At 42.9% G+C, this 72,089-nt stretch overlaps 1 protein-coding gene and 1 long non-coding RNA gene across 4 annotated transcripts; one reads left to right on the top strand and one right to left on the bottom strand.

Annotated features, from left to right (window-relative positions):
* Positions 1-1,885: 1,885 nt before the first annotated feature.
* Positions 1,886-54,646, top strand: znf438 (zinc finger protein 438). 3 transcript variants are annotated; one of them, XM_085172004.1, is made up of 6 exons: positions 1,887-2,035; positions 29,918-30,128; positions 30,233-30,317; positions 34,087-34,178; positions 49,938-51,703; positions 51,835-54,646. In XM_085172004.1, the coding sequence occupies exons 5-6, from the start codon at positions 49,962-49,964 to the stop codon at positions 52,421-52,423; spliced, it is 2,331 nt and encodes a 776-aa protein (XP_085028130.1). In that variant the 5' UTR covers positions 1,887-2,035; positions 29,918-30,128; positions 30,233-30,317; positions 34,087-34,178; positions 49,938-49,961; the 3' UTR covers positions 52,424-54,646. The 3 variants fall into 3 exon arrangements, with proteins under 3 accessions (XP_085028131.1, XP_085028130.1, XP_085028129.1); XM_085172003.1 differs by lacking the exon at positions 29,918-30,128; XM_085172005.1 differs by lacking the exons at positions 29,918-30,128; positions 34,087-34,178 and having other exon boundaries at positions 1,886-2,035.
* Positions 33,236-36,696, bottom strand: LOC146510941 (uncharacterized). The gene is made up of 2 exons (XR_014875982.1): positions 33,832-36,696; positions 33,236-33,612 (listed from the first exon to the last, which is right to left on the bottom strand). It is a non-coding gene; the product is annotated as an uncharacterized LOC146510941 (long non-coding RNA).
* Positions 54,647-72,089: the final 17,443 nt, after the last annotated feature.

Consider the following 72,089-nt stretch of genomic DNA (forward strand, 5'->3'; position numbering starts at 1 on the left):
CAATGGCACCCTGACTGCCATTAAGTATCAGGATGAGATTCTTGGACCCATTGTCAGACCCTGCACTTGTGCAAGTAGTCCTGGGTTTCTCCTGGTGCACGACAATGTCTGGCCACATACGGTGAGAGTATGCAGGCAGTTCCTGAAGGATAAAGGAATTGACACCATTAACTGGCCCCCATGCTCGCCTGACCTAAATCCAATGGAACATCTGTGGGACATTATGTTGTGGTCTATCCAGCACCACCAGGTTGAACCTTAGACTGTCCAGGAGCTCAGTGAGACCCTGGTCCAGATCTAGGAGGAGATCCCCCAGGACACCATCCATAATCTTATTAGGTGCAGGAATACTAGCATGTAGGGGTCATACAAACTACTGAGTACCATTTTGAGTTGCTCCAATGAAATTTCAGCTAAATGGACTAGCTTGCTGCATCATTTTTTGACTTTCATTTTCAGGGTGTCATTTCCATCAAACGGTGTGGGATCCTTTTGTTCCTAACAAATTACCAGGTTTACATAACTTGTACTTAGTTACAATTGTTTAAACCAAGGATCCTGGAATTTGCATTTGTTTAGAAATAGCCCCAAGACACCCTCCTTGAGTTCCTTGGACTTCCCCATTGTTCTGAGTATTAGTCATTCTGATGAGTGACTAATACTTTTTTGCGCTGTGTAAGTGAAACTACCAATTATAGTCATTTATGATCAATAACAAGAAGTTAATAGGATATTGTATAAGCTTCAGCACCACTTAAAATATATATATTATATTAAAGTCAAATTGGTGAACTCAATTTTTGTTTATAAAAGTCATTAAACATGTATGTTGTACAATCATTCCACCCAGGAAAAGGAACAGTTTAAAGCAATCATTATAAGTGCAAAATTATCAAGGAATAAACAGATGAATTGGCTGTGTTGATAAAGTAATAGAGGTGGTCAAACCACGTATCCACTTTCAAGCTTGCTAGAATTGTACAAACTGTTTTTGCTTTTTGTTTAGTGTTACCGTTTAAATTTGTGCAGTTTCAAAAAAAATTCACTCCACCTATTTACTGCTTTCCTGGTAAAATACAAAGAAAACAAAAACGTGTGGCTCAAGACTTTTGCACTGCATTACATATGGAATTTAACTGATTGAAAAGACACTCAGATGCAGCAGAAAATCAGAAAACCCCCCAGAAGTGAATTAAGTAATTTCAAAATAAAATTAAAATAAAACAGTGAATGATTATTTTTCATCAGCGTTTGAGACATCCCAATCTTTACTGTGATTTTTTGATGCAGAATTATAGTTGTTTTAGATGCTACCTTTATATACTACTAATACTAATAAGTAAAAACTCAGTTAAACAAAAATATATGTAAGAAGGTATATGCACACATTTCCTACAAGGCAAGACTGAGGCCCCTCCAAAGGAATGGGGTCCCTTGTGTCACTGCAGCCTTAAATAAAATACCCTGTTGCATACTGCACACATACAGTAGTTGTATGTGTGGTTACGTGCTTTCGTCTAAAGTTTCGAAACACCGTTATGCGTCTGTTACCGTGTCCTGCAGTGACCCCGCTCTTATAAGTTTGATGTGTCTGAGTTGTCTGACAGCTTCAGTGCTGTGCTGCGCTGCTACAGGTTATTACACGGCTACTCATTGGCTGCTCTGACAGAACAGAGGAAAGTAGGTCCCCAGAATTTAACGGACCGTACTATTTATGCCTAAACGGGGTGATAAAAGAAATGAGCGACTGTATTATGTTCTTCCCTTTTCACTCAGACTGACACTTCCAGTTGCAGAGTGGAATAATTGTTTGTTATTTAACTTTTAAAATATAGTTGAAGTGTGGGAACGTCGAGAAACGTAAGCGTTTGATGAGTCGCACACATTCATCACCCCTCGCCGGATCAAGCGGATGGTTTGGCTCAAAATGGCTGTAGAGAAACAGTTTTGAGGATCGACGTTTTTGCCAGGTTTTTAAGAAAAATGAGCCACCCTGTAGTTTGAGGGCACATCCGCCACATAACTGGGGATCCAGGTGAGACAAGTTTAAAGGTTATTCAACATTTGCACCCGACCCGTAGCTTACAGGGGGGAAAAACGAGGCCGAAAACGGCTCGCTTTGCAATGTTGTCAGGGTACCTTGTACTTGCAGCGGGAACAATCCCTGGCTCTGGTGTTGATTTATAGTGTGGATAGCGGCTTCAAACTGAAGTAACAGTCTCCAGAAAGTGTGGAATTTGGTGTAAAAGTACTCATGCATCACACGGTGGGTAGAGGAAATGTAACTACGATGTCATACAGGCTGTGTGTAGCTAATGCAGAGCAGGCCTGCGGCTAACCCTGCAGCTGTGCTGTGCACAAATACGTCATCAGGATAGGATTCCCTGCAGTGAGATGTGTACACTGACACAACGCAGACCCGAGACATGTGGAAGCAGATACTAGGCTGATTCATATTGTTTTGAATGCAACCCAACGTCCGCCCTCAGCTCAGTTCCTGGGCTTTTAACGTGTGAGTGGAGGATCGAGCTGGAGCCTCAGTGTGTATAAATTTGATGGATATCAGTCTTGATTGCTGTAGACGTTATAACTAAGACTGTGCAGATGGGTCAGGGGTTTAGCCAGGATATGCAGTATAATGCCAGCTGACATTTAGTGGCTGGCAGAGATTTTGTCATTTATACAAATATATGTGTCAAATATCTAAAATAAAGAACACTGCAAGTCATGCTGCCAAGAATTTATAGGACCTTTTGGAGCAGTGCAATGAGATGCAGCCCCCAAAACATTTCTTAATTGTCAGAAGTTGTGATTTTATTATAGCATATGTGATTTTTAAAGTAGATAATAATAGATGTACTTGTATATTTTCCACCTCAGGCCCTTTGCAGATTAAGAGCTGCGGTGTTTATTCAAGAGGTTCCCAAAACATCTGCAACATGCACACCATTTGTTTCAGAGTGTTTTAATCGGTTTTTAATCACTTTTTTATGTGAAACTGTGTACAGTGCTTGACACAGAACTCTCTGTGATTTGTAGTGGAGATTGGAATGTGCACATGTGATGTGATTATACATTCACCCTCTGTGAACACTTATTTTGCATGATATCTTCTGAAAAATAACTAATTGTTATCATGGGCGCTCACTGAGTCTGTCATTCTTAGGGATGTGTATCGTTTAGGTTTTATCCTATACCGGTGCCAAACTGGTACTTTTGAAACAGTGCCAGTGCTTAAACGGTGCTCAAACCGGTGCTTAAAGAATGGAGAACACAAAATTGGTCCAAAAACCTCTCATGTTCAGCTGTTTTTTTGTAAAAAGATAACAATGTTAGCCTTTTCTGCAGCTATGGGGCATATATGGTATCACTCCTGGCTGGAAGCAGTGCTTAAACAATGGAAAAAACACAAACTTTGTCCAAAAATCTCTCATGTTTAACTGTTTTCCACTTTTTCTTTGGTCATTTTAGCCTTTTTGGCTAAAAGGTGAAGGGAGGTGAAGGGAGTATCTGCCATCAAACAAGAAGACAGCCGCATGTAGCTATGATGATGTTTGCTAGTTCACCTTAGATGCATTAATAACGTAGTTAGCTTACTCAACGTAAATTACACACCAACAACATTAAGCTCCTCACTCAGAGAAGAACGGCTGCTGCTGCATCATCATCCGTCATCATTTCTGCTACACTGGCAGGGCTAGGGGCCAGGACTCTCCTCTTCGGGTTTTTGGGGGATGTTGCTAACTCGGGGTCCGATAACAGGCACCACACCCGCAGTAGATGCGCTCGGTGTGAGGTCTCGCAGCAAGCTATCAAATACGGCGCATTTCTCGGCTTTTAAAAAAAACGCTATGCATCGCCAGGTGTTTCATCGGATTCGAGGTGTTACCTCCTTTGACAGTATCACAGTATCACCTTAAAGCACTTGTTACAGGCTGCTGAGTTTGCATATTTTGCTGTGAAGTACAGCCAGACTTTGACCGCTTTGCTTTGGGCATTTTTAATCTGAAGCTCTGTTCTAAAAGAACGTACGTACCTGGACCCGCCTACTATCCTCGGAAACGTAAAATGATTGGCTAGAATCTAAAGTGTATCACAGCTCAGGAAAAAAAAGCACCGAAATAAAGCACCGAAGTGTGCGCTGCTTTTCGGTCTGGTTACTACCGTTTATGTCAGAACCGGTGCCATCATGGCACCGGATACCGGTACCCATCCCTAGTCATTCTGCAGTTCAACTCTGCGATCTTGGGCAGTGGCACAGGAGATGGTGGTAATCCTGCTTTGGAATAAAAGCAGATGAAATCAGCAGTACTGAGTATTTCTGAAACGTGTTTAGGGGAATCCACTCTCCCCACTCTCTGTGCATTGTTTTAAGTGCCAGTGGCTGCTGTCCAACCCCCAAAAATGTTTCTACCTCTGTGCTTAACAGCTGACAAGCTGTTCTCTTCATCAAATGCTGCTCATTTCCCCCCCTCCAAACATACCTCTGGTGATAGTCCCAGAAGAGCTCAGTTTACCTGCATGTGTCCAGAGCGCTTGTTTCCAAGTGCAGTCTCGCTTATCCAGATGTTGATTTTTGTGATGAGATGGTAATGTTTCCCTCTGATCACTCTTCCAATGTCGGCCCGGTTTGCGCATCCATGCGTCACAGTGGAACCATCACACCTGAGTCAGCAAAACCTTCCCGCTGCTCGTTTGTAGAGCCACAGAGGGCTTCTTTTTGTTTTTTCTTTCAGGCATGCTGTTTGATGTGGAAGTCAAGGTTTTGACTTAATTGGCATTGCTTAGTGACATTTTCACACAGTGGAAATCCAAGGCTGGAGGAGGGTTGGCGTCTTTAATAGACATGTGATTTGCAGGCTTCAGTTTTAGATCAGCTGTCTGTTTATGGGAGCTGTGGGAGAGTCAGAGAATTTGTAGTATGACAACAATGTGACATGTACTAGAAGTGGAATGAAATCTTTGTTACACTGTTATGTGGTTTTTAGATTTTTGGTTCCAGTTCTGATCTCAGTAAACAGGCCGATGGGCTGCTGTTGATGCCCTTTTCAGTTCTTTCACAGAAAATGGAAAGTGGATATTAAACGCTTTTAAAGATGTTTTAATGACGGATTTTGGAGAGGATCGAGGGAGAAAATTCCCCGCCAGTCAGAGCCATCTATTTGGAGCTGGAAATCTGTCTTGCTGTGGTATACATGTTCCAGCCAGTATTCTTGGTCTTTCTTTCTAGACACAGCTATATATTATGGTCACCATCTACAGCAGCCCAGTATTTATTTATTTATACATAATAAAGATGCTGTAACAGTCTATCTTTACTGTGGAAAGGCTGAAACTTCAGTTCAGTGCCTTGCTCAAGAGCACCTGGCTGGCAGTGTTTTAGAGAAGAGCTCTTTTTCTCCTCTTGCTGGTCTGCTTGATTTGATGCCAGTGAGAACTAATTCAGAAGTGCAGAATATCTCATGTGGTGGCACATTAACAGAAAAAATGTTTTCAATGGAAAACCCTTTATTCACAGAAATCGCTGTTTCAGCGATATTTGTGCTGATGATGGAAAACGGGTCATGCCACTCAAATCAGAAGATGACTTTCTGCATTTGGTGGAGGTCTTACACTCATAACAAAACTCCTCCAACACATGCTTCACAAACAGTAACCGCCACCACTCAGTTTCCTACCACCAGCCTCTCCAGTGTGATTGAGCTTGTTGTCATCACTGGAAATCCTGCATTCTGTTTCTGTTCTGATTGGCTGGCTCACAGAAAAAACAATGAAACCAAAAAAAGAAAAGAAAAGCTGAAGAATTGACAGAAAAATCTCTCTCTCTACAAACAGTGTCCTAGCCTAGGACCTGGATGTCATATCCAGGCCATGCAGCTTTATAGTGTGTGAATGAAAGCATGGAGTAGCCAGGAGGGAGTCATCATTATCATCACCTCTTTTAGCCTGACAAAATACTAGCCCCCCTGAAAAACTGACCAATGCTGAGTATTTAACTTTGTAATGCTCAAAGTTTGTAAAATCAAGTTAAAACTGAGAGTGAGCTTCCAGTTTATACACAGCATACAAACTTCAGGAAAGGTTTGAACTGTAACGGGCAAAAAACAAATAATTATTGTTATTGTTGCTGTGGAAACATTTTATTTCTAGTAGAATAATATAAGCATCCAAAATATAACTAGGATGCTTGGAAAAGCTGTGTTTAATTTCTTGCTCTGTTTAACAGCACTTAATAATCCTGTCCTGTCTACGTGTGTATGTATAATATAAGACGCGAGCTACCAAGTTATTATTTATTACTTTTTAGCAGGTAGTTGTCTGCAGATTTTCAAACTATCCACTAGATTTTGGCAAATAGATAAACAGAGGAATTTTCTCTTTCTTCCCTACACTGCTGCCTTGCTGAACATGATGTACTCGATGCCATCAGCTCTCCATCAGATGCAGGTTCTGGTTAGTGTGATTGTCCACTTCACAGCTGATCATAGTAAAGAGATCTGAGGGTCACAGGAATTTATCCACCCATGTGGCAGCTGAGGTAGCTGGTAGGGGTGGGGGAAAAATCGATACTGTGTAGTATGGTGATATTTTGTTTGCTAATAATGTATCGATACAGGGACAGCAGAAATTGATATTTTGTTACAAAAAAGGTTTTTGTGCTCTGACTTCAGAGCATGTTGATCCTTTTTCTGAGCAAGAATCCTGACATTCCTTCACTGTCCAAATGTGTTTAACTTTTTTTTTGGCAGCAATAAACATGACAGTTTACTTATTTTAATTTAAGACATGTTTTATTTTAATTAAGTTTAAAACTTTTTTATTTAATGTAAAATTATATTTTGTTTTAATTTACTTTCAAATTCTTCAGTTGCTGAAGGGGCTGCATAGTTTTCATAAATTTCATAGTTCAGAATAGCTATAATTGTACCAGATGGTTGTGTTCAGTTAAGTTGGACTAGACTGTAATACAAACCGTTCAGTTTGTCAACAATAAAACTAAAATGAGAGAAAGACTGAGTGTGAGACTTTGATATTAGATAAAATGAATATTGATAAAGTTTACCTTTATGTACAGAATCTGAAGATCGCAAAATATTTTAAAAAATTGCAATAATATCGTATCGTGCGTTAAGTATTGTGATAATATCGTATCGTGGGATGTATGGTGATTCCCACCTCTAGTAGCTGGCAGCGAAAACATGCAGTTGGCAGGGGCTAGCCAGCTAACAGCAACCAAAGTTAGGAGGACAGTCCACTGTTAAACTGATAGTATATGCAATGTTCTCTCAGATTGATGGAGAAAGAAATATGCTAACATTTTAAATGAATCACTCCCTTATTTAAAAGGAATAAACTTGTCCCCAGAATGTCATCAGAATGTGTATTTTCCTGTTATTTATGACTGTATCATAAGAATAAATACTCCATTCTATCTAAATAAACCCTGTCAATCAAACATTTACGGTGCTAATGTGTTTCCTTTGGCCCTGGGTAATAACGTCTTTTATGGAAGGAAAAACTCTGAAAAAGGAAAAATTAAAATAAAAAAATGTATATAAGCACTGCTGGACTTCCAGCTAATTTAAAGTAATAATGAATATGCTGCACTTGCCATTTTCTTTACTCTCTTCTTTAGAATTAAAAAAAAAATGCCCACGGAGACGAGCGCAGCATATTTATTGTGAACTTAAATGAAGCATTAAAGGCAGCAGAGCAGCTGGCTGCCTTTCACTCTTAGTGACCTGAATATTTGTGAAGTCCTTGCTGTGTGCGTCCCTGGCCGTTATTTCTATGGGAAAATCTGAAGATTTCTCTGGAACGGCCTTCTACTGGAGAAGAAATTCCTGACAATTAGTCAGTTGACTAATTAAACATAATGGATACATTACTGAAAGTAGTTTTTATAGCAAAGCTGCCACAGACAGCATAGAGACAGTAGTCGATATATTACATGTTATAGCAAATGTAGTTTTTGGTTTCTTGTGAGCTGAACAGAACATTTGGTGATCTCCTCCACTCTCACTCAGTATTGTAATGAATTTATTTCAATGATTTCTGATGTTGTAAACACAAGGCTATTATCTGATCACCAAAATGGTCAGGATCCCCGATCAAAGCTGCAGGCGCTGTTAACCCAAGCAGTGAGGTGTGATGGCAGCACCCTGCCAATATTTGCATGAGAAAATGAGTATTTGTATGCTGTACAAAGAATTAAGTGTAAGGAAAAGTGAAAAGAAAGAGGAAAGGTCTCAATAAAATAAATACATTTAGATAGGTGGTTTATGGTAAGTGGACTGATTCTTATATAGTGCTTTTCTACTCTCCCAGAGTACTCAAAGTAGGGCTGCTCGATTATGGCAAAAATGATAATCGCGATTATTTTCACTGAAATTGAGATCTCGATTATTTGACGATATTTATTTAACAATAACAATGTGTTGAATAATGACTTTAAAGATTGTCAAAAAATAATATAAAATAGTGTGCAAATACTGATAACAGTGCAAATGTTTGCAATATAAAAATAAATGAAAAATGTAAACATCTATGTTTAGTGAACTTTGCAGTGTTGCTCTGTGGTGCAGCTACGACACCGTAGCAAAGTTTACACACTGTTTCTACTTGATCCACGTCTGACTCCGCGAACCCATAATGTTTCCACACCACTGAAGTTTTTTTTACCTCTTTTCAAACAACAGCAGTCACTCTCCTCTCCAAATAACTTCTGCTTAGCTTTCCGAGCTTCCCTCAGGTCCTCTTAATCAGCGGTCCCCAACCCCCGGGCCTCGGACCGGTACCGGTCTGTGAGTCGTTTGGTACCGGGCCGCGAGAGTTGAGGCTCAGGTGTGAAATGTATAGTTTTCAGGGTTTTTATCGGTTTTCAGCGTTATTTTGTTATCGTTTTTATCGTTTACTCTGTTTTCCTGGGTCTTTTCACGTGTGTTATGAATAAATTTTCTTTTTTTCGGTACCGGTACTAGTTTTATTTTGTTGGATTTATCCGCGACACCTTAAAGGCCGGTCCGTGAAAATATTGTCGGGCATAAACTGGTCCGTGGTGCAAAAAAGGTTGGGGACCGCTGTTCTTAATTGTTGTGACACGTGTTCGAAATGCAGAGAGGTGCGCTCGATTTGTCACACAGAGCAGAGAGTAAAGCACGAGGGAGGGGCTAATAATCAGCTCAGTCATTTTTAATGATCGTTGAAAGCCCAGATCGTAATCGTGATTAAAATTCGATTAATTGAGCAGCCCTAACTCAAAGCGCTGTATACAACATGCCTCATTCACACAAGCACTTCTAAACACAAGTGCAAACTAATCTATGTTCACACACATTCACACTCTGATGAACACATCGGAGGGCAACTTGGGGTTAGTATCTTGCCCAAGGATATTTGACATGCAGACTGGGGAAGCCAAGGATCGAACAACTAACCTTCCAATCGGTAGCCGATCTGCTCTACCACCTGAGCCACAGCCACCCATTATGGTTGTAGGGTTTAACTTAATTATTCACTAAACTTGAATGACTTGAATTGCAATGAATAACTGGAAAAACTGGGGTTTTCTAAAACGTTTGACCAGTAGTGTATGTATTAAAAATTCCAATTACGTGTGACCTCATATTCAAGGTCAGAGGTCAAGTTTTCTGAAAATCTCTGTAAATGCAGTAACTCAAAAAGGAAGTCACCAGGATTTAGAAATGTATATGATGGCTGCGTCTCGTAGCTAGACTAATTTAATTAGGACATTCCCCTAAAGTTTGCTCTGTTGTGTATCTTCCTTGTGGGACTTCCTGGAATATCAGTAAGATGCCACACAGCTTAACCCCGGGTAGAAGAATCATAGGGCTGTGGCACGGGCACCCAGGATCCCCTCGAACAGTAGAATCTGAGCTAATAGACATCAGACCTGCATGGCTAGATAAGTGGCAAAATGTTTTGATTTGACCTAATTCGAGTGAAGTGGCCCTTTTGCGATGTGCAGAATGGCGCTCTCTGCCTTTAAGTGGCAGCTTTATGTTTGCCTTGCAAGGACTGTCTCGTGTGACATGAGCGCAGGTCACTCCAGCTGAGCACGGCAGCGTAAACTGAGTGTGCACTTCATTTAGGCTAGCTGCCAGACTATGTGACATATCCACTTATAAAGCTAATGACGTACTCATAAATCAGCTTTGATTGTGGCTTTGGTAAATCTGGGAAATGACTTGCATTTACTTTTATTCATTTCACAGAGCAGCTTTCTGCTCACTTGGAAAATTGGTTAGCCTACACATTTTTCTTTTAAAGATTTTTCTTTTTTTCGCCGACTCAGAGCCACACTCTGGCCTACAGATGACTCAGCATGAGGAACACCCTCTCTGTCTTCCTACACGCACGCACACACGCACGACCTCCTTTATCACACAACTCACCGTGGGAAACGTCTCACACTTTTAAGGTTCAACGATTAAAAAAAAGAAGAATTGTGCTACATGATAACATCTCCCACCACCCCCTGCTCCCAGAATATGAGCGAGGGGCTGGCATGCAAAGCCCAGCATCCAGCGTGTAAACATGTTTGAGCGACAACAACCGGAGCATTTTGTTCTAGCCGGCGCACAGCTTAGCTGTGGTTTCACATGTGGCTAGATGAGGATGGTGGAAGCAGGCAGAGGAAACTTAGATGCTTGTCTAACATTTCCGCTCAATCATAACCAAGATCAGGTTACCATAACGCACAAACACACACACATGCACACACCAGATTTCTGCACTCAGGCATCATTCTGTTTCCAAGCTTTGAAGTAACAGCCTAAGTAGTAGAGTAACAAAAAAAGACAAAGAAGAAGCTGAGAGCATTCCCAAAACTTGTTGACATTTTACACGAGGGATATGATAATACAGCCGAACATTCCGCCCGTCATTCTGCATGGATTAGCTCGCAGGTCGGACTGTGTAGCTGCTAATAAATGTGTTTTTCTGAGCTGAAACTTGCTGGAAGGCTTGGCCTACTTTCTCAGTTATGGTGCGTCTACATTATGGGCCCAATATAGACCCTGCAAAACTGAATTAACATGCAGCTCTTTTCCTAAAAAGATAGAACTCTCCTGTATGAGTTTTGAAAAGAAAACCTTAAAGTTTCTCATCCCATGTAGCCCACTTTCCCCCCCATTTTTTTTTAGTTCTATCTGAATTCTGTGCAGATGATATGCATTGCATCTGTTAAGTGCTGCCCAAAGAAGTCAAGAGTGGCGGATTGAAGAACAAGGAAAGTGCATCTCTAGCCTGAATAATGAATAGGCGACCATATTGTGGATGGGGGAAAAAAGGAGGATGTGGTTCAGTAATAGTCTGGTGAGCATTTCTTTCTCGGCTAAATTGTTGGTCTTGCTAGACTCTTGTTTCCAAGAAAAGTTAATGAAAATTACATGTGAAGTCTAATGACTGACTGTTACAGGATTTGTAGGCTGCAGGCAGCTAAGGTATATTATTATATTAGGCTGCCCCTCTGAGTATTAGCATAGTTCCTGGCTGTGTTCCACTTCTAGCAAACCATTTTGGTCAAAAATGCCACCGAGTGCTTTGATGAGAGTAGACTTCAGTACCGACCCTGTACGGTAACGGTTACAGGGTGGTACTTTTTAGATTTGTCAGTGTGATGCGTCACAAGTCAAATCAGGTGCTTTATGATAACGAGTTTCAGTTACAGCTCTTACAGACCTAGTGAGAAAGTGTGTATACCTTTTTCTGCAATACCTCCACACTGAGGTGCCCTTGATCAAAGCCCTTAACCCCAAGCTTAACCTCCAACTGAAAACAGCTCTTAAATGTGTAGCAGGATGTTCTCTCTGTTTGTATATAAAGGTTTTAGGAAAAGGAAGCTGCGTTCTGCCACGATCATGAAGAAGTGGTTTAGTGGCCTAGCCCTGCTATGAGTTGGTGTAGTCATGGGGTTTTCTCATCATTCTCTATTTTTGTATTGGAGTTTTTTAAATGTGTATAGCAGGGTATTTTTAAAGGTCTAATTTTGTTGCAATGTTTTGCAAATACTGATGGTTGCTAAAGAAGAACAAGAGTATTTTTGAAGTGTAAAGTTATTTAAAAAAAAGTCTCAGTTTCATTAAGTCTTAAGAGGAAATAAATGACATTTAAACTGGTTACTTTGGGCATAAATCCATAAGCATGAATCAAGTAGGTTTCATTTGTTCTGGTTCTTGTTGGCCCCTACAAAAACAAGGCATGGTGCTCCTACTACCCCCCCGAATCCTCCACTCTGTGTGAACCCTGTTCTGTTTTTCTACACATCTCGCAGTAAAGCAGGACCCAAGTCATGACACTTAAAGTTATCACTAATGTTGTGTAAGAAGCATTCTTTAGGGACTAGCAGGCAGTTTAATCTTATAGTTTAAGAGTTTGAATGCCATACACAGTGCTGATTTTTAACTCTACTAGAGTAGCAGAGCTAACACACTTTGTTGTGTTGTTACCGGTGTTACAGTGTCTTATTTTCCTTGATATAAAATGTGAAATATGTCTGGCCTTCTCTTGTTCCAAATGTTGATATTATGTCATGTTTTTATGAGAAACAGAGAGTATAGGAGTTGTTCTAAAAAAATAAAATGGGGCTAAAGATATCAGCTTCTTTAAAATGCTCACCAAGCTGAACGTGAGCATTTTAAAGAAGCCGATAAAGGAAAAGGGGCTAATGCTGGAGTTCATAGTTAGCCACAAGCTAGCAGCCTCGGTATGAGCAAACGATCCAAGCAGTTATGAGGAAACTTGTCGAGGCCAGTTATGTCCTGTTAGTTGGTGAAGTTACTGCAAAATGATGCACGTAACTGACATTTATTTTATGCTAGCCTCTGTAAGTGTTAAAGTGATTGTTTGCTTTCTGCTCCGTAGAGCAGGTTAATTCCCAGTTAAATGTTTTGGCCTATATGAAGAGGGATATATTTATTTGTCTGCCAGTCTAAGTATCTCACTTAGCTCCAGACATCAGGGAAAATGGAAGTCATTTTGGGCCTACGCGTGTTTATTCTGTTTGAGACGGGCTTGAGAATTTGAAACCCAAACCCACGCCTTGTCGTCCCTCCGAGGCCCCTCCCACTCCGGCGGTGGGCACGGCGCTCGCATGAAAGTTAGCAGAGAGGCGTTCGCTTTCATCCCCTGTCATTTGGCCATTTCCCAGATATACCATCTCACCTTCCCTCCCCTCCGCTCTCCTCTTGCTGCTCATTTCTCTGCCTGCCCTACCCACTGTCTCCTCAGCCTCTCATCTCTCGGCATATCTTTCCTCCAGACACATTTGTGTGTCTCCCTGCCTCCATCCCACAGCTATGATTTAGGCGTCAGGGCTGCTCCCACTCCTTCCCAGCCCTGGATCAAGTTACCCCGCCATTACTCAGACGTTCCCCCTGCGATGGTGCTCCATGTCAGGGGTGTAGCGGAGCCTGCCTGCCTCTCCAGACCTGCAGACTAGCTCAGTTCAACCACAGACGCCCCTGGTCAGTGGAGTCTCTCCAGCTATGGCACAGACTCCCTGGAAAATGATGTGGCGTGGTGGGCAGAGGGGTTAGTGTAGTTTTACTTTGGTTTCTATGTGGGACGCTGTCGTAACTCCAGCACTTGGGCTGCTTTCGCCTGGCCCGCAGAGCAAACGGGCTGCATTGGGGATCTTTTGTTGTTGTCGTTACCAGTTCACCCGCAAACACTAGACTGTGCAGACTGTGTACCGGCAGTGGGCTGTGAGCCACACAACAAGCCCAGCCCTTCCATGCGTCACAAGTCGACGGGTGATTTGTGGGCCTCATCGTTTTATGGTTATGTAATGTCGGTTCCTTTGACGAGTAAAATGTCTTGTTAAAGCCCACACCGCCCTGTGCCAATAAAAGTGACTGATGCAGGCAGTATGAGGGCCTGGCTATCCCGTTAGGTTTGGTCTCCCATCCTAGACAGCGTGTCACGGGGCCTGGATGAGAGCTGTCCAGCTTGTGTAGCCAAAACATGACGCTGCAGAAATTTCACAGGCTTGGCTTTATCACTTGATTAATGCACGCTGAGTAAAACTGCTAAATCCACCGAGGAATTGTGGGATCCTATAGGTATAATTTATGGCAGTCACTGGGGGAAGGCGTATACCTGTTTCTCTGCCCACGCCCCCTTTCATTGGGTGTAAAGTTTTATAGAGGCTATAGCATCCTACTCCCATTAAGCCTGTTGTGCACTTCAGTGGAGCCATAACTCCCTTTCTGCTATCGCCAAGCTTTTCAGCTCCTCTGTAATTTATTTAACTCTGACATATGGCTGTCCTGCACGAGGCAAGGTAGCATATCACAGCACAGGAAGGCCCGCTCAGGCTAGGCTAATCCTTTCTAATTGAAAGGGAGGCAGCGTTGTGGGCCAGTGGCTTGTACGTCGCTCATCTTTCTGCTTGTTTTACAGTAATGAGACATCTGGGGCCCGAGTGCAGAGCTGTTTGTAGTGGGAGAAGTGGTTCCCGAGCCCGAGGGCCTGCAGGGCTTTCGCAGACAGAACAACAGAGCTGACTGCTTGTTTGCTCCTATCTGTATGTGGGCATTTTTATTTTGCCCTAGCCGCCTTGGCACGGTGTCATCAGCCATGCTAATGTTAGATTTGATTTATTTCTTTGGAAAGAAAAATACATTTGGGAAATTTAGGACAAGGACGAGGCTATTTAAGTGAAAGGGAGGACGTCTCATTGCCCTGTCTTCTAATATTAAGTTTACATTCTCTGCATCTCCTGTGTTGGTCTGTAGCCTGTTATTCTGAATATAAAGCTGCCAAGAGGCTGTCACTTAAGGTATAATTTGACTATAGGTTTTTTTTAGCAGCAGTACAAACTGAAGTTCTGTTTTTCCTAAAATGTATTTACTTATTATTTATATTGTGTGTTGGCTGTAGTTTGTGTATTGAAGAATAAAATGGGTTTCTGTTAGTTAGATGGTGAAGAGCAGCAGGCCTAAAACAAAAACCTTGCAGGCTGGGCACTGTGGGTGTCATAGTGTCACTCAGTCACTTATAGCTCCAGGTTGGCCCTCAGTACAGCCTCACTGTTTATTCAACCACACTGATGTTCCTCATGAGCTTATAGTTTAGTTGAAATTGACCAAAGTTTGACATGTTCTCAGGTTCTGCAGTTTTGACTGCAACTCAACTGATTTTCTCCATGTAGGCTGAAAGCACTTAGCAGTTTATACCATATGTAAGTATATAATTTCATGCCACCCAGCGTTTATTATGATTTTTTCCCCATTGATTTGAGTGGAGTAGTGGATGTGTGTCCATAGGCTACAGCTAGTATAAGAGCAGGCTGATCCAAACAGTCATATAAGAGAGCTATATGGGTGCTTTTTCTGTTCGTGTGTAATTTCTTGATCTACCACCAATCTAAGTAAGTGTTTGCATATGGTTTTATTTTTAATTTTCCTCCCATTGTTTGTTGTGAGCTATAACTAGTTCTGTCTAGATGTTTTGAGTCTTGTAACCTTGTAAACTTGAGCTTGTTCCTTCCCTTTTGGTGCATCGATACTATTCTCTTCACCTCTTAAACATTGTCTTTAGGGAAAGGAAGAACTTCATGTCCATCCTATTCTTCTGGATGTGATGTCACAGGAACACCAGGAGGAGATCCATTTGTACTCGAGGATGAACTGATTAGATTTCTCAAGATTTCACTTGGTAATCATAGCACATCTGGTAGTGATCTAACTGGTTAAAATGATAATGTAATGATAACGACGTATTGTTTTGCACACATACACTTTCTTTGCTAAGACCGTACGTGTGTGTTTTTATTTTTATCATTCTTTTCTCCCAACTCGTCTGTGATTAGTTTCCTGGTGGGCAACCCTCCCTGAATCTGAAAGTTCAGTTGTTCTTCTGTTTTTTAAATCTACCGGCTGGCTCACCTGTCCATGTTGTTGCTGCTGCAGACGGATGTGGTCCCTAACTCCACTGTCATGGACTGCAGCTGGCAGGTGTAGTCGTTGGGCTCTGGAGGTCAGCTGTGAGTTGGAGAGCTACGCTCCTCTGTGCTGAGGCTGCAGAACAGTAACTCCGTGACATCGGAGTTGGAGTTAATTGCAGCTTACTACTGAGACAAGAGGAGTAACTTATAAATTAATATTTACAAGTTAGATCTACTCAATCTAGCTCAGTGGCAAACACTGTAATGTTTTCTTTGATGCCATAAGGAGGAACAAAGAGGGATCTGTGATCACATTTTCCCGTTTGGTTCAATAATGAAATGGCAGCTTGAAGCTGTTGTTCCCATCTCTTAAATTCTTTGAAGTCCCCATAATGAGTCTTAACAGACATGGATTTACATTTACACTGCAGCATGACCGGTTGGCAGTCATTTTGCCTTCCCCCCTCGTTCTACTACCACCTTGTTTATTTGCCCCAAGCTACAAGCAGTCACACTGTCCTTGCATTGCCATTTTCACACAGAAACGGTGACCTGGCAGTGCATTAAGGCAGATCTGCAGCTACACTTCGAATCCTGTTGGACACGCTGAACCCTGTGCGGCTCACCAGAGACCTCTAAATTACTGCTTTTCACGACCAGAAAAGCACCTTGCATGTTTGAGAAGAGCTTTTTCCCCCTTCTATTTTCTTTTTCTTTGTTTGCAGTTATGTTTTTCTGTCTCAGTGGCAACTACACAAACGCACGCACCAAAAACACTTAAATCGGATATCTTTCCTTGTGCAAGATGCTTTTTTCTGTTAAAAGCAGAAGTTGGATCTCTCTCACTTCAGTGTGGAACACCAGCGTTACTTCACGTTTTATCCTGCTCAGGAAAATATATGCTCACACTCTAAAAGCCATGAGGCTAACCTCGGCACAGATATTTAAGACGCTTAAGGTTAATACTAAACTGCTGTAATCCAGTTTTTGGTTGGATTCAGAGCAGAGATAGCAGCGGTTCAGCATGTACCTGTCAGTACTAAATGATTGCTTATTTCCTGCCAGAGAAGAGTGGAGTTGGGGGGGTTGGGATGGAGTAATAGCAAGCAGCTGCCTCAGCTGGACCTTACCTTTCCTTTTTGTTAGCCTGCTGCTCTCTGAAAGCTAACCTGCATGCCAGAACGCCTACTCCCCCCCCCCCCCCAAGTTCTGCCCTGGCTGTCCGAGATACTAAGCGCTGTAGGTGGCACGTAATCCGGATGCAGCATGACAGGAAAAAGGCTTGATCCACCTTGTTGAGTGAGAACTTCTTGTTGGGGTGTTTGGACAAAGCCTTGTCGTTTTTTAAAATTTATTTTTTATTCATGCTGCTTTTCTCCGATTAACTAAATGCTCCAACGATCTGCCAAGTTTAAGCAGCCAGCACGAGTGGCCATATTTTATATTTATCACACAGAGAGAAAGGAGCAATGCAGGGCAGTTGCACCAGCTATCACTCTTTCATTGGAAAACGATAAACATAAATCTGTGGAATGCATCCCTGTGATCTGAGTCCGTGGTGGATCAGGGAATGACGGGGAGTAGGAGAAGGCCCGATCTGCTTCGCCTTCCTCAGGCAGTAGAATTCGAAGGCTCTCTGGCTCTGTGGGGTTTGCTGACATTTTCTTTTTTGGGGAGGGGGCCCTTCAGCAAAGGCAGACAGTGTCACAAGTGCAAGATTGGTGCTTTAAAAAGTCAGCGAGGATGTGAGAGCTTCTCAGAAACCCCCTAAGCAATACAGAGGGACTTTGGGTAGGGCAAGGCTTTTCCCCATGAATCACAGCTAATTAACAAAGTAATTAAGATCGGAATCTCGGCTCACAGAATTGTCTATACGTTCAAATAGGCCATCAAATGGAAAATCCCTTCCATTTGTGAAAGGGCTAATTTAAAGCGTTCAGACCTTTTCCTCTCCATTTTCCCTGCCGTGTGTCACACAAGGGACATCTGTTGAAAAGAGCAAGGCAATGTTACGGTGAGTTAATGCGCTCTCCACTCCATCAGAAGCGCTGTTCATAATGCATTCGCTATACACATTTCAGCTTGAGTGAATTTATTTCAATAAATAATGTCACTCCAAGGACACGCTTCGATCTTTGCACGGCGGCCACGCTCACCGTAAGCCACGCCGTATTGTTATCTCATTCCTCCTTGTGCCAAATGATAGATTAACAAACAGTTTAGAAACGGGGCACTGAGCATGTATGCACTTTTATCATCTCCGCACACTGCCAAAATAACCTCCTCCTCTTTATGATGGATGTATTTTCCAGTTTTATTCTGCTCCTACAAGCTGGACTGCTATCTTTAGGTATGGCCATAATGTTAGGGCTTACAGGGAATTTCATATGGTGGGCAAGAAGTGGATACGATTTATGGCTGGGATTATGTCCAGTGTGCTTTTTCTGGTAGGTGCTATTTAGGTGGTGCTAGCATGTACTGTTTAGACTTTTCCCTATGCCTGTCTCTTTCCTGAGTTTCTTCTAGAAGTAGAAAGCTTGTTGGGAATTAAGGGAAGTGTAAAAGAGATCGTGGATTGGTCAGTGGTTGACTGGTTGACCTCTATTGTGAAACTCATTCATGAAAAAAGGGCATTTTGTAGCATTGTTTCCCTGCAGTGTCTCTAAGGATTTTGAACTCTGTGGTTTAGCTGCAGTTAGTTTAGTTTAGTTGGGTTTTTTTTGGGTTTTTTTGAGCAAGGGGGGGTTGGAGTGCTGAGTCACCAGCTAACGCAGACCTTCCTAAAGTGTGGGGCCCGCCCCCTAGGGGGGACGCAGAGCCATTGCGAGGGGGGGGGGGAATGAAAAGGGGGAGAAAAAAACAAAACGCTTGGACACTGCTAGCACGGGGCGGCCACAGAAACGCAAAGCAGGAGCTGAAGCATCGCTGAATATGTTTCCAAACCAACTTCATTCTAAGCCCAAGACTAGAAAATATGGTGAAGCAAATCTTCCCTTTGGCTTCACCTGAACAAGTGCCGAGGTAGGTCTCCCCCACAGAATTGGTTTTCGCTGGGCTGTTCAAATCACGGACAAACAGTATCCCACATTCTTGATTTTTAGTTCACAAACACTTGTTGTAATGACTAACTACTCCTGACATTTTGGAGATGTTGGCTCTTTATACAGTAAAGTTACAGCTGGATACAAATAACATCAGGCTGATCCTGCCAGGATTCATTCCCCCCGTTTAAATCACAGACAAACCGTATCCCACAGCTGTTTATGTTTTTAAACCCATTTTGCACAGAGAGGCAGTGTATTGATAGCAATGTCGAATATTATTACACATGAAAAAAAAAAAAACTACATGTAAAATAATCACATCGTGACGCCTCTGTCTTTGTAAATGGAGGGACAGTAACTGCATGTGTAAATGTAAGCGTGTAAAACCTGAAGATCGTCAGATTAACAGTATTTTGTCTCTAGCTGCCATTCTGCAATTCATCTCATGTAAACAATAACATGCCGCACAGCGTGATGTGGAAGGCACATACCTTTGACATTGTGTGACGAACTCTGTATTCCTCGTCCACAGGTAAACGCAAAAAAGGAGTTTTAAAAAATCTCCGTTTTCGGTGATTCGAAACGCCGTTTACGTGTGGACGAAACAGCTGCGTTTTCAAAAATACTCGTGTAGGTGTGCACGTAGTGTAAACTAGTTAGTAGTTTATTTTCTTACTACCTGTAATTTATTGCAGATTACTTGTATTTGCTTAATTGTCTACTAAATGTTTGAGGTGTGAAATAAACCGAAATGGAGCAAAATATGGGTGTGTGTGGTTGGAGGATGTGTTTGTGTGCGTGCACGCGAGGGAGGGGGGGGGCGCGAACATTTTTCTTGTAAAACAAAGGGGGCCCAGCAAAAAAAGCTTGGGAACCACCGAGCTAACGCTTGGTTAGCAAGATCGGTCCATAAACTGTACAAGTGGAACACACAGATGAACATATCTGACAAATTAAATACTAAAATTTCATTCACTAAAACTGAAGCATGAGCTTCTTGGGCAGGCTGTACTACACAGCATGCTGTTTTTATTATGAGATTGTTCGATCAAAAGGCTCAAAGGCATCAGCAGCACAGAGTGTGCACAGTGATGAGACTTAATGGAGGTGTGTCCAGCAGATGGCTACCTTCCTGTACAGTTTTGGTGAAAAGGGAAATTGGCTATTGAGACCATAACAAATTTTTGTACCTGACCCTAAACATGCTTATTTTGTCACTGATCTTGGTAATTTTAACATGTCTCCTGAGTCTGCTAGAGTCCGCTTGGGTCCATTTTTGGTTCCAAGTGTTGTTAATTCTGTCATCAGACTGTGTCAACGAGGATTCATGTGGATGTCCACGTCCGTGGCAGTTTGTTTCGAACGCAGACGCTCATCCACAGACACTTTATATTACAATGAACCAACTGCGCATGCACCCCAGGCGTTGGACTTCAAAAATACCTCAAAGAAGTGGAACAGGAACGACTTTCAGTCCATCGGGCTTCCAACTCCCCAAAACCCATTGATTCACATTTGAAGACACCCTCAAGTGGGTATTTGATTAACTACAGTATTGGCTTTATTTTCCTGTTCTGGAAGTTACTGCTTGGTACACTGCTATGTACAGTTTTTCTCCTTCAAACTATTTGTTTCCCGGTCCTGAGGTTTTCCTACTTGAACTGGGACAGAATTGCATATATGTGTTATGTTTCAAAATGTTAAATCTTTATTACTTTGTGAATGTCTTTACTTTTTTCTTGCACCATCAGCAAGTCTGTGATTCCAAGAAAAATATCTTGAGATCTACTGAATACTGTGAATGTACTGTAGGTGCATAAGCAGTTTGACGTGGAATAATTGGGCAAGCAACTGAAAAAAATGGCTAATTTAATAATAATACCCAATAATTACTGGTGATGGCATTATTAATGAGAGGCTTTGATGAGAGTACAGCCATTTTTCACTATGTTCTGACATTTTATGGACACAACAAATGACTGATTCATCTTTAAAAGTAATCAATAATGTTGCTGCTTGGGGCAGATTTCTAGTCTGACCATTATTTGAAATCGCAGCTTGTTAACTGTGAAAATCAAACAAGACAGTGATTGCTTGAAAAAACACATCTCTGCTCATAAAGGCATTTAGCTCTCCTCATCCTCACTTTAAGCCCGTAAGTCTCAAACTGTGGGTCAACAAAAATTCAGCTTGGATGGTTTTTTAGTATTAATAATTCATAAAATTGGAAAGTGGGGCATGTCAGAAAAAGTTAGAGACCTATTGCTACCAACCACTAGCAGCTAGATTTCTAGTGATTGTTTGCAGCTTACAAAAGAAGAAAAGAACAAGTGGGTGGAGCTATAGCACGGGTACGTCTGCTTGAGGTGCCCATCCATGGTCTTTAATTCCCAGTAGAGCTTTGATTGCAATCTGAGGGAGTCCAAAATCATTAGTGCCTGTAAACCCAGATCCAGGTGATGAACACCAGAGGGGATCTGTCAGGCTGAAGGAGGGGTCTTATTGGACTTGGTTAGCCTGTGGGACCCTAGAGGTAGCTGACAGATCCTGGAAGAGGTACCAGGTCAGATACCGGGAGTCCCACTCCCCTGGGATTAGTTTAAGACCATGGATCAACACTTTTGTCAGCCTCAAAATGATTCTTGCAAATTGTCAGAGAGGGAAGCAGTGCTCTACTTATACACGATACAGTGGGAATGCTGTTGACCTCAACTGATGATACGGTCAAGTGATGGAAGGAACACTTTAAGGATCTCCTCAATCCCACCGTCATGCTTTCCATAATGAAAACAGAGTCTGGGGGTGAGGCCACTGATATAGTTAATAGGGTTGTCACGATACTAGAATTTCAAAGTTGATACGGAGACCCAAGAAAATACTCTTGATTTTCAACTTATTTTCCCAATTATAAGTTAAATTTAACCAAAAAAGTCTCTCTATCATGTATTTCCTGAGTTCCTATGGGCACTTGGTCTTGTTTGATGCCACTTGTGGGTCAGAGGACAGTGCAGGAATAGGTCTCTTACTGCAGGTTTTATTGGATGATAAATGCTCTCTGCTCAGGGCACAAAGCAAACCTCTGTTTCCTGAGCTGTCTTGTACAATTTGTGCTGAGCTCAGTGTAGTGCCAGAACATTTCCACTTATGTTTCACCTCGGTCTACACAAGTATACTGTGCTGAAAGATACACCAGGTCAAACCAGTGATGGGGAAGTTGAAGCAGAGCCTATGTTGAGCTTTTTTAAATTTTTCCAGTGCTTTTCTTGTATTATGTTTGAGCCCCTCATCAGCCTTGTGATCACTGATGTCGGCAGCAGAGATCTGGCTAAGAAGGCACAAGTGAAACTTCTGTGAAATGGCTTCATTTAGATCGGCGGAAATGAAGTTTACACTTTCAGGTAACAGTATGAATTTGCCACCAAACCTAAATCACTTCCTCTTCTCCTTCCTCTCGGTCTGGAAGGGGTTACTCTCCATGTTTCCTGTCTTAATTCCCAGAGCTCCGGCTACGTTCTGATTGCTTTCTTGATGTTAAACATTCCCAGGCTCTTATAACCCTCTAGCTTGCCTCCTCCATCCAAGAGCCGTCCCAGGTGAACGAGTGGGCGAACCTCCTGTTTTTAAGGATAAAATCTCCCCCTTTTTTTCTTCTTTTTTTTTCTTCACTCGGGGTTGGAGATACTAGAGGGGACTGGCGGGGCAGGGAGCTGTGCGATGGGAAAGAATTCTTTCCCTGCATACCGTTTAGCTGCTGTAAGGCTGTGGGAAAGCATGTTTTCCCAACCATGCTTCATTTGAGGCAGCTTGTTACGAAATAAGTCCAAAAGGTTTCGATTGTACAGCTCATCAAGTCGACTGGTATTTTCTGAACATCACGGTTAACATGTGCTTCTCTTTTAAACTTCATCTCTTTATTCTTCCTTACGCGATTCCTTCCCACTCCCTTTCCCCTGGAGACACCTGATCGACGGCTGAGTTATGTTATCTGGCCTGAGTCAGCGCGGCCTTCGCATCAGTCATAAAACAAAACGGGATCCAGATTGCGCTAACATGCCTGCGTAGAGGCTGCAGTGTAGATGTGACCCAGGAGCAACACCGGGCCAAGCTGGACTATATTTAGCTCGGCGATGCTCCGGCTAATTGCCCTCCCAGGCCTAATCATTTCCAGGCTCTGCAGCTCACAAATGACTGGAGGGGAGGCCAAACACCCACTAACCTCATGTTAAAGGGATGTCAACATCAATGGGGGATGTCGGAGCGCTCCGCAGACAAGACAGATTAGCACAATATTCTTCCTTCTCATGCGCTATTAAGATGTTCTCTAAGCGGATTGGATTGAAGAGTCCAGCATTACTGTCTGCTGCTGTATTAATTGAATCTGTTTTCCTGCCTCTGTATCAGTAATGTGACGACTCTTGGCAGCATCCTCTGAAAGCGACACCGCGAACCCGTCTTCATTTCATCCTCGCTATTGAGGCCCGCTAAATCCCTCCGCTGCCGCCTCCTACAGCCAGCTTAGCTGCTTCCCCAAATGAGGAATGCGCCGGTGCCCCCGCCCCGCTTGCCTCTCCTCTGCTGCGATGTGGCGTTGGTGGAAAAGTTTACTTTTCTGCGATTTGATCTCATCCCCAGCCCTCTCCCCCCCTGCGCAAGTTTCCGTCTTTGTCGAGTTGCGCTGCTTCCTGTGCGGTTCCTGTCCCAGAGACGTGCCCCGTGTTTCACCCGGGCACATGATGGCCTGGGTCAGGGGGGTGCGGGCTCTGTGGTGAGGGAGTGGGAAGATGACACAATTTGGGTTGCCTCTCAGCCTGGTAATCGGCTCTAAGCTTCCTTCCTGGTCCAATTCCCAACGGCATGCTGGGAGATGGTGGTTTTCCAAGGCTGTCTCCATTATGCACACCTGGAGGTAGACCAGGTAGGGTGCCAGTAATGAAAATGTCACATAATTCAGTGAGCTGTTGATGGAAAGGGGAGGTGACAAAGTCACTGGCAGCACAGGAGTTGGATGCTGTGACCTCGCTGAGCAACTCTTGGATTTTAGAGTGTATATTTCACAGTGATGGTGGTCATCCTCACAGTTTTACAGCTACAACAATGCAAATCATATGAAGCTTATAGTGCCTCAGTGTCTTATCTAAGGTGGCCTTGTTTATTTTCTGAAATACACTGTTACAGTGGTGAATTCAGAGTTTTAGACAGCTTCTCTATTCTTATCTCTGCCAAGGAGGTTTTTTGGAAGTTTTTGCTGACACTCTATTTGCAAACAAGTAGCTGGAAAAGTTTCAGATATACTGTGATCAAATTTTGTAGGGGTGTAGAGTGGGGTCATGTTAACAATCCGGTAAAGTCAGGCTTACAATCCACCAAGGCCTTGAAGGTCAACTCAATGATTTGTTGGTTGAAAATGGACTAAAAGTCTAGAAACGTGATCCTTACATATAGAAAGCCCTGTATAAGAATGCTAAACCTAAAATTGTGTCCTAGACACACAGGAGCAAGACCTAAAACAGCTGGTTTCATACAGTGGATGAACTAAGGCCCAGCATGAGATAAATATTAATTAGTTTGAACTGTCATGCAAAGCTGCTCTTTTAAAGACCAAGAGTAAAATTAGTGAGCATGACTTGCTAAAAGTGGGACTTTCTTTGTTGTTGCCGTGCAGTTTAGTTTTATTATGTTGTCTCCTGGATGCTGTCACAGCTTCCTGGCAGCGCAGGACTATCATCACCTTCGATGAAAGATTTTGGCACGGGAGTCGTCATTGTCCTCCTCCTTGTTTTCATCTGCAATAAGAGGTGAACCGCACACGTTCGGTTATGCCGTCTTTAGTATTTCATCTGCCTCTAAATCAAACACACTCACTTCCCTCTGTAGGAGGCGAACACTGAAATGAGCAGCGTAAAATCTGTAAACAAAGCGGCTCATGCCAAAGAGATTTAATGTAGTGATAGTGACAGCTCTGCTAGGATTATCTGGCTGGATGATATTTTTGAAAAACAAAATACTGAGTGTGGATTAACCAAGCTTTCAATGCTATTTGTTCCCCACAAAGTCAAACCCACAGAAAGTAAAATGATGGAATATTTCCTTAAATCAAAAAGCAGCAGTGTGATACTTTTCAGGTGACTGCAGCAATAAAACAACACAACTGTTTTAGTTTTCCATTTAGGCAGAAGAGGGTGAAATCCGAGCTTGGCGCCTCAATGAAAGCTCATATGTGGCCGACTGTAGGCTGGTCTGTCCGGGGTGAGCTCGGAGACAGAAGCAGCGAAGGATGGAGAGCTGAGTGAACTGAGTTTGTCAGCTTTTTAAACCTTGAAATTGATTCTTCTTCTGGGTTCTTTTATTCTAATGACAGGCTAATCCCCCTCTGCTGTTTCCTTCTGTTATAAATAGAGCCTCTTATTTCCCTGCTCCGCCGTGCGCCGCTTCTGAAAATTAGCACTCATGATGAGTCTGCGCTCTCAGCAATCAATTTGCCACAGTAAGTCCTTCCAAAAAGGTTACCTGTGGCAACTGAGCCCCAGTCACGTTAACTTTGAATTTGCCGCTCCTGCCAATTTTGATTCAGCTAATTAAATAAATGGCTCCGTCTGGAGAGTCAGCTGAATGAAATGTCAAAATATTGATGTCGAACGCTGACGTGATTTCAGGGTGCTTGTCATAAGGAGAGGAGGAGCGTGGCTGGTAGAGGGGAAGGGGGTGTGTGTCAGCCTCAGGGCTACTGTAATCATATTAGTAGAGATCTGCTTATTTATGAGGCTGTAAGTTATTCTTGCTCAGCGTGGGCTATCCATCACAGTTTGGCTGTCTTATTCTGGCCTGCTACAGTCACACAGCTAAGAAGTGCAATAGCAGAGTATGTGATTATCAGATGGAGCTCTGTTATCTAATCACTCACATCATGACGCTGGGCTGAACTGCTCAGAGTTAGCCCACCAGGCCTCTTTCTGGCCGAGTCAAGGAATGTTTCTTTTTCTCTGCTCACGTTTCCTCCGCCTGCTTCCTTCTGACTTCACCTCTCACCTGCCGCCTCCTGCTCCCGCTAACAAGCTCAGAATGCCTAAAATTAAATACTTCATGCTCCATACAGTGTGTCTGACCGTGTCTAAAGGCAAAAGTGTTTATAGCTGTTCTAAATGTCCAAAGTTGAAAGTGGTGCAGAGAGCATGCCATCATCCTCCAGGCAGCATCCCACTGCCTCCTAAGTCTCTTTCCAAGAGCTCCTGTCTTTTTGTGTGCTTGATGCAGTGAGTCACAGAGATGGAAATAAAGGAGCCGGTGTGCTCTTCAAAAAACAGAAGGCTGTCGGCAGGTCGGACGGCATCTGAACCTTCCTTCCTCCACACCTCTTGCTACGCGGTGTCCGAACATTTCTGCAGCTTTCTGCAGCACTCTCAGCTCGCAGCACTGCACATGGCTGTTCAGTTTTCATGTTTACAACCACGGGCATCACCACAAGTGGCTTCCGTGCGAAGCCGTGTGAAAACGTGTGTCATTATCCCCACAGTTACGCAATTATCCCGTATCGCCTCTCCACAACAGCCGCAATGCCACCCCGCCTTCGAGTGCCACCATTTGAGAAAAAAAGGTGCAAAATGTTTCCGTCTGACGGTCAGAGGCACGTCATATAAACTAGTTGTTTTCAAGCCCACTTTGAGCCCGAGGGTTCACACTCGTATGCAGCTGTTGGTGGAGTAGCAAAGAGCAGTATAGTGCACACAGCGCCATCCAGATCCTACTGTGCTTGCCAATCAAATACATAAAGTTTATATTTAATTGAAAAGGTTTATGAAATGAAATACTTGGTAGCATTAACTGCCCACAAAAAAAGAAGCTAATTATGATAGAGTAAATTTTTCTCGTATATTATTGGATAGACGTTTACAGCCTTTAAACTCATAGCTCTGTCACTGCAATCTTTTTCAGACATCCCCAGTTTTTATCAGGATGACCCTGCAGGAAACATACCCGTCACAGGACTTCCATAACATGTTGGCGCTATAAACTGGCTCTTTGGATGACTGTTTCTGTTATTTATTCTCATTTTGTGTTGTTTTAAGGCACAAGCAGGGGAAAAACCTGTGAGCACAGTCTAGGATCTGAATTTAAATTAAAAACCTAACTATATATTTCAGTTATTCAGTTGTTACCAGGTATGCTTTATTTCATTCACATCATCTAATGAAGACAAAGAGCTTCCTGTGGACGTTTCAGAATCTATGTAGTCTAATTTGTGATAAATGAGATTTGCAGATGATTATTTTCTTTATTTTTTCTGTCACATTTGACAAGACGCACACATTTGCTGCTTTTGATAACTGGGCCCCCCTGCTGATAATAACTTTTCTATTCTACTATGAACTACATCCAGTGGATCTGGAAAGGAAATGCAAATTCACAGCACCTTATTGAGCACATTTGGGTGTTTGTGTTGGCGACTCGGGCAGGTCTGTGGTGAGTCTGGCACGCTGTGGGGTCTCTGGGTTGCTCTGATAGCGTGTGTTCCTTTGAGGCCCCAGCATGCTGCGGATAACGACACCGGCCTCATCCAGAGTCTGATCTCAGGCCAGCTTGGAAGGAGCCAATATTTCGAGCTGCCAGGACCCGAGCATAATAAAGATACACCCACGGTTGATTGGTTGAGCACATGATCAGACGTGTAACATGGGTTTAGATAGCTGATAGTGCCGGTCCTCACTGCTCTGGTTCTTCGCTGGCACACGACGGCGCCGCCTGGATGCACCTTCAGAGGATGAGCCCACCCTTCTCGTCTCTCCTTGATCTCCTCTCGCTGTGCCTCTCTGTTCTTTCTGTGCCGCTCTTTCCCCCCCGAAACAGTCTTTCTTCTCAGCCTTCTCCCCTCCCAGTCTCTCATCAGATCCACAGGGCCAGATTTTTATCGCTTTTCTGCGAGTCCTGCGAGGGGAACCTTGAGGGTCTCAGTGGGATCAATTTAAAAGGGAAGCACTTGTCTCTCCTCCTCTCCTTGGCCCTCTCGGCTGATTGGGTCCGCTCGCCAGGAACTTGCAGGCTTTTGATCTCAACCACCCCCGTCATCACCCCCACCGCTGCTCAAAGTTTTTGTCAGAGCTTGGCTCAATGGGAGAGGGGGAAAAAAATTTTGTTCTACTTTCTGAGAAATGCTGGCCCCATCCTCTTTCTCTGCACCTGTGAGAGACCGAGTAACATTTTGTAAACCCACGGGGTGGTACTAACAATCTATGGTTTGACTGACTTCTCTTTGAAGATGTGAGAGTGATCCATCTCTTCAGGTGGAGGTACACCTAAGAGGACCCGTAGTCCTCGAGCAGCTCGCTCAAACGACCTGTGAGAAGTTGCTGGGAGCTGCGATGCATTATTCACAGGGTGTTACAAGGAGAAGGGTACAAGGCGATGCCCGCGAGTGATCCCATGCTGAGCTGCACTGAAGTCGCTCCCCTCTTTGTAGGACATGAAGGAACATTGACCCCACAGCATGGGGACTACCTTAGATTACAGTAAACATCCAGGGAGTGCTGTGTCTGGGGTTTTTGATAAAAGGGAATTACTTTATTAGAGCTTGGGTCTTACTTTTAGACTTTCTTATTGTTTTTCTCAAATTTTATTCGATTCAGTTAATGGTGGTGGAGCAAGAAGCAGAAACGTCAGGTTTGGTTACTATACCACTTGTCACAGGATAGGTTCTTATTAAGATTTCGATTTGATCAATTCCAGATACGGCTTTTTCAGTCCTTTAAGGAAACGTTCTCTGATTCCCAGTTAAAAGTAAAAAACTGTATCCAATAAGCTCATTCCAAAACCTGTAATAAAGGCCAGCGTCAGTTATATTAACAGAAATAATGCTCAGATATGTGACAGCAATAATGAAATGTATCATTGTGATGTGGTGCCGTTACAGCTGGTTTTTGTAGTCCTCCATATGATTATGTAAGTTTGTTGTGTAATGTAAGTGGTTTGCTGAGAGAAGGGCAGCGTGAACTCTCAGTGTGTTTTTTGGATAGAAGCCAGGCCTCGTCACCCTCCTCCTCATCCACCTCCTCCTCTGTCTCCTGCCAGGTCACCGAGGGTCAAACCAGAGTTTTTCTTGTCCTACCTCGCTGACCTCTCTCTCCTCTTGGGAAACCTCCAGTTACATCTCAGGATTAAAATTCCTGGTAAATTTAGCCAAACCAGGCCACAAGCCTCTTTTGCACGTTTGTTTTTCCAGGCCGTATCGCACGAGCGTCACCTTATTCCTCGCCAAACTGAGCTGAGTTTCTCAGCGGCTGAGAAGAAGGGCCCGAAAGTTCAAAGCAACGTGGTTCGTGAGCGTATCTTGCTGTTCAGCGCCCCTTCTTTCCAGGGCTCTTGGGTCCCTGGGTGATGACATCATCGGCGTATTTGTGCACTAATTGAGGTTTAATGCTAGAGTAAAGCGAGTAGGGCTGTAATTTTCCCGCCCTGGCCTGGAATAGAGACGAAAGCTTTTCATGTGGTCGGGGCTAATTCAGGGTGCAGTGCTGCAGCTGCGGGACACCTCACACTTTTGTCCTCCTCTTTCTGCCTAGAGATTAGAAAAACATGGAAAGTAATATGACGGGCTTGGCAATGCCCAGGTTTAGACATACAGCAGAGCTCATATGAGGAGGCACCGCCTCATAGGTAGGTGCATTTAGGTGTAGTTGAGTTGGGGCACACCTAACATCTAAAAATTGGACTTTTAAATCAAAGTTAAGGTAGTAGGTTTTCCACAACTTTTTAAAATTAGGCTGGGAAGAAACACTGCATCGATGAACTGCAGTCACCCCTAATGATAAACAACACAACACCGCATGTTTTATACAGGCTGTCATTACAATCGTATGTACACAAAGCCTAGGTGTAATGGTGTTCATCCTCCCATCTAGGTAAACACAAATACACATGCACGCCGACACAAACACAGAACTCAACCTGCTCTTTATCCTATCCGCCATGTCAGGGGCTGTATACACATCAGGTCTGTTTGAAGTAGAAGGCCTTAATCAAGTGTAATCACCGGCATCGCTTGCTGGTTACTGGGCTGCGAGGGGACGGGCAGAGAAGGAGGGCAAGACCTGCAGAGACACCTGAAAGCAGCAGGATAGACCAGAGCCGGTGTAATGATCCATATGACAGCAACAGATAACTGCTAACACCAAAACAACTATCATGTAAATCTCTTTGCTTTTACGTATTAAGCTTCTAAGCTGTAATGTCTGTGGACTTAAATGAGAAATGTTTAAATCTTGACTTGTGCTGCTTTTCTTTCCTCTAGGTGGCGCACGTTGGTGGCATGTATAGAACTGGTTGGATAATCCCCCCCTTCTGCAACCTGCAAATTTAAGCGTGCAAGAAAATTTGTAAGTTCCAAAAGAGCAAACCACTCCTTAACATATTGTTTCATGGGTGACAGCGTTTGTTTTCACAGTAAGAAGCTTCTGCATTTTTATTTTAAGGAAAAGTTGTTTAAGCTTATTGCATATTTGAACTGGCACTTCAACACAACACAGAGTTTGACATTGAAATTTCTTCTATTTCTAAATGATCGCAACATTTTTCACCTTCTCACCAAGGTTCTTGTCGATGGCTTGTACCTCTGTCCGGCCTCGTGCAGGTCTACAGTCCTGTCATGTCCTTTGTCAGCTCTTTGGTCTTGCCCATGGTGGCTGCAATGGAAGATTTTTTTTCTGTGGACAGGTGTGGTTTATACCCAAAGTTAAGATCAGATCTATTTGTAAGTGGTTGATTGGATTGACTGTATAGACTAAGAACCTTCATAGTGTAGTGGTTTATACATTTGTCTAATGAGCAAGAAATCCACGCTTCAATTCCCGATGCTACTCCTCGAGGGGCGGTGACCCCCATCATAGATCAGTCGCTGCTGAAGTAGCTCTACTAAAGCATGTGGACTGGAACGAGCAAGAGACCGACCCACTAACCTACCCACCTGCTGAATAACAGTCACCACAGTAGGCTCTACACCCGGACAGACAAAGAGTTTATTGCATGATTTTGTCGGCCTGTTTTCTGATACATCGGTATTGGCATTTATATCAGACAAGAAAGGTAAAGAAGAGATGGGAGGAACCACGCTGTGAGGGTTGTGTAGTAGGTCCATCATGACCAACACCCAGCTGATCCCAGCAGAGTCGGGCAGAGTGTAAATGAGTAATCTGTGACTTGTTGTGACAAGATTATTTTTAAACTGCAGCGTCATTTTATCTTAATTTCAAGATTAGTCGAAATGTGAAGATTACAGTTGTCGTCTGCTGAACGTGGTCCTAATACTCCTCCACAGACTATTTAGATTTCTTGTCTCCCTGATAAGAGAGCAAAAGCATCTCGTTTTCATTCAGTCATCCAAACACTCGAGTGAGAACTTCTCCACGATAAATCAGAAATGATGCACAGCAGTGCACCAACGCTTTTTGGCATGCGGAAGCTGAGCGGTCAGCCCTCGTATGGAGCACTTTTCTCAAGTGAGAATGGAAATAAGCAGTAGATGTCATTGCACATAGCATATCGGTGTAATGTACAGTGGCCCCGAGGTGCGATTTAGAAATGAAAGAATGTTTTGTGATTAACTCTCGGCACAGGCACGCACACACACACACACACTGATTCCATTGTACTAGTCGGGTCTAACTGGCCTACGCCTGCGCCAAAGCCTGTTAACTCCAATCCAGAGCGTAGAGGCTGGTAATGAGCACTGTCAGAGCTGACATAACAACCTCCCGCTCTGGGCCTGAACGCTGGAGTCAGAGAGAGAGAGAGAGTGAGTGTGTCGGTCTGTGCCGGGCTGATCCTGATTCAGCTGCAGACTGACGGTCAGACCTCACCAGTCTAGTGTAATGTGTGCTAATAAAAAACACAGTCTCCTTTAAATTCAGACGTTCTTTTCTACAAACTGTGACACATGGTGTGAGGTTAGACTTAAATGGCGTTAAAACTCAGACTTAAAGTATGAAAGACTTTACTTTTAATTCCCCCATACCTGGAAAGAATTACGCTCTGCTTTGAAGCTTATTACTTAAGCTTTTAGACCACCTAATCAGAAGGAATTAACTGTTCTTTGAGTGCAGCTGACTTTGAATTGAAAATAAAGGGTCAGTGTGATATTTATATTCTAAAATATATATGAAGAAAATGCTAAAGATGCTTATTGTGCGCTTTACTCCAGCTTGCATAAACGTTTCCCCAGACGTGCCATGAGTGCACTCTTGAGATATGAGGTGTTCTGTACTGTCGCGTATTTGTCCTCAAGGTTAGCATCCCGGCTCATTAGAATCAGCTTGTTTAGAGCGGATGACTCGCTGTGTTGTCTGATTCGAGTTGAGGCAGCAAGAAAACAAATGCAGCCCTCACGTTCCAGCATCGCGTGTCCCGGCCTCCTATTTCTCAATAATTTATCCAGACAACTAGAAGGATTATTATATGAATATGCACTAAAAATTCCATTCTTGTGCTCTTTCTCTCCAAGTTTGTGCATGTCAGTGTGTGCAGAGAGTGCACGCGTGCGAGCGAACACGGAGCTGTGTGTATGCAGCACTTTTCCGCCTGAAACAAAGGAGGTGTCAGAGCGAATTAGCCCCCCTACAACTGAACGCCCTGAGAGCTTAGAGATGCACCACAGGTTCTGCTGAGTCGCACATGAGCCGCGGTGTCTGCTCCCCTCCTCCTCCTTTTACCCCACCCCTGCCCCATTCCCCCCCCCTCCGACTCCTGAGTTGCTCTAACAAGGTTGTTGGAGGAGGATAAGGCGTGTTAAATGAATAATTTACACAGAAGAGCGCTCCTTATTTATTTAATACGGCTGGATCTGACAGAGTGGGCAGCCTGCGTCCCCAACTGCTGAGACACTGTTGGCTAAACGAGCACTCGCTCAGCTTAATGGAGGGTCAAAGCGACAGGCGTTTAGAGTGAGCGAGGGGTTGCAAGAGAGAATTTGTTGATATAGTGTGTGTGTGCGCGCAAACTTCTGAAACAGGCCATGCAGAGCCATGCTAGGGTGTAAACCTTGTCAATCCTGTACAGTGTGTTATCACACCAGTTTGCTCTTTAAATTTCTGATCAGCTACCTCAGTATTTCTCCAGATAATTAATGGAATACATTTATGCTTTTTCAACATTAAATTAAATCAATGGGATTTTAAATATTTCATGTATTTTTTTTTAGTAGTTAAAATAAGTTAAAGTAATTAAAATAATTGCAATTTATAGATTAATTTTACTCAAGGTATTCTCACTAATTATTTTTATTGTCTCTAGATATAATAACTTTATTTTTTTTACACCATAACCACAGATTAGAAACAAGAAGGGTGATTGTTGTGTTTGTTTTAATGCTAATTAAAATATTTTAAAGCTAAGTTTCAACCCTGCTAGTTAGCGTGCCAGTTAGATAGCATATTTGAGTAGTTATAGTTATAGTTATAGTCATAGTTATTGAGGCTATTGAGTCTCTCTAGCTAACTAGCTAGCTAGTTAAATTTGGCTAATATAACAAAAAAAGTTAGCTTTTTGCTCCTCACATACTGGTACTACAGCAAAACTGAATTACCTGTCTGCTAAGATGGGTTCTTTATTTTTGATGCAGAGTAATAATACAGTTTCGACCTTGCTAGTTAGCTTGACAGTTAGCATATTCACAACTAGCTGTGAATCTTCCTACTTCCTAATCTTCCTACTTATGTGAAGCTTCCTACTTCCGGTTGCGCCGTAAGATGGCTGCACCGACGAGAGCTCCCAGTCATCTCAGCAAAAATGTTATTATTTATTTTGTTCTGCTTTCAATTTCTGTGCGCACAGCGCAATCACACACTCGGTATGACAGACTCAACTGAAACTGAAATAAAACTGAAAACTGAAAACTACTGTGTTATTAGGTGGGGTAATTATTATTATTAATTGTTGATTTTTCTCATTTTATTTTATTTTATTTTTAAATAATTCTTTATTTATTCTTTATTTCCTGTTATTTTTTTAATTTTTATCCCACATTATAATTTTGATCCCTTTGGGACTCCATAATCCACCACATCTGTGTCAGCGTTTACCAAAATTTTGTGATTGCTTTGACTTTGTCTATTTGGGAAAAAAATGAGTGAAAGGGTTGATGTGTCTTCACAGGAGGAGTGCGGAGACTGGGGGGGGAGGGGACCACAACCTGGGCACCAACCAGAAAGTGAGCAGCTGAAAAGGAAGGAAAGATCATCCAATCGGTAAACACCTCAGGTCTACGTCAGTTGTTTTAAGATAAACTTTATTGACCCCATGCAGAGACATTGAAGAGCTACACCAGCAGAACATTTACCTGCTGCTTTAGGCAGATGAATTAAAAACACTAAGAAGTTAAGGAAAGTTTGAATTAAAAATTGGACTAGAGAATGAAATTATGTGATGGCTGTAGAGAGCAGGGTTTACTGTCATTATGTTTTTAAACATTTTAGAGATATCAGAAAATGTCAGTCGTGCTCCATAATTAAAGATCGGCTCTCATTCTAGTAGCAGAGATGGATTAATCAGGGTATGGCAAAAATCCCTGAAAGACCTGGGTAGCTCTGGGTTTCCTCCTCCTCATCTTCCTGTGGACAGAGACGGTCTCACTCAGCAGAAGCATCACAGCACCACAGTTCTTGTGTGTGTGTGTCCATCCCAGGGGAATGAAATCCCCCAGCTCACACTGACCTCATTATAAAAATAGCTCGTCCATCCAGCCATCACATATCCCACATTTCCCCTCTCTTCCTCGGCCTCTTAGATACGTGGCAGTCCTCCCTACCTTCCTCTTTCTCATCTCTTCATCAGTGTTTGAGGTGGACTTAACGTGAGATTAAAAGCTTATGCAAGTCCGTGTAACGCCAAGGTTTCCTTCCCCTGTCATTAGTGATGTGTCCCTAATCTGGGGATGTCTTTTAATCATGCAACATCTCAGAGCAACATTAAAGATTGCGGATTACATAATCAGTTAACGCTGCTTCTTGGTAGGGTAGAGATTCCAAGCTGTCTCGACGTTTTTCCACAGACTTCCTGTCTTTTCTTTTACCTGGTCTACCGCCTGCTCTGCCAGAAGAGAGGAATCCCTCCCACTGGAGCGAGCAGCGTCTGGTTAATTTAACAGCAGCATCAGTGATTATTACAGTCCGAGTTCGCCTTTGATCCTGCCAGACAGCATTTGTCTTAGTTGGGTTTTATAATCCAACAGAGACTCCTTAGCAGATGCTCGATTTATGGACTGTGAACAAAGCCTGAGATAGACAGACAATTTCTGAAGACATCATACATGGAGATAAAGGCGATTTGACCATTCCTGCTGAGGTTTAGTAAAGCTCACAGTTAAACACAGTCACCAGTGGGAGATGTTTGTTCGAGCACAGCACTGTCAGCCACTGAGCCACTCTGCTGGAGCAGCTTAGGCTACTGCAGGAATAATAATTAGAGTGCAAATGATTACAAATCACTTTGTTCTACAGTTTGTTATTTTTTTTAGAAACAGAGTTATAGTGTACTTAAACATTGCAAAATTACTGTTTCTCAGGAAACTAATTTCTGGTGCATTTAACACTTAAAGAGTGTGTGTAATAAAGAAATCAAACAGTTTAACAAACTTAGGAAATATGAACCTTATCTAGTAAGTCTTTTGTCACAAACTCTGTCACTTTGAATCTGAATGCTGAGCTTTAAAACACACAATCATAGGCCGAAGGATGAAATCTGAGCTGATGTTCGAGCGCAGTAGCTTTTTGCAAACAGAAAGATCTTCTTTTCTCCTCGTGGATCTCTGCCTGCTTTGAGTTTCGAGTAGTGTTGATTAAATAATGATTTTCCTTTTGAATTTTTAAAAACGCCTCATTCTGAGTATTTGAAATCATTTCAGGTTTCAATTTTACATTAACTGTACGCCCATACATTCACGCTTTCTACACGCACACACACATTATCCACAGAGGAGGAAATGGTTTATCTCAGAGGCTTTAAAAAAAATGCAAAACCTCGACAAGTTCATGAAATGTCCATAAGAAAGTATAAAAACATTTTTATATCCCAGTTTTTTTTATTCCATGCCATCAGAAATTCTGGAATAGTGTCTCCACAGAACATGATCCATAATGTTCTTGCAGGGGAGGGTGCTGCCGCCGATGATTGTGATTGATTAAGCAAACACGCTGTCATTTCATAACAAAAGCACCCACAGCAAACAGAAAGCCCAGTGTCTGGCACAAGCGCTGATAGCACACAAACAATTATCACAAGGCATGCAGCGGAGCAATCTGAAAAATGACTGTGTGGGTTGCTGTATGCAGTTATGTGCCAACATAACAAGCATTAGGCTGATTAGACTCCCGACATCAAACTTCCTATAGAGTAAAGTTCCCTCAGTTTTTTCCCCTGCCTGTGTAGAAATGGACTGCAAAGGCTGCTTTGGCTTCTCAGTCTGTTGGTCATCAAATCTTGGGCACCTCTGTCACAATTGCTGTTAGCAAAATCATGAACCTTTCTGTAAGCAGGAACTTTCAGTGGGAGTAAAGCTACTGACCAGAACTCAGATTCACCCATTGATCTGTCTCACCTTGGATTAGACGGTTTCATACAAAACAGCACAGTAAATAGGTGATAGCTTGTGAGTCAGCAATGCACATACTGTGTTTTAAAGGTCACTTAGAGATTTATTTAAGATCAGGTCCCTTTTATAAATGGTTCCATTTGGTTTCTGTTACATAAAATAATATAATAGAAGTTTAAATTTTATAGGATGCAGGTCAATTTGTTAGCTTTAATGTGGATAAAAAAATTAATTATCAGCCGAACAAAGAAGATAAACTGGAATTATTAGCATAAAGTGTGTTTGGCTAGCTAAAAGTATAAATGGTTACATTTGCCAGCTAAGCATCAAATAGTTGACCTGGCTAACAAGATGAATGGATGAATTGTTACAACTTCTGGCTGCAAATGATGCAAAGGTGTTCCGCAAATGGTCCCTACAGACAAAGATCACCTGTTATATGTAGCAGTAACTAAAAGAGTTTCTTTATTTATTCCTAATTTGTAACTGTAAATGGAAAGCGGACAGTAGTCTGGATCCAGTTTATAATGAGCACATTTGAAAGTCACAGTTGTTGTTAGTAACAGCGTTCCTGAGCCCATGTGACGTGTTTGTTGAATCCCAAAGGTTGGGATGCAATGTTTTAAGTGATGAATGAGGTACATTCATCACTTGTGAGTGTACTTGTTTGCGTTTACCTCTCCTTTGTAACATTACCTTCTTACCTACACATCCTGCAGCTTACCCCCCTCCCCCAAAAAGACAATTCAACGTTAAATATGGAAAAGCTGCCTCACATTGACCTGTTTTTGTTTTAACTGTTGGATTCATCTGCATTTCTTTTGATCTCACACTGGGTCTCTAGGAGCAGGCGTCATTAAGAAGGTTCACACAACATTTTTTCTTCCTCTCAACATGGCCAAAGCTCCAGTATGTGAACCCTTCTCTGGCAGTACCCTTCACTCCCCTGCAAGCCCCTTAAAGTCCTCTGCTTTGCTACGCTCCCTTTGCTTCAGTGCCGCCCTGAGTTGGGTTGAAAGCCAAAACCATTCTTGTCTGTCCTTCACCGCTAATCTGACGTGTTCGTGTGTTGTGTTGCCCTTGGGGTGGGTTACCTCCACCTCCACCCCCTCCATCTCATCTCTTCTCCTCCCCACCTTGCTGTTTATCCATCTCTGGGCTCGTCACGTCCCTGAACCTGCACTAATTAGCATCCCACACAACACTGTTTATTTACTCAGGTACTGGCAGAAGGGGAGGGAGGTGCGAATGAAAGGGAGAGTTGGAAAAAGGAAGGATGAGGCAGAGAAAGCTGGGAAGTGAGGGAGGGAAAGAGAGGGCTAGGAAACAGGAAGAGAGGGAGAAATGATTCAGAGAATCAAAGAGCTCTGAGACTCTCTCATACCGGATGCATGGAGTAATGATGGTTAGAGAGACATGATGCAGAAAGTCAAAAGTGAGAGACAGAAATCTTTCCCGCCTCTCCACGCCTCCTCTCTGCCATTTCCAGTGTTTCATCTGAGATGCAGAGTGCCTAAAATTAGCAAGCTGGCAGCTTCCTTCCTTCCTCCCTTCCAGGGCCCCATTAAAGTTCTCCCATTGCGTCGAGTGATCATTAAGGTGGGTCTGGGAGTGCAGGTGTTTTCTTAGCACCCCAGTCAAGGCTGCAGTGGCATCACTTTTCTTCATCGGGGCCAGCGTGAGCAAAAACTCTGTGCAGTCTTCATTTGCGGGCGTGTTTGAGCTTTCTCCTTGTGAGTAATGAACATCGCTCAGTCTGTCAGCAAGGATGGAGGAGCATATTAATAAACGATGGACAAAGGAGCAGCGGAGAATAGATAGAACTGGACAGGCCTTGTTGTTTGAGCATCTACAGTGGGGCAAAAAAGTATTTAGTCAGCCACCGATTGTGCAAGTTCCCCCACTTAAAATGATGACAGAGGTCAGTAATTTGCACCAGAGGTACACTTCAACTGTGAGAGACAGAATGTGAAAAAAAATCCATGAATTCACATGGTAGGATTTGTAAAGAATTTATTCGTAAATCAGGGTGGAAAATAAGTATTTATTTACTCAAACAAGGAAAATCCCTGGCTCTCACAGACCTGTAACATCTTCTGTAAGAAGCTTTTCTGTCCCCCACTCGTTACCTGTATGAATGGCACCTGTTTGACCTCATCATCTGTATAAAAGACACCTGTCCACAGCCTCAACCAGTCAGACTCCAAACTCCGCCATGGCCAAGACCAAAGAGCTTTCGAAGGACACCAGGAAAAGAATTGTAGACCTGCACCAGACTGGGAAGAGTGAATCTACAATAGGCAAGCAGCTTGGTGTGAAAAAATCAACTGTGGGAGCAATCATCAGAAAATGGAAGACATACAAGACCACTGATAATCTCCCTCGATCTGGGGCTCCACGCAAGATCTCATCCCGTGGGGTCAAAATGATCATGAGAACGGTGAGCAAAGATCCCAGAACCACACGGGGGGACCTGGTGAATGACCTGCAGAGAGCTGGGACCAAAGTAACAAAGGTCACCATCAGTAACACACTACAACGGCAGGGAATCAAATCCCGCAGTGCCAGACGTGTTCCGCTGCTGAAGCCAGTGCATGTCCAGGCCCGTCTGAAGTTTGCCAGAGAGCACATGGATGATACAGCAGAGGATTGGGAGAATGTCATGTGGTCAGATGAAACCAAAGTAGAACTTTTTGGTATAAACTCAACTCGTCGTGTTTGGAGGAAGAAGAATACTGAGTTGCATCCCAAGAACACCATACCTACTGTGAAGCATGGGGGTGGAAACATCATGCTATGGGGCTGTTTTTCTGCCAAGGGGACAGGACGACTGATCCGTGTTAAGGACAGAATGAATGGGGCCAAGTATCGTGAGATTTTGAGCCAAAACCTCCTTCCATCAGTGAGAACTTTGAAGATGAAACGAGGCTGGGTCTTCCAACATGACAATGATCCAAAACACACCGCCCGGGCAACAAAGGAGTGGCTCCGTAAGAAGCATTTGAAAGTCCTGGAGTGGCCTAGCCAGTCTCCAGACCTCAACCCCATAGAAAATCTGTGGCGGGAGTTGAAAGTCCGTGTTGCTCGGCGACAGCCCCAAAACATCACTGCTCTTGAGAAGATCTGCATGGAGGAATGGGCCAAAATACCAGCTACTGTGTGTGCAAACCTGGTAAAGACCTATAGTAAACGTTTGACCTCTGTTATTGCCAACAAAGGTTATGTTACAAAGTATTGAGTTGTATTTTTGTTATTGACCAAATACTTATTTTCCACCCTGATTTACGAATAAATTCTTTACAAATCCTACCATGTGAATTCATGGATTTTTTTTTCACATTCTGTCTCTCACAGTTGAAGTGTACCTCTGGTGCAAATTACTGACCTCTGTCATCATTTTAAGTGGGGCAACTTGCACAATCGGTGGCTGACTAAATACTTTTTTGCCCCACTGTATGTGTTTGACAATCAGGTGGTTGTACATATCTTGCGCTCAGTGCTTGTTCTTTGGCCCTTAATGCTCTGTGTCGTGCACCGTTATCCATCCGCCAGTGAATATCTGTGAGATGTCAGGGCTCAGATTGCTGCTTAAATCGACTGGATTGTACGTAATCTCACAAGATTTAGAGAAAAAAAAAGAAAGCTCAAAGTTCAAAGCCTTCATGCTTTAACAAGTCTTTGCAGTCTGCCAGGCACTGGGTATGATTGTGGTGTTGCGAGGTCACCAGGTGAAGGCTAAAGGATTTGACACCCACTTCGCTGGACGTCTGTTTTTGCTTGTGCCCGATTCACTGTAAACCTACTTGACTCTGCAGCTTAGCGATTTTGAAATTTCAAACACTGCAGCCTCAGTTGCACCAGTTCCAGCTGGCTCTTTGTTGCATGACTAAAGCCGCTTTCACGCTACATCCCTGAACTTTTAGTGGACTTACCCAACAGAGGTGCATGTGGCAACACAAATGTTCCACTGGACACTAAACAGTCTTTAACCAGCCGTCTCCTTAGTACAAAGACTGTGCGAGAATAGTTCAGCTTTGTGCACACTTACCTGAGGATGCATTCAATGTATAGAGGTTTTTTTAAAGCACTTTTCAAATCTTTTTTTCTTAAATGTTGCAGGTCAAATTTCTGGTGTCACAGAACAACAGTTTATGTAACTTCTATTTCAAACTAGACGACTCAGAGTAAGCAAAAGAGAGATCTGATGCCACAGCAGCCACCTAGGCGACCTTCTAGTACAGGGTGGGCCATTTATATGGATACACCATAATAACATGGGAATGGTTGGTGATAATTAAGTCCTGTTTGTGGCACATTAGTATATGTGAGGGGGCAAACTCCTCAAGATGGGTGGTGACCATGGTGGCCATTTAGAAGTCGGCCATCTTGGATACAACTTTTCTTTTTTCAATAGGAAGAGGGCCATGTGACACATCAAACTTATCCGGTCGTTAAGTCTGACATCACTAGCCGTGTCTGGGCCTAAACTCCGCAGCAGGTCCATATATCAAACGATCACTGTGGCATTACTGAAAGTTGAAAAACTGTCTAAAGTCTTTCATCTTTAATAAAATGATCAGCGTTCTGCTCTACCAGGTGTAACAATTGAGTTTAACATCCAGGCATCCATGAAAACGGAATTTATGACATTTAATGGAGTTAGAAGTTAGCAGGAAGTTAGCTCGCTAGCTTCTATCTAAATACAATATAGCATGTCCTGACTGCGGGGTTTTGGAAACAAATTAAAACGTACAGCTCTGTTATCGCTTCCAACATAAATGAAGACAGAAAACTAAACAGCAGTGACGTTTGTAGGGTTACTGAAGTTTGGCTAGCTGGTATATAATGATATGCTACGTGACCGCTAGCGACACAGCTATGTTAGCATAATATAAACAAGCTAACTTTTTTTCCACTCGATAAAAGTTAACGTGAGTGTTCTCGGTGGTCAGGAACAAATGTAATCGCATGGCAGGATGCTGTAAAAGGACCAAACTTCAGCCAGGAGAACAACTGAGATAATCCATCCACAATACGAGGTTAGTTATTAATATACTGCTGCATGGGCTGGGCTGTAGTTACATCCTAAGGTTTTAAAAACTGAGCTTAAATAAATGATTAGCGGTAATAAAAGCCGAGGAAGGTCAACAATGATCACTGACTGTTTTAGGAGCTTTTTGAGATTAAATAGAAGAAAATACAAAACATTAAACATGTTAACAACACAAAAGCCATATTAAACGCAGACTACTTTAGGCCCGGAAGTAGGATTCATCACGTCATCACTTAACGACCGGATTGGTAATGTCACAAGAAAAACAACGGTGTGCTTGGTTTCAACATAACTTTATTCTTTCATGAGTTATTTACAAGTTTCTGACCACTTATAAAATGTGCTCAATGTGCTGCCCATTGTGTTGGATTGTCAATGCAACCCTCTTCTCCCACTCTTCACACCGCAGGAGAAATGCCAGCACAGGCATCCAGTATCCGTAGTTTCAGGTGCTGCACATCTCGTATCTTCACACCATAGACAATTGCCTTCAGATGACCCCAAAGATAAAAGTCTAAGGGGGTCAGATCGGGAGACCTTGGGGGCCATTCAACTGGCCCATGACGACCAATCCACTTTCCAGGAAACTGTTCATCTAGGAATGCTCGGACCTGGCACCCATAATGTGGTGGTGCACCATCTTGCTGGAAAAACTCGGGTAAGGTGCCAGCTTCAGTGCATAAAGAGGGAAACACATCATCATGTAGCAATTTCAAATATCCAGTGGCCTTGAGGTTTCCATTGATGAAGAATGGACCCACTATTGTTGTACCCCACATACCACACCAAACCATCACTTTTGTTGTTCCAACAGTCTTGGAGGGATCCATCCAATGTGGGTTAGTATCAGACCAGTAGCGGTGGTTTTGTTTGTTAACTTCACCATTCACATAAAAGTTTGCCTCATCACTGAACAAAATCTTCTGCGTGAACTGAGGGTCCTTCCAATTTTTGTTTTGCCCATTCTGCAAATTTGGTGCGCCCAATCTGCTGCAATGACCCGGTTACGGCGTTAACCAGATAACACGATTTCGATCCGCTCAGACAACACGATTTCGATCCGCTCCTCACGCGTTAACCTCTTCAACATGTTAATGGCTGTGAACAAAGAGAAACTTGTAAATAACTCATGAAAGAATAAAGTTACGTTGAAACCAAGCACACCATTGTTTTTCTTGTGACATTACCAATAAGTTTGATGTGTCACATGGCCCTCTTCCTATTGAAAAAAAAAAAAGTTGTATCCAAGATGGCCGACTTCTAAATGGCCACCATGGTCACCACCCATCTTGAGGAGTTTGCCCCCTCACATATACTAATGTGCCACAAACAGGACTTTAATATCACCAACCATTCCCATGTTATTACGGTGTATTCATATAAATGGCCCACCCTGTATACTTGTTGGAGATTGGTGTCCACAGTGGGGCTTGCCAAATCCTGGTTTGCTTCCTTACTGGTGAAGGCAGCTTCTGCTGTTGTACATCTACGAGTATCAATACTTTTATGTGTTTAACCTACTGTGCCTGTGCCTACTACCAGGTAAACAAAGCTAAGAGATCTCGTCAATGCCGGTTCTTCTTTGTGGATTTCAGTGCAAATAGTGCAGTTATGTACAGTTTTGGATGGCAGTTTCTTAACTAAAATGGTCCCAAGTGGCTGTCCTGTAACACGTCTTGTCATCTCTGACAGCTCTCATCCCTCTCTTCTTTCCTTTTCACCTCCAACTCCCCTCTGCTTTTCCACCACTGTTTAGTGCTGTTTGACCTGCTCAGAAGGGCCCAAATGTCACAGCAGAGGGAAAGGTCAGGTAAAGGTTTTAGTGCTGAGCAAAGTCTGGATGGCTAACACAGCGCTGGATGCCCGAGGGCGTCGAGGCGGGGGAGGAGGGCCACGTTAACACTTCCGACCTTGAATACACACACACCTACCTCTACGCAGTTACATGCACTTTGACACACTGCTGTCACTTCGCATCCGTGTCGATGTCACTCAGCTCAGAGCCGGGAGCCACATCAGCTGCGTGCACGTGGCCGCGTCTGTTTATGTGTGCTCGTACGCTCATTTGGGTCATCTGCAAGCACGGATGATTGAGGACGCTACGGCTTCCCGGGGAATGACGCATGGCCTCGCTGTGGACATCGGGTCACAGGTCGCTGGCTGTCGGGGGTTTACAGGATCCTGCTTTTAAAGGGCAGGACCTCCATTTTTTTACTGACCACTTTGGAATCCTTTGAATAGAAAATTATTTGGATTCATATAAAAAGGACGAGTGCCTACACTTCCTTATTTTGCAAGTGAATGAAAGCAAAGCACCCAGAGTCTGAGTTGAGTGTGTTCTGTACGGTGAATGGCAGATCAGTGGTGGGATTTCTTTATTGATTCATCTACATCCACATGCAGGGCAGAGCAGCCGGATCCTAATTGGAATGGATTTCTCTCTTGCATTGATTTGCTCAGGTGACAGTGGATGACATATGTGTGTGTGCGTGCGCTGAATACCATATGGTGTTCTGATGTTCTGTCTTACAACACCTTTCGCTGTTTGTTGTCCGGTGAAGAGGTGAAAAGGAGCAGCTGGATGTTGGCAGCGTGTGCGCCTCTTCTTTGGCTCTCTCATTCAGCAGCACCCTGAGATAAAGCAAGAACACTGACTTCATTACCCCATGACTGCTTTCATGCTTTCACCCACACACACATGCATATACAAGCTGGTGCGCAAAAATGAGTAGTTAGCATGCATGCAGGCAGAAGCAATGGAGCACAGATAACTTTACACAGGAGGGAATGATGTCATTTCCTCTTGGATGCATTTTTGGGTTTTTTTTTATGTTTTTGCATCTTAACAAAGGCAAGAAAGGTTTATCTTTTTAACTAACTCTCTCACATTTACTTATCCCACACATAATGTGTGTGTGTGTGTGTGCGTGCAAGAGAGAGGGGGCTGCTGAGAGATGGCCGCTGGACATGGCTTCTCACAGCCGACTGGCCCCGACCCCCCATGATCTGCTCTCTTATCTAGTCCAGATCCTGGCCTTTCATCTGGGCTAAAACCTGGGGGAGCTTGGCCTCTGCTGTTTTTTAAGTCTTCTCTCTCTCTCTCACACACACTCACTCACACACACGCACACACACACACACACACACACGCAGTCTCATTCCAGACCCCCTCCATCTCCAGACTCTATCTGTGAGTCCCAGATGAGCATTGCTCTCACCTACAAGAAGAGATAACAAACCTCACACTCCTCTGCTCTCCTTTCCCCAAAATACTTCAGATTTGATTTCTTCAAAACTCACTGTGAGAGGAAAAAAAAGAAATTACCTCCCCTTTCTCCCTTCCTTATTGTCTGCTTCGTTTTCATGTGAGAATTGGGTTTTTTTAAATGTTTTTTTTTTCTTTTTTCGAGATGTGGTTGTTGTTATGTTTGGGTCCTTGCCACCGCCTTCATAGATAGGAAGCAAAATGCTGCACTCTGCAGTTTAAACAGTAGTTGTTTGGCTAAAAGTGAGACAAAGCAGAATCACAGAACGCATCGGGGATGCTCCCCAAACACGGTGCTCTTCATGTTTTGACACTGAACAAAGTGGCGCTTTCAGCTCTCACTAAATTGCATTACTGCCTAACAATAGGTGGGTTGTTTTGGCTGGTCGGCCAGTCGGTCTTGGCTGGACCAGATCTTCATGTGACCAACGTTCAGCTTTGAGAGCGTGAGCTGACGTTTTTGTGTGTGTGAGTAAAGCGTCTGCCGTTCATACCATGTCATTCCATTCCAGGTGGATGCCTGGCCCGTCCCCACTCTGCCCTGCTGCTCACCCCTGACCTGTTTCCAGCATAAACACCAGATCCTCACCTCTCACCCCTCTGGCTTTACCTGATAATCTGTCTCTGTGGAGCAACCCCCCTCTTTCTCTCACACACACTATCGTTTTTCTTCTTTCTTCCTTAGTTTCTTACATTCTCTCCAGAAACCAGATTTCTGCATCACCCTAGCAGTGACCTCTGACCCCAGTCAGATCGGAGCAGTTGGCATTTTGAATCCAGCAGCAGTTTGAGTAGCATCAGTGACCTGCTTGCACATTTGTCTCTTAGCGTTGTTGTGTTATGCCCCCTCGAGTCAAAGCTGCGTAACAGTTAAGGTGAATGGGGTTCGCATTCGAAGACATTTTTCTTTACGGGAGCATGTCGGCCATCAGTGTGTGGATGAGTTATTTTGGAAAGTGTTCACAGGCCCTTGACGTTTTATGAATTAAATGCACTTCTTGCTCATTTTTCTGCACACAATAAATCACATTTACAAAGCAAAGACTTCTTTGTAATTACTGTGAATTTTATTTAATGAGCAATCTTTGTCACGGCACACTAATCTGAGCTTTACTGAGGTGAGTCTGGTTTACATTGATGCTAGCTTAGATCACACGATTAGCAGGCGAACATGGCGCAAAGGTGAAATGGAGCGACCGATCCAAAGCCCTCTGCTGTGCATCTTCTCCGACTTTCCTGTCCACTCTCCACTGTCTATAAAAATGAAAGGCCCAAAAAAGTACACATTAAAAACTATTATCTTTCCAATTTACATATGGCATCATCACCCAACCCCTCCTTTTTCTATACCTTTTTTTTTTTTGGAGGACTGCACATGAGTGCACTTCTGTAGCCTGTGCTTTGTTGGAGTTTATCCATTCTCTATACGTAGACAAAGAGTGGGCACGTAGCAGGACCATCCTTGAATTAAGATCCATCTTTCTGTTAGGATTTTTCTAATCATCCCTCAAAGATTCAAGGTAGATGGCCAAACAAAGTGATGTAACCAGACTGAAAAAGGCTTTCACCAATAAAATGGTCAAGAAACACCATCTCCATTTGTTGCAGAGCTCAACTAGTCTGGAGAAACTGCAAGCAGAGCAGCCAACTCAAAAACTCATAGCTGATCAGACCTAGAGTGGACAGACAAAATCTGGCAGGATCCAGTTACTGCTCATCACTGGGCCTAATGGGATATTTGGTTAAGTACGCTGGTGCCAGCATCATCCTGTCATGTGTAAAATAACAACTAAAGGTATCTGAAAGCTTTGGCTGTCATTTGTGTGTCTACTGAAAATGACAGACTTGATTCTGTTGTCTTCTTTGATCAGATGTTGAGCCTTGAAATGCTTTGACCCGTGAAACAGAAAAAAACAACAAAACTATTAAAAATTCTAGTTACACTAGCTGGATTTTATTATAGCTTGTGCTTGATTGTAACTGGACATTGCAAAGGGCTGCAGGTCTAGCTTTTAAACAACCGTTGCTCTTGATTTCTGTTCATTTGGTGTCTTTTTGTGTTTGAACACCAAAATAACCTTCTGGGGAGAATAGAGAATGATGACAGGGCAAGTTGACCGCTGCTGTTACATCAACAAGAAATCAAACCCTTGCCCGCTCCTTCCTCTTTCTCATTCTCATTTTTGTCTCTTCCCTCTCCAATGTGCCTGAAGTGGAAGAAGTGAGTTTTTAAAATGCAGGTTATGTAGATAGAGGCACGTACGGAGACCTGAATCAAATTATGAGCAGGAACACACGGAGGGAAATTAACAAACTGTAGAAGGGTTACAAAAATAGCTGGAAGTTTAAAAGTAGAACTTTGACATATATCTGTATTGCCTTCTGCGCAACAGTGAAGGGGTCTGTGTTGTGTCATTGACCCATTCAGTGAAGTGAATTAACAGATGTGGCCCGAAAGTGTTTTTTAAAGTGTTGTCTTTAGGGCCTCTTAAAATGAGAACAAGTCTTAATTGTGATAACAGTACATTCAGTTTAATATGGTTTTATCATGGCCTCCAGATGCTTTATATTGTAAGTTAAAGCCACTATAATAATACAGAGAAAACTTCAACAATTAGATCATCCCATACGAGCAAGCAATTGGTGACAGTGGGGAGGAAAAACTCCCCTTTTAACAGGAAGAAACCTCCAGCAGAACAAGGCTCAGGGAGGGACAGCCGTTTGATGTGGAGAGGGAGTCTGGACAAAAGAAACAGTCAGAGATTAAATCCTGAAATGAGCTAAAATGAGTGAAAGTTAGCATGCTAAGTGACAATGGCAGCTCTGGAAAACATTCATATATACCTACCTAACAATCAGGTGGCTGATCGTTAGGTAGGTATTCAGTTTTCAGGTTTTGGATAGGTAATTTTTAGAGTGTAAATTTATACTGTTTTAAGCTTATGAACATAAACGGTGGTCATCAACTTTCAGCTCGACTCACTGGGGCCATCTTACACCAGGACAGTTTTCATAACCCTCCTGATCTCCCACTGCTGGGGCTGCTCTGTTTGCCTATTGACTGTGCAGTTGTGCTTCAGCTGCCTACATAGTTTGAGCCTTCTCCTTTCTTTGTGTACAAAGTTGCCCAAGGATAAATTCCCTGAACAAAAATCATGAGGAAGTTTCCCCCTTTCTTTCTGTTCCTACTTCTTCCTCCTGCAGTGAATATGGTCTTATAAAGCACAGCAACGCAATAACACCACAGATAGAAACTTAATTATTGTACACATTGCGGAATTAATCAACAGGTATTGCCTCAAGTCCATTCTCTCACTTTTTATACCTACATAAAGCACCCAGAGGAACGCACATCCCACAGTTTTATTCCACTCTGTGTTCTGCCAAAGTCACAGTCAAATTGGAATCAACTATCCACACAGAGGAGGAATATCTCCAGCTTTATGGAGTCGTAATGCGGTAGGGGTACTGTATAAATAATCTGTGCACAGAAACACTTCCAGCTGTTAAACAATATGCCCTTTGCCGTTTTTCTTTTCCTCTCCTCCTTTTGAGTGTGCAGGGCTTTGAGCGTGAAAGCAGGCAGGGGGTTTTGTATGGAGAAATGATTTTGTTTAAATATTTGCCTTTTGTAACACCTCCAGATTGTTGCACTTTATGCTGTTTGGTATTACAGAGTGGAGCTGGAACATTGCCTGTATCAAACGGTGCTATTAAGGTTCAGGTCATAATGTGAAATTGAAATCCCAGAGTCTGTTTACAGTTAGGCCTTTTGAAGCATTCCAGTGTAATCTGTCCCTGCTTTTGATATAAAGATAGAGTATTGATATAAATGAAGGGAATTCTGACTTTGTTTTTAAAACCATACCTGTGGCTTTTGATTGATGGATGGAAACGCTATGGTAGATTGAGATAATAAAGACTTGCTTAAAACCTCACTCTGAGGTTATAGTTTCCCTCATTGTATCAACATAGTCAGAAAGGTGAAACACGGAGTGCAAAGCCTCATCCCCACTGGGCTACCATGAATTGTTATTTGTGAACAAGGGATGATAAAATAAACCCAGGTCTTTTTTTTTTTCAGGGACATCCTCGTTGCCTTTGGCCAGGTTGAGTAGGGAGCAGCTTTCACGCTCCATTGACTGATCCTTACAGGAAGTGAGGAGGGGGGGTAAAAGGAGTCCCTTCACCACAGATCCTCAGCATGTACCTTGACTACATGCTGAGCCCATATCAAAGGGGGCACTCTGTCCTTAGCCTGGGGGGGAGAGAGTCTGCTGTTTGGGTCTAGAGAGACATGGGTAATAGGACAGCTTGTCACACTTGTGCATATGCCTGCATTTTACACACTGCACGTTGCTGCTGTCTTGCTTGGGTTGCAAAGTAGCGACACCACAAAAAAAGAAAGAAAGAAAGAAAAGGAGACGGTATGCAGAGGGGTTGCATTTATATTAAGGTCCGAACCATCAACCACAATGACATGAACTCTAACCAGTTCTCACTAACAGTGCAGTGAGAATTGTTCAATTTTGGCTTCTGAAAATTGTTCTTGCATCAGGAGTAAAAAATGCATCCAAAATATATCTCCTGCCCATTCTGACCACATCTTGTTGCCATCTCTAGACCAAACCAGTTTAAGCCTGCGCATGTGCTACGTGTTGCAGCGTTGACTTTCATTGTTCATGTGGAAAAATCTTGCTACGTTCATAGACAAAATCGGGCAAGATTTACGATACTTGAAGTCACTGATGAACACCTAGACACAAGCAAAGAAGTCTTTGCTTTGTAAACGTGATACTTGTAAGGACTATTAGTTCAAGTTCTAGTCACCAGCAATGCACATTTTGGCAGCATGCTGGTAAGTATTTCACGTAGAAGTAGGAAAACGATTTAGTTTTTATGAGATTTTTAAAGTATATCTGCATTTGTAAATACGATCAGGACGTCTTGGCCTTGATGTTCGTTATTGGCTGTTCCTGTCAGCATGCAGGCTAGCTGATGGGTTGGCTGTTCGGGGTTTAAGGGGAATTTAAGACTGGAAAAGCTGAAGGCCCTCAGTGCATGAACTTATATGCATGTTTTTTATGCTTGTGTTTCAGTTGGTAGTGACTGCAGACCATCAGATGAAGAGCCTTCAGTTTCGGAGCATTGCCCCCAAGGCCCCGGCTGTGGTGCCCTCTCCTTCCCCTGCGGTCCAGTCCTGTCAGCCCTCATCCGCTCTGCCTGAGGCTACCACTGCCTCAAGCCCCAAGTCCATCATTGTGCCCACCCAAAACTATGCACTCATGCAAATAGCAGGTCAAGATGGCACATTCTCCCTGGTGGCGCTCCCACCTTCTGTTTCTTCTCAGTCGCCGCAGCATCAGAAGAACCTTAAACTACCCATTCCCAGATACCAGCCAATGAGGAGCAAGGGGACCACAGATAAGGTCAAATCTCCTCCACTACCTGCCAGGGTGAAAACAGCCTCCAGAGTTTCTGACTCAGCACAGACCAAATCAGTGGGTTGTGGAGCATCAACAGCGATTAAGAAGAATCTACAAGAGACCAAGCACACAAAGGAAACCCTAGTGCCCAAAGAAGAGCCTTCAGAGCAGCTAATTCTAATAGACCCAGCCTCCTCTGACATCTCTGTTACTGCTCTTCTACCAGATAATGCTGTCCTCTACCCGGGTTCTCAGTTGGAGCGAGCACCAGATGGCTCAGAACGACCTACCACCACTGGTCTCATTCAGAACCTGCAGTACCCCCCTGCTTCCATCAAAAGCTCCCAAAGCAAATCACCGGAGGACAATAAGACTACAGTGAGAGTGTGCCAATCTAAGCTGGCTGCAGCACAGACCCAGGGCAGTATCACTGTCCTTTCTCCAGCTATCTTCAGTAAAGCAGTCCAGATTATCCCATCCCCACCTAAGGGGAAATTACCCATTTTGCCCTACTCTAAAATGAAGAGCACCCTCATCCCAGCTGCCAAGCTCAATAATTTATCTCCAGAAAAGAAAAGTTTACCTGGCCTGAAAGGACTCACCAGCCCTTTAGATTCTACATCCAAGTCCCACGAGACAGCTGAAACCTTGAGTCACAACCGGGTGCCTAACTCCAGTCTAGAGCCTCAGGCCCAGCCCACATTAATGCCTGTTGTAGGAACACTCCAGAAGCCACCTGGCAAGAAGAGAGGAAGGAAGAGAAAAACAATGGAAGACATCTTAGCTTTTGAAGCCCGCAAGAAAAGGTCTTTATCCTTCTTCCGTAGAAGGGTCCCGGAGAAACAGCCGGCAGTTGTTCCAGGATCCAAACAAAAGGAAGTTGATATTTCAAAAAAATACCGCAGCATTCGACCCAAGCCCATGTTGGTGATGGAGACAGTTCCCCAGTTGGTTAGTCTGCCTGCTATTACGCCAGATGGCCAAGAACAGGAGCTCATACTTGGTCATCAGCTCTCCACCTCTACCACAACGAAAGCATTGGACTGTCCACCTCAGCCAACCCCGGTAACCCTCCACCTCAGAGGGGGCTCCCATCCTAGAGTGTTCATAGGAAGCCGACCACCCCATCGCTGCCCCACCTGCAGCCGCTGCTTCAAATTCAAGCATCACCTTCAGAGCCACATGAACAGTCACGCCAACAATCGGCCGCACATCTGCCCCGTCTGCCGCAAGACGTACGCTCACTCAAGCAGCCTGAGCACCCACAAGAAGCTTCATCACTCTGAGGTACGGCCACGTCGTTCTCTATCCTGCGAGTTCTGCGAAAAGGCCTTTGGATATGTTGGGGTATACTTCAGTCATCTGAGAGAGGTCCATAAGGTGGTGCTAACCGTGGAGCCGTCAGTCAGTCATCACGAGGAAGACGTGCTTGTAGAGGGGTAAGATTATTAGCGATTGAGATAACTAATGAATATATGCTGCAACCTCATTTTTGATCTTTAACTTCTAGCAAGGTGAATTAAACAGCCAAAGATACTGACTGCACCTTATTCCTTTTATTTCTCTGCAGGGGCAGCTTGCCGGAACCATCAGATGAACAGGATTGTGAAGATCCTGTGGAGCTGCAGATCAAATGTGGCCGCTGTCAGGCAATCACTCCCACCTTTGCAGACATGAAGATGCATTTGCGATATGTGCACGGGGAGGAGGTCCACATTCAACTCTGTGAGGGCCAACCCCCAAGGGGAGGCCGTGAGGCCGAGAACGAACTTGTAAAGCACGCTGCCCACTACTGGCGACAGTTAAATGAGAAGCGCAATCTGGTCAAGTGTGGAAGCTGCGACGAAGAATTCTTTTCTTTCTCCAAGCTTAAGAAGCACATCATGTCCCACCACCGAGGAAGGGAAGGCGATGACAGCGGGGTCTTCCCATCACCAGAAAGCAGCGGAGGCCTCGGCATTCTTGCCACAGGTGCAGTTTTTAACTGTGTGCTTTGCAGTGAGGTGCTAGACACTAAAGAGCTGGTCATGGAGCACTGGAGGTGTCACCACCACTGTGAGCGTCCAAGCCTGTTGTGGGATGCCCTGAGCTCATACTCTGGCCAGGAAGAGGGCGAGGCCGACCGGGATCTGGAAACTCCCGCTCCAAGCCCACGTTAGCCGACTGGCCCTTTGGGTTGGCGTGGGCTCCTCCTCATACACACTCAGTTCTAACAATCAGCAGCACAGGGATAGAGATGTTCTCTTATAGCACTAGTTTCATCTTTCACCATTCAATCTGACCTTGTGTAAAAGAGGAAAAACAGTAAAGATAAAATCAAGCCTGTGGTGAAAAGTGATCTTTGTGTTAAGATTTGCAAGAGATGCTCTCGCTAGGTCAGAGAATCCAGTTTATACACAATATCATTTTTCATGTTATTTTGATTGCACTGTTGTTTTTGGACTTTGTTTTGTTTGGAAGTATGTATTTAATATCTCGTTGGAAATGCAAATGAATATTTTCTGTCTATTGTTTATTTAAAAGTTATTAGAGGTCATCCATGACCCAACTGAAATAGTCGAGGGGTCATTTCACCCTTTAATATATCTAGCCATGCAGATAAGATCAGATTTTCTTATCTTTTTCTTTTTTTTTAAACGTGCCGAACCAAAACGAAAAGTGACACCACACAAGATCAAATGTTTAAAAGTGTTTGTAGCCAGATCATCCTTTCCATGTAACACCAGGCACATTTTTCAGAGGACAGAGGACAAAGGTTTAGCAGTCAACTGCTGTAGCTCCAAGTTTGTTGTTCATAAGTCACAATAGCTCCTGCAGCTTCCTACTCGTTATTTCCCATTCATTTTGCTATTTTTATGAGCAAAACATTACTGCGGATATGTAAAATGTGAGCACAAACGAATTCTAGTCACCTCCATTTATCAGGATAGAGTCAGAAATCTTAAAGATGACTCAAGCTACCAGGTCTGCATGGCTAGATACTACAACAACATTTTATTCGGGGACGGCTGAATTAAAAGTAGTTCATTGCGTACCATCTCAGTGGCTGACAGTTTAACCACTGGCCTTTGCGTCATAACAGTTTAAAAGTGTTCTGTAACTGTACAATCCTCGGTGTAGTATTGCTCGTGTAACAGAGTCCGATTAAGGGCAGTATTGGGGTTCATTGTCCACCTGGACCCATGAAGGAACACTTTTCTTAACCAGCACCCAAGTGACATCCTTGTGGCCTTCTGAGAAAAAAAAAACAGAAAAAAATGTTGGTGTTCATGCGTAACGTGACTTATCATTGGTATGGTCCTCAGTAAGCCGAGTTCTATCTTCTTGACTTGTCGATTAATGCCTATATGTGTATTCTGTGATATGCCAAGGGTCTATTCACACTTGTGATTGTAGAAGTGAGGTTTGCATTGAAGCTTTTTCAACCACTGACAGAATACCATTGGTTTAGTAAATACGCAAAGGAAAACCATTGAATCGCCTACCTGTTGTTGCCAGCTCATGTACGCACCTGTGGAATTGTGTGCACCTAGACTCTGAATAGAGTTAATATAAACTGTTGTCAAGTCCAGAAAATATGCTATTTTATACTATATAGATTATTAAAGAGGTCTCTGAGAATATTTATGCTTGTTATTGGTCCTTAAAGAACCAGCACTGAGACATTTGTTGTGTTTGCTTCTTTTTTGGGTAGGGGTGCTTAAATGTCTTGCTCTTGGTTGGGGGGCACAGTAGCTCTGTTAACGTCTGTCTGTATGTATCTTTCATATGAAGAAGAAAAGAAAAAAATCACAGGGTCAAGTGAATGTACCTGAATCTTTTAAAAGACCTACCAAAAGTATATATATGCTACATAGACTTATTCTATAGATAGAATATATAGATATAATGAGACTAAATATATATATATATTTACATAGAGTAACTAGTGAATCAGCTGCTTTGTTCTGTCAGTGAAGGAGGGGAAACAAGATGCATATATCATTGCCAGCACAGGCAACAAAAAGCCATGTAGAGCTGTCCTTATGTGTCTGACACAAACAGGGGACTGAATGAAGGCCAAAGCACTGAGAGAGTACTCTGATGTGTCTGGGTGTTCATCAGTGACTTGTTCTTCGCTTTCAAGCCCTCAACGCAAACCAGGAAGTGGCAGGCTCAAGGGTCAGTCTCTTCTCTCCTCAGATACGTGCGTGTATGACTGTCAGCAAAAGTCAGAAAGTGAAAAATCTCACATTAGGCGATGTAATGTGTTTGGCTCACATGATATGTTGGCTGTCAGAAACAAAAAAAATAACAAAAGACTGAAAGTGTTCGTGCTTGTGGCTGTTTATGTACCTGAAGAACCTGATGTTTATGAGAATAAAGATATGCTTTGTTCAGGACACCGTGTGTGTGTGTGTGGATGTTTTTTCTTCTTCTTTTTTTCACTAAAGACTCAGTAACTCAGGAAAAGTTAAAGTTCAGAATGCTAAATTTGTAGGAAGCATAGACTGTATTTGAAAACAATGGACAGAGCCGCCATGATGCCACCCACTGTGTATTTGAAGGTTTAACATTAGCTCTTTACAATAATGGGGCTGGGGCTTGCTGGGCCTTGTTTAAGATGGGACATGGTCACTGCCCCCGTCTGGACGCTTCTGCCCCTCCCTGGGATTCGGGTTCTTGTTGGTTCTGAGGTGCGTGGCTGGATGTTCTAGTGTGGTCATTGGCCCGCTCCCCTGGTGGCTTGGGTTGGCCACTAGGGGAGTGTCGGGTTCCTGGTGCAGTAGTTGGCGATACATTGTGCATTTCTATTTGTTTCCATCAACCATTTCTAGCTTGTTTCTCTTGCCTGTCTTGCCTTAGACATCTTCATACTATTCCACTTACAATATAATATCAAAATGAACACAAAAAGAAACGAATAAATAAACAGATAAAAGATTCACACAAACAAGAGGAGCCTGTAGAGATTCTGTGCGGCTGTTCTTGCAAAAGCAAAATGTGTTCGGCACCAAAATGCATTCAGATCACAGTTCTGATTGCAAAAGCTTCCACACAGGACAGGATTTATTAAAAAGAAGTTTGCATTACTTCATTTATGTAATGACGCTGAGTGGTTGGGTGTGGCTGATACATAACTTGCATTATTTATATCAATAAAGAATAACAATCACTAATAATCATTAGTTATTATTAATCTCTGACTCTCTTCCACGCAAGGTTATTATTGTTAACGAAAACTAACGAAATGATGAAAACTAGAAGTGAAAAAACATTTTTGTTAACGGAAATAAAAATAAAAACGAGACTTTACAAAAAAAGGAAAACTAACTAAAACTGTAATGAGTGTTTTGTGTGTTATGTGTTTAGTTTTCGTTGATGTGTGTGTGTCATACAATAGTCAAGGGTGAAAATAAAGTTTAGTTTCCAGGGTTTTTTCTTGCTGTGTCTCATTATGCCAGCAGGTGGCAGTACGTTAGTCGAGTCGTCTGTGTTGCTACTCCGTCCACGCGCAGAATCATGTCAGGAAAAGTCGGGAGAAAGCGCCAGAGTCCAATTTGGGATTACTTTGAATATGACTGTGTTTTGGATAAAGCAAGTGTCTTGTAGTGGAAACAGACAAATTATGAGGGACATTTCTAAAGGGAAAAAAATCCCACAAACCTTAAAGTGCACTTGAAAAGCTCACACAAGAAGGCTAACCTAGCTTACCTTGAGAAGGTAAGGGAGCACACTCAACCCTCATCCCCAGAAACAGAAGCTAACCCCAGGCAAGGCAGCGTGATGCATCCCGAGACAACAGGACGGGGATATCTACACAACTGTGTGAGTCAATTACCTTCAAAAAGTTTATCAATTCACTTGAACCAAAATTACGAACACCCGGTGCTGCGAGAGTTAATAGTGTCATTGGGGCCAAGATATACATTTTATAGTTGCCTGGTATCAATGGTTGTTCATCTGCCTTTATTTATTTATTTAAAGAACCCATAGGTGGGAATGTGAGTTGTCTGTCTCTGCGTGTTAGCCCTGCGACAGACAGGCGACCTGTCCAGGGTGCAGTATGGTAGCTGGAATAGCAACATACCCAAGGATAAGCAGAAGAGAATGACTGATATGATAAAACTGGGATTTTGTTACACTTAATTATTGCAAACACAACTAAAACTATAACTGAAACAAATCAAAACTAAACTAAGGATTTTCAAAAAAATAAAAACTAAACTAGCAAACAATTGGTAAAAACTCATTAAAACTGGTATAAAATTGAAAATCTGAAGTCAAAACTAAATAAAAATAAAAACTAATGAAAATTGCAAAACTATTAAAACCCTGCTTCCACACCATGTCTCTTGTCCCGTCTCCCTCCAATCCCCCTCAAACGGTCATAGCTGACAGTTCATCCCTGAGTCTGGTTCTGCTGGAGGTTCTTCCTGTTAAAAGGGAGTTTTTCCTTCCCACTGTCGCCAAGTGCTTGCTCATAAGCAGTCATCTGATCATTGGGGTTTTCTCTGTATTATTGGTAAATGGTAAATGGACTGGTTCTTATATAGCGCTTTTCTACTCTTTCTGAGCACTCAAAGCGCTGTACACAACTTGTACATTCACCCATTCACACCCATTCGCACAAGCACATTTCTTTAAGTGCTTTCTAAGTAACATTCACACACATTCATACTCCGATGGATGCATCGGAGAGCAATTTGGGGTTAGTATCTTGCCCAAGGATATTTGGCATGCAGACTGGGGAAGCCAGGGATCGAACCACCAACCTTCCGATCAGTAGATGACCTTCTCTACCACCTGAGCTACAGCCACCCCACAATATTATTGCAGGGTCTTTACCTTACAATGTATAAATAAAACTGAATTGAAATGAAAAACCCTGACATGATTACCGGGGTTATCATTGAAAACAGAACCCAAAATCTCAGCTTTAGAAAGGTCATGATTGATTTTGTTTGAAACCACTTGTTTGGAAAAGACATTGTTCATTTTGCTCCTACCTCTGGCACCTCACCAGCAGCCGGCTGCACGTGAAAGACATCGGCACTGGTGACAAGATAGTCATGCATGGCACGGGCTCAGTGCTCAGAACTGCCATCGATATGCTAACGTGCTGTTTTGCATGCATGTTTACTATTGTCACAATCTTACATGTGTTGACATGCTAATATTTGCTAATTAGCACTAATCCCAAACTAAAACTGACACTGATGGGAATGTCAAAAGTTTTGCAAAGATGATCACATAAATAATGAAACTGATTTTAATTGCCTGAAACCATTTTGCAGGAATGCACTGGAGCAAAAACAGCAGAGAGGCATTGCAGGATACTCACCAGAAGAGATTTAGACAATGACATTAATTGATATTTCTCTTTGGAAACGTGCACGTATGTATGGATATAAAGGTCAAGTAAAGTGGGTTACCCAAAAGGCGTTTGTGAGCCTGCATATGCCTTACCTCAGTGCTCCTCCCCTGCCAGCAGACTCTCCATCTGTCTGCTTTAGAGTCTTGATGTACTCTACAGATACATGTGCGCAAACGCTTCTAGCTTTTGGACTTCCAGTCATGAGTATTGATCTCCATCTTTTACCCCTTTGCCTGCTTTGTTAGACGACAAATTCACACACAACACAGAGATGCTGACGTTATAGTAGTTTCCATGCTGTCAGGCTCAAACTGTCTCTGATGTGTCCTGGGACCTAGCCATGCTACCCATTGCCACACCGGTGTGGAATGCAGGTCCTGGGCTCTAATTGATTCGGCCGCTACGGACTCAAACAAACAACACAAAACAACGACAGCCTCTGTCAACTTCTCCAAACTGCTTTACAAGCACTTGACTTCAGGTGGATTTCAGCTTGGGTGGAAACAGAGATAGAGCTGCGACATTGCTACATTATCGTCACCATCGCACCACATCGCAGGCGCAGATAAAAAGGAAAGCGCTGTACGCTGATGCATATTTCCCTTTAATCAAACGCACACCACAGCCATCACGCCGCACTCCCACCTCACTGTGGCTCTCAGGGGGACAGGGGAGATCAAAGCCACCCCCTCCCCCACGACCCCCCGCCTCCCACAACACACACACACACCTACCCCAACCTTGCTTGTATATGATCAGTGGGAAAGGAGGAGAGCTAGGGGCTGCCTCTTTCTTTCTTTCTTTCTTTCTTTCTTTCTTCGGGCCTTTGAGCAAAACCTCCGTTAACAATCCTGGAAGTGTTGAGGTTGAGCTAAACTAAACAGCGCTATTCATATTGGACACGTTGATCCACTTATGTACTTAGTTAGTGTGTGTACCTGTTTCTCTTCCATTTGACCCTGATGTGCATGTCTGGCTGGGTCGAAACAAGAGCACAAAACAACAGGCAGGAAGACTTGGAATAACAACTGGCGTCACCGGGAGAAAGCCGAGGGAGATTTATAGGACAGTAAAAATGTGACCCACGCTGACCACAGATGTTCTCGTGAACAGCTAAGGTGGGGTGTAATGACAGGGCAACATGCAATCTTTCTGGCCGGCTCCACTCCCACTTTCTCAGTTTTCAGTGTCGACGCACGCTCTGCTGCCACTCTGTCTCAATAAGCCAACACCCGTGAAGCTTCTGTCAGCACGTGTGCCGTGTTGGTGATCCATGTGCACGTTCATCAAAGTGATTCTATGGTTTCATCAAAGATTTATAAACTCTCCTGGATGTCAGGACTTAGGCGAACAAATTGGTAATCCCACATCTATGAACTCTCCCTCCATCTCTCTCCTCTCGATGTGGAGATGTGACCCAACCCTTCCCTTCCTTCCCTGCTGCCTCTTGGTCTCAGGTTTCAAAGCACCTCATCTCTCTTCACTCCTCCCAGATTAGTCATCTAATGAGCAGCAGTGCTGATCAGGTGAATAATTGATGACGGGCGGCTGGAGAAAGGGATCGATCCGAGCTGGGCTGTGGCTCTAAATGGAGCAGGGAAGGAGACACCTCAGGAGGATAAGCAGGCGCAGGTACACCACTGCAACACTCTGTGCTCAGTTGATTAGGATGTAGATTCAGTTTTCTTCCTGATTCACAAATAGGAAAAGGCTAAAGAGCCACTTCTGGACAACAAAGTTTGTAGGAAGACCAACTTGATAAAACCTCTGAATGTGAATTTGTGATAATACTGAGGTAAAGCCTTTGATTACAATAATACCTCCACTGAAATTTATAATCTCACTGTTGCAGTAGTGTAACAGGGCAGCCCTTAGCGGCTGGAATCACAGTGAGATGGACCAAGGCAAGTGTAGTGGAACAAAAAGTATTTATTTGCCATACAGCTCCCCTTACAAAGAATTCACTCGTCGAGCTTCTTCACAGCACAATCAGCCCTCTCTAATGACAACCGGTCACAGACTAAACCATTATTCCACTCACAGTATACAAAATATCACTTTGAATAAATAAATACATAAATACATTGCACATTTTTATATTAATAAATATTTCACACTTTAATTTTACACCAAACCCAATATTATAAAAACCCAAGCACAAAAAGATTCACCACACTCTCAGCCCATGGTCTCTCCCGGAACCTTTAAATGGTGTCTGAACCCCCCCAGGGAAACATTTACCCAAACACCTTGAAGAGGACACAGGCAAGAAAAGTGAGTAATCATATCTTACAAACACTTATTTGCACCACTTATAGTCCTAGAGTTCCCACACACATTTGCGTTAGTTTTCCTTACTGGTAAACCTTAATCACAATCTCAATCACCATTCTTTTCTCCTCACAGACAACCAACACATTGCTTGATGAGGAGCAGCTGTGCAGGATCTGAAACAAGGCTCCCAACTGCTTTTAAAATTCCCAATAAATATTCAATAAATAATTAAACTTCTTGTGTGCAAATGTTTTACTGTGCAAATCCATGCTTAAAGTGTGATGCTGAATAAAATGCTTGATAAGGTGCTTTTGATAAAGTGAAAGGTGTGCTCTAAAGTGCTATACAGATAATATAATATACATAAATGTAGTAAGGTAGGCCTCTTCCTTATAAGTAGGCTTTAATTTATTTAATTATTAGCATTGCAATAGATCTGTTAGAACACAAAGAACTGATTTAAAAAGATTGTAGAAGTGCCAAAAAGTGCATTACCTCTAATGGCCACTTGAGGCTGGCACCCAAAGCGAGCCAATCTGACTAAACTAGCAAGTTAAAATGTCCAATGTAGTTTACAGCCCTTTTGGTCTCTGTACCTATTTTTTCATTCATGGTGACAGTACAGAGGGTGAATTATTTTACAACTTACCCATTAAAATTATGGGGGTTCCATTACAACCTTAACAGTTAATAAATTCCACCTCGCAGCAGTGCAGGTATAAAAATACCTGCACTGCTGCAGCATGCAGATGATAACCGTTGTAAGAGATGTACTTGAATACCAGTTGCCACAGTAGATCTTCACTGTTAGTGGACTCATGCATGATCAGGGAGGGGAGGGTGTTAAACTAAGTTCAATGAAAATGACTTATAGAGGAAAATAAACCAAAAAGGTTTTGCTGATGCTATCGCGCTGACCTTTATTACATTAAAACTCAGCATAGATCATTTTTTATTGTTAATGACTGATAACAAATGTTGGGTGAGGTCAGGTAATGAAAACTCAGAGGAACATTGCTGGGACAGAAGGTGACTGAAGTCCAATTCATCAGTTTCTCCTTCCTCTTCCTGAGCTAACAACAAGGCAAATGGAGGTATGGCAAGAGGTCAAAATTTCTTTATAGCAACCACCAAAGTTTTTTGGGGGGTGAGAGCTTCCCTGAGCCACTCAACCTCCAGTCTGATCTTGTTGTTGAGTGTTGTTCTTAGAACCGCCACCTCTGTGTGTGCAAAGGACTGAAATGTGCCAGCAGCTCCTCGAGCTTTGAGCGTACAGTTGCTTTGATGGCTGCTATTCTTCCTCATAAACTAAAGACTAAAGGCCTTTACACACCAGAATATATAAAATTCATTTTTGTCTCTGTGTAAAAAAAAAAAAAAGAAGAAAAAAAAGACCTTTAATTACTATTAGGAATTATTAGATCAGGTGCTGTAGGCAGTTTCAGATTTGCTAAACTACCCAACAGACATACAAAACTCTGCAAAGTTTACTTTGCCTATATATTCCTTTATGTCTTGCTTTGCTAAGGAAGGAAATGATAGCATCTGATTTTGACTTTCACTCTGAGGCAGTTCAAAAAACAAACCAAAAAAGCCCAACAACAGTGACTGCTCTTTCTTGAGCTATCCAGTGTAGCTAGGCCGAACTAAGTAGGGCTAAAAACCTTTATATTGTGACAGAAGCAGCTGCAGCTTTATCGGATTGCCTTCATTTCTGGAGGGGTTTGTTTCCATTATGCTTTTCTTCTCCACTGTTCATGTACTCAGTTACAACATAGATTTGAATCTTTAATCCCTCAGGATGCAAACCACAGATGCATTGGATAAGTACAGTATAGAGCAACTCTGCTTAAAGGCTTTAGTTTTCTTTTGGAACACGGGTTCTGATGCTAAAAGTAACAATGTGTGACATGCATCCAGATTCGGAAAACTATTGATGTTTCCTGCCTCCAGTAACATGTTGCTCCGACACAAAGTTTCATGATATGGAGGCAACCTTCTTGTATATTTCCCAACCTATCAGTCAGTGAGTGGTATTCCTAACACTGATACGTGTTTCAGTCCTCATAGCTGACTGTCAGTACTGCCTATGGTTATTTTACTTGTCATTTCTACGTGTCACCAAATATCACTGGAATTCCATGGTGTCTGGTCAATACTGCTAGTCTTTTCCTTTGTGTACTTCCCTCTTAGCTCGTTGATCTGATGTATGAGAGATTCAGGGATATCACTTTCCTTCTAGTGGAGTCAGCCACCTTAAGACCCATTAATGCTGCAATCTTCTTCTGAAATCCAATTTTTTTTTCCTGCTCAGAGTTCAGTAACTAAATGTAGAACTTGCCCAACTCTCCTATTCCATTACCAGTCTGGATCCAATAGTCTCATACTCTTCAGCAGGAGAGATGATTGCACAGCGTATCAAGCCAAACCAAAAATATGCTTTTGATTTGTAGAAGAGACATTATTCTGCCAGAGAGGCAGGGTTAGCCAACCTTTCTGACTGCATGCAGTTTGGTCCAGAAACTGTCTGCAGAAAGGATGGACAGCTCATAAAGTTTCTTTTCTCGGGATAACAAATGCATTTTATTGCAACTTTGAACTCAGCAGGCATTTCATTAATGTCTGCAGAGGAAGCGCAACACACTACTCTGCTATATCCCTACACAGCAGGACTATCTGGTCACTGACTTCCAAATGTGGGACACTTTATTCCGACATGGAGCTGATTGGAAACCATATTGGTGACATTGCTCTAAGTGAGTCCGCCTCTACTTTTCCATGTCGCTTCGATGGGGAATCTGCTAGGGGGATTCTACTCATTGCCTCTTGGTCCAGATGGTCAAGAGCTCCCAGTGTTCAGCGGGGTAGGCGGCATTCGCCCAGGGGGACTTGTGCCATCTGTTCTGATCCTCCCCTATCTTCTCATATAACTCCAACTCTCTAGGCCTCAACGCAGGGAATGTAAAGACACAGATAAAGGATAAAGGTCAGATTCCGTCCCATCTAGTATTTTTCCATGGTTGTCTTTATACTCTAACAATATGCCTTTTTTTTTTTTTTTACCTGTGTCTTATCCTCATTTCTCACCCTCACATCAGCTTCTATTTCTGCTATGCGAGTGTGTGGCAGAGTTAAGTGTGTGCGTCCGAAAGGATTCAAACAAGACATAGAGCATCTTTCCGGAGTCATCTTAGCTCGAGGGAATGTGGCGAAACAGCCGGATGCTAATGCTGCTCTTTGCCTTTGGGGAATTATGTTTGCCTGAGCTGTAACCTACATTTACTGAGCATTCTTACACATAAGGTTAAATGAATCAGGGCTTTATATGAGCACGCACACACAGATACAACAATCATCAATACAAACATTCCAGACGCACACACTCAAACAAGTAGGACTCTGTTTGCTGGAGCGCAAAAGCTAACAAGGTTAGCGAGTAAGCAGGCATCTGAATCTGTAATGAATTTATTTAGTCTGGCTCCAAGGAGCCGTGGGCGTGGGCTAATAAGAGGAAGGGGGTTCTTCTGCAGAGTGTCGTGCATGTGAGGAAAAGAGAAATTTTGCTTTAGAGCTATCATCCTCACATTGTTTTTATTCTGTCCTGCCTACAGTTAAGATAGGTAAGAACAAGAAATGGGGAAATCTGCATTACTGACCTGATAGGTTGATTAGTCCAAGCATATGTAATGTAATATGCATTTGGCTTGATTAAAGAAGGTGGCATTAACCCTCTCGAGGCAGGCGTTGCCGATTTGCAACAGTTAAAAACTAACAACCTGATTACCCCACATACATATATATTTTATGAGTTTTTACTCAGGAGTACCACTGCAGGACTTGGTTGTGCATTAGCAACAAAAAGTTTAATTTGAGCCTGAGAGGGTTAAACATTAAGAGTTTTGTATTGTAGGTGAAGTGACTTCCAAATCAACAATCTGTGTAGAAAACACACACCTCCACCTCCTCTCCAGCTCATCCCCTCGTCCCCAGCTTCACATTGAAGACTATGTCTAGGATCTGCTCACCATCTCCCCCTTGGGGTGGAGCGCCGTCTGACTCGGGTCGTCAGAATCAATTATCCTCAGCTCCCTTTTTCCTCCTCAGCAGCGTTTACATGACTCACATTTTTCAGACCCCATCTAGAGCATCTACTTCCATTCTTTCTTAACAGCGTCCACCCCCATCCACCACCCTGAGGCCCCCCATCCTGTCAGGGCCGAGGAATAATTCCCCTGCTTTTCCAACGCTTTTGGGAGGAAAACGGCACAAGGTGATAAATCTGCAGTGATGTACTGTAGAAAAAAATTAAATGAAGGAGAAGAGAAAGGAAGCCGGGAGGCTCTGTGCTACTGCCTGCCTGCTCAGCACAATGGGGAAAAAAAGCACAGGATTTCGCAGAAGGATGGAGATGGGGGGTGGAGGTGGTTAGGTGTGGCAGAGTGAAACAGGACAGTAAAAGAGAGTTACTCACCTTGAACACTGGATGCACGATCCTAAAGGCAGCCGAGTTTGCTCACAGGGTATCATACAGCTGGAAGCCCTCAGCACGCCCCCTGAGCAAGAACTGTAAAAACATCTTTCAACATCAATGCAAAGCAGCATCACCTTAGACATGCTAAGCTCTGCTGCTGAAATAAATACTCAGGTATTACAGGTCTTGTAGAGAAGAAAACAACAGAAATGTGACCTGGGGCTGATATGTGGGAGGGTTTGTGTCCATCAAGATAATCAATACCATGTTATTCTCTAGAGCAGAGCCAAGAAGGGGTTCTGGTGCTCCCTACATTTCTCATATTTAATGCCTGGCTGATTTTAATAGCTTACACTCCTCGTGGGCAGGGGGGGATGGAGGAGGGGTCTGATATCAGCTGGCATCTGTCGACACCTAAAATACCTCAGAAGCAAACCTGGAGTGTTTACCTGCCCCGATGAGTAACATAAAATACAAACAATGCAAGGTGTAATTGGCACTGATGCGCTTTAAAAGCCCTCCTCCTCCTCCTGCTCTCCAAACACCTGCAGCCCATGAAGCTGGGCGGCCCCCTGGGAAATCACACATTAGCATTTAGCCGTTTCATCTGCTGCACTAATCAGAGCCAAACGTTTCAATAATACAACACAAGAGCTGTTACGCAACCCAAAGAAAGGGTTGAGAGGGAGAGAAGGAGCACTCAGCGAGAAGGTATTTCCAGAGGTTGCGAAGCATTTGGCACCCAAGTCAAGTAGCTGGATAGATCTGGGTGGGGTTTAGGGTTAGCAAGTGACCTAAACTGACCCTCAGAGTTGTTTTTCATGCAATAACAGTGTGTTGTAATCTATGAATTTAACAATTTGTTCAGCTGCTCCAAAAGCGACAGCAGTACGTTAACTACTTCCAACCAATCCCAGGTTGAAGAAGGACCACTGTGGCTTTGTAAGGCTGTGATGTGACGCTGTCACATCTTTTCTGTTAGCATGTTAAAGAGGTGATTAACATGTATTATTTATCACCGAGTTTAGCTTCTTATGGCTGATAGAGGGGCTAAAGCAGGGCTGCCACAATACCCTACTTTCATTATACCATTATAACAGCCAAAATAATACACAATAACTATACTGTTCTGTGATTAATAGAAAACCTTTAAAAAAAGAACATTGTTTATTGTCAGTTTTGTGTCTCATTGTGGAGGTAACTTTTTTCTTCTTTCTCTGTTTTACAGTCAACCATAGACTTCATGGTCATTGCCTTCTTGATTTTCTGGAGCCAGAGGGCTGCCATATTTTGCTGAGAAGGTTTAGCGCTAATTTAGCAACTAACGCTAGCAAGTTTGATTAGCAGGCTGCATCCATAAGCTGCAATGCACATTAATGTTAAATAGCAGACTAATAAAAAGTTAGTCTGTTACTTAACTTATTCTGTTTCAACAGTTTCACTCTCCAGTCCAGAGCTCATGTGGATTGACTAACTTTTCAAGCCAACCTCATGAAGACTTTGGAGGAAATGCAGTTTTCCAGCAAAGATTTCACTAGTAACCAACCACCAGCTAACAGTCTTTTCTTGACATACCATCTTGATTCAAATAAATGTAGTGTCAGCATAAAAAATGTAACGTTTTGTATTTGTTGGACAGCCATCTTTTACACTGCCAGGTCGGTTTCTAGTGAGAGAAATTTTGATTTCAGTAACAATTTTATCAATTAAAACAAAACATAACAAATAAAGCATTTTTGCTTGTGAGAAGAATGAAAAACATGTGTAAAGATAATCCACTGCAAAGGAATTTCTATTTGTTACCCATGGCAACTTAGCAAATTTATTTAAATGTATTATTTTATTAAATATTCACACCCATTTTTGTAAGTGCTTTCTGTCTAATACAGCGGTCCCAGATCCCCGGGCCTCGGACCGGTACCGGTCCGTGAGTCGTTTGGTACCAGGCCGTGAGAGTTGAGGCTCAGGTGTGAAATGTATAGTTTTCAGGGTTTTTATCGGTTTCCAGCGTTATTTTGTTATTGTCTTTATCGTTTACTCGGTTTTCCTTGGTCTTTTCACGTGTGTTATGAATAAATTTTCTTTTTTTTGGTACCGGTACTGGTTTTATTTTGTTGTATTTATCCGCGACACCTTAAAGGCCAGTCCATGAAAATATTGTTGGGCATAAACCGGTCCGTGGCGCAAAAAAGGTTGGGGACCGCTGGTCTAATAGCCCTAAGTTGTTCTTCAGTGGATGCATCAGAGGATATTTGAAATGCTGACTGGAGCAGCCAGGGATCTAACCTTCAGATCTCCTGAGCTACAGCCACCCCAATAACATAAAAAATGCACATGTATTGAATTTCTTATTTGCAGTAATCGCAATAATAGTGGGTAGCACAGTGGTAAGGTGTTTAGCACTGTTGCCTCACAGCAGCAAGGTCCTGGATTCAAATGCAAAACTGTCTAGGGCTTTTTCTTTGTGAGGATTGGATGCTCTCCCCATATCTACTAGGTTTCTTCCAGTAGACGTGTATTTAGTGGGGTTAGTTGATCCTAATTTGGCTATAGGTGTAAAAGTGTGTGCAAATGGTTTATCAGTCTGTTAGCCCTGCAATAGAGCAGGAATTGAACACGTGGAAGAAGAAAAACTCTACTAGCTTAACTTTTCAGGTACTCAGTATTTTGGTGCTAGGATTATTACTGCCGTTGGATTATTATTATTTTTTAAATGGGCATTAATAAAATAAAGATCGGCACTTCAGTTTTTAAAACGCATTGTCAAAAACTGTACAATTGTGAAACACCCACTTACAAGCCTGTCGTGAATATCTAAACAAACTTCATGCTCATGTATCTAACAGAAAACTACAAATATTAGGGGAACTTTTGCTTGCGGGTGGCACAAGAAGATGAGGTCACCTAAGTCATTAGGTGTTATACTCATTGTACTTTGTTGGATCTCACACCACTTTATAAGTTGGAGTTGTTGAGACATTTTTCCCTGGGCTGCCGCCCCACAAAAGAAAGAAAAAAACCACTACTGGCAGTTAAGTTTTGGACACATGTTTCTATTCAAGTCATACCTGAACTACACTCGGGCTGTTCTTACTCACAGTAACTGGCAGGTTAGTTCTGCTTGCACCTACTCTGGAACCACCTACCTAACAATTCATCAACTTCATACATTTCCCCCCTTTAGACGCCAACCTCTCTTGCAGTCTGTGCTCCCTTCCTGGAGCTTGGCAGCCTCTGATCAGCCTCTCTGGCCTGCAGCGAGCAGGAAATGACCTATTGTTCTGAGATAATGTGAAATATAATGTTCCCCTGCACTCTTGGAAGGCATTCTGCCCTGACAGCCTCATTGCTGTGGGCAACAGTAGGCGCCAAGTATATGAGCACCTGCCAAACAGAGACGTCCATCAGCGGTGCGGTGATGCTGGTTTACAGCAGAGAGATGAGAGGGGAATCCCCCGGAGACTTGAGGGAAAACAAGCACTTCTCACACAGCCGTTTCACAAAAACTCACCTCCGCCCACTCGATACAACCAGGGAGATTTTCTATCATCTTTTCGAAGCACATGTAAAAAAAAAAAGAAACACCTCTGAGTGCATATGAGGCGATGCAGAAAGTGAGGGTGAAACTAACATGATGAGTGAAAGCTTCTTCATCGCTCCCACTGGAAAGAACCCGAGTCAAACACTTACATCACTGAAGCATCTCGGCTTTGCGGATTCATTCCCTTAAAATCAGTTCATCAATCCCTAAGATAAAAGCTGCAGCAGGCAAGCCAGCAAGAATCACAGTTTGTCAATTCACACCCTGGTAGACACATGTAAGAAACCAGAGGGTTTCCAAACACGACCACACGAGCCGTGTTTTGGAGGGGCCTCGCAGCCCAGCTCCTACATGACGAGGCCTTGGGTTTGGTCAGAAACCCTCATTGATCATTACAGTACGCTGTCGAGCTGCACTTTCCCTGCTGTGGAAACAGTGAGGGAGTTTGTTTATTTGAATGCATCACCGGCCAAAAACTCATAAATATCCTTGGCAACGGTGCAGATTAACAAATCAGTCCGCAGAACAAGAACAGCAGAGACAGAGAGAAGGACGATCCGTGTTGTGTAATGGAAACGCAAGATCTAAACACCCGGACGAAGTGCGGGTGTTTAGATCTTGCGATCGAACACAATTTGTCACTCTCTCATATTCCTTATGCAGGTTATTACTGTCATCTTCCCTAAAGTCACGATATTAGCTGAAGGATACTATAATTATAGGTCTTGCATTTCAGTTCCTTGTGAAATAATAACTGTATCCAGGAAACTTTATTTAGGACTGCGCTTTAGCAGCCTTCATGACCGAAAGTTCAAAGTCAGTTTCACCTTTCTTCTTCAGAGCCTATTCAGCTGTTGTTTGAGATAACACGTTCTCAGAAACCATGAAGAAATGCTCCTACAACTTAAACATTCTCAAACAGGATTCTCCATGAGGTGAAAGATGTAGAGGGCGGCATATTCAGGTAATAAAAGGGTGTAAATCTGTCAGATTAGTGACAAAATGAGAGTGTGTGGGATTAAGGTAAAGCACGGATGCGGCTTCTTTTTGCTTTATTACTCATCTCACATTCAAGGCATCTTTTTTGGAGGAGGTACGCACCTAAATGGATTAAAGTCACAATTCAGTCCTTGTATAAACAGACATTTAGGCATATATCCTCTTCACTGTATCTTTGTGACTGGATGCTTTGATGTTCAACCAGCCGCCCACTGTGACTTTCTTCCAGCTGCTGAATTGTCTGTTCAGCATAGCTTAGGCTCAGACGTTTGGAGGTGCCTAAGACTGCCACCTATTGTTCTTCCTCTAAAGGCTCTGTGCTTCTGCAGAACTGTTGGTAGTGCATTGTTTTTACAGATTAAAAGAGGCTGTCCACGAGGCCTCACAGCTCAGGGTATATGTGTAGTAAAAGTGCTTTTGTTTGACACGACACCTTGTATGGGTCTTAAAGTTTTTCCTTTCTTTCTTTTTCCTGGGAGTTTAGGATTTTATGAGTTTCTTATTATATATATATATTTTTTAATTGTGCATACATTACAGGCTCCTGTAAATGTCAAGTTATCTCCAAAATGCAACGTTTGAAAGAAACATTTTTATAAAGATGTAGTTTTCATTTCCAGTAGATCGTTAAAGTGATTTCAGTTCTCTTTTCCAGTAGCACCTACTCAGCTCAATTCAACTCTACTCAATTTCAGTCATTTTCCAAAAAAACCCCCAAACCCTATTGTTTATATTCACATTCACATTAATGTATGACTGCTGTATGACTTTAAACTCCCACAGTTTAAAGTCATACAGTTATTAGGGTTAGGTTAACTGGTGTTTCTAACCATTAGCCATTAGCACCCGTGAATGCTAATGGAGACTCTCTCTGTTAGTCCTGCGATATACTGGCAAACTGTTCAGGGTGCATCATGTCTGGGATAGGCCCCAGCCTCCCTGCAACAATGGTATGGGTATTTTTTTTACCAGATTCTACACTTTGTTGAACACTCAACAAAGTGTTCAACAAAGGAAAACAGTTCCTTAAATAAACGTAATGGAAAGGATTTCCACATTAATAAATGGCTGTGTGTTTTTAAGGACTAATGTAATTTGCATGGGTTGGATCAACTCAATTAAATTAAGTTGGACTCAACTGGAGATGAATAAGTTGAGTCATCATTAATTAATTAGGTCGGTCTAACTAAAGTACATTAAGTTGGAATAACAGAAGCAATTTAATCACTTGGAAATTCCTTCCATGATTTTTTTTAAATGTTCATTCAAAGAGTTATTTTTTGAGTGCAAGGCTGAGTAGGTATAAAAAAGTACCTGGTACCAGGAAATGACTAAAAACCACATTGAGTTAAGTCGAGTCAAGCCAAGTACAGTGGGGCAAAAAAGTATTTAGTCAGCCACCGATTGTGCAAGTTCCCCCACTTAAAATGATGACAGAGGTCAGTAATTTGCACCAGAGGTACACTTCAACTGTGAGAGACAGAATGTGAAAAAAAAAAATCCATGAATTCACATGGTAGGATTTGTAAAGAATTTATTCATAAATCAGGGTGGAAAATAAGTATTTGGTCAATAACAAAAATACAACTCAATACTTTGTAACATAACCTTTGTTGGCAATAACAGAAGTCAAACGTTTACTATAGGTCTTTACCAGGTTTGCACACACAGTAGCTGGTATTTTGGCCCATTCCTCCATGCAGATCTTCTCAAGAGCAGTGATGTTTTGGGGCTGTCGCCAAGCAACACGGACTTTCAACTCCCGCCACAGATTTTCTATGGGGTTGAGGTCTGGAGACTGGCTAGGCCACTCCAGGACTTTCAAATGCTTCTTACGGAGCCACTCCTTTGTTGCCCGGGCGGTGTGTTTTGGATCATTGTCATGTTGGAAGACCCAGCCTCGTTTCATCTTCAAAGTTCTCACTGATGGAAGGAGGTTTTGGCTCAAAATCTCACGATACTTGGCCCCATTCATTCTGTCCTTAACACGGATCAGTCGTCCTGTCCCCTTGGCAGAAAAACAGCCCCATAGCATGATGTTTCCACCCCCATGCTTCACAGTAGGTATGGTGTTCTTGGGATGCAACTCAGTATTCTTCTTCCTCCAAACACGACGAGTTGAGTTTATACCAAAAAGTTCTACTTTGGTTTCATCTGACCACATGACATTCTCCCAATCCTCTGCTGTATCATCCATGTGCTCTCTGGCAAACTTCAGACGGGCCTGGACATGCACTGGCGTCAGCAGCGGAACACGTCTGGCACTGCGGGATTTGATTCCCTGCCGTTGTAGTGTGTTACTGATGGTGACCTTTGTTACTTTGGTCCCAGCTCTCTGCAGGTCATTCACCAGGTCTCCCCGTGTGGTTCTGGGATCTTTGCTCACCGTTCTCATGATCATTTTGACCCCACGGGATGAGATCTTGCGTGGAGCCCCAGATCGAGGGAGATTATCAGTGGTCTTGTATGTCTTCCATTTTCTGATGATTGCTCCCACAGTTGATTTTTTCACACCAAGCTGCTTGCCTATTGTAGATTCACTCTTCCCAGTCTGGTGCAGGTCTACAATTCTTTCCCTGGTGTCCTTCGAAAGCTCTTTGGTCTTGGCCATGGCGGAGTTTGGAGTCTGACTGGTTGAGGCTGTGGACAGGTGTCTTTTATACAGATGATGAGGTCAAACAGGTGCCATTCATACAGGTAACGAGTGGGGGACAGAAAAGCTTCTTACAGAAGACGTTACAGGTCTGTGAGAGCCAGGGATTTTCCTTGTTTGAGGTGACCAAATACTTATTTTCCACCCTGATTTACGAATAAATTCTTTACAAATCCTACCATGTGAATTCATGGATTTTTTTTTCACATTCTGTCTCTCACAGTTGAAGTGTACCTCTGGTGCAAATTACTGATCTCTGTCATCATTTTAAGTGGGGGAACTTGCACAATCGGTGGCTGACTAAATACTTTTTTGCCCCACTGTAGGTGCTAGTGGAAAAGGGGCATAATAGTAAACAAAAAAGCTACTGCTTATTTATTTCTTTTAATGTAGGCGCATTTTATTAAGAGAAGTAATCATTAAATAAATTTAGAAAGGTCAAAGACAAAATTTGTGTTCTTTTAGCTTCATAGCATTCTGATCGCTCTGAATTTGTTTCACCGCATCTTTTTAAGTCCAGCGACAAGCTA

The sequence above is a fragment of the Neolamprologus multifasciatus genome, chromosome 9 (assembly GCF_963576455.1).
Source record: "Neolamprologus multifasciatus chromosome 9, fNeoMul1.2, whole genome shotgun sequence".
NCBI classification, from domain to species: domain Eukaryota; kingdom Metazoa; phylum Chordata; class Actinopteri; order Cichliformes; family Cichlidae; genus Neolamprologus; species Neolamprologus multifasciatus.

Excerpts from the sequence above, each read along its gene's own strand:
- znf438 (XM_085172005.1), top strand. The coding sequence starts at position 49,962 with ATGAAGAGCCTTCAGTTTCGGAGCATTGCCCCCAAGGCCCCGGCTGTG. Across the intron at positions 51,704-51,834 it reads GAAGACGTGCTTGTAGAGGG|GGGCAGCTTGCCGGAACCAT; the intron begins GTAAGATTATTA and ends ATTTCTCTGCAG.